Source organism: Passer domesticus, chromosome 6 (genome assembly GCF_036417665.1).
Source record: "Passer domesticus isolate bPasDom1 chromosome 6, bPasDom1.hap1, whole genome shotgun sequence".
Taxonomy (NCBI): domain Eukaryota; kingdom Metazoa; phylum Chordata; class Aves; order Passeriformes; family Passeridae; genus Passer; species Passer domesticus.
The window spans coordinates 29,167,291-29,239,379 of record NC_087479.1 but is presented as its reverse complement, the minus strand read 5'-3'; the positions used below and the strand labels follow the sequence as shown (position 1 = coordinate 29,239,379).

At 35.0% G+C, this 72,089-nt stretch overlaps 2 long non-coding RNA genes across 3 annotated transcripts; one reads left to right on the top strand and one right to left on the bottom strand.

Annotated features, from left to right (window-relative positions):
* Positions 1 to 22,567: 22,567 nt before the first annotated feature.
* On the bottom strand, positions 22,568 to 55,586 carry LOC135302972 (uncharacterized). 2 transcript variants are annotated; one of them, XR_010364516.1, is made up of 4 exons: positions 54,916 to 55,586; positions 47,925 to 48,029; positions 26,392 to 26,496; positions 22,568 to 26,273 (listed from the first exon to the last, which is right to left on the bottom strand). It is a non-coding gene; the product is annotated as an uncharacterized LOC135302972 (long non-coding RNA). The 2 variants fall into 2 exon arrangements; XR_010364517.1 differs by lacking the exons at positions 22,568 to 26,273; positions 26,392 to 26,496 and adding an exon at positions 42,024 to 44,415 and having other exon boundaries at positions 54,916 to 55,568.
* A 1,278-nt stretch (positions 55,587 to 56,864) lies between these two features.
* On the top strand, positions 56,865 to 62,582 carry LOC135302114 (uncharacterized). Its single transcript, XR_010363807.1, has 4 exons — positions 56,865 to 56,977; positions 58,259 to 58,388; positions 61,534 to 61,619; positions 61,763 to 62,582. It is a non-coding gene; the product is annotated as an uncharacterized LOC135302114 (long non-coding RNA).
* The last annotated feature ends 9,507 nt before the right edge of the window (positions 62,583 to 72,089 follow it).

Here is a 72,089-nt window from a genome sequence, read left to right as displayed (position 1 = left end):
TTCTCCAGAATTTTTATCTGCTTGAAACACACATTCCTCTCTTTGAATCCTAATCCTAGTTCCTAAGCTTTGTAAAATCATTGAAATTATTATGTTCTTTCTTAATGAATATACACACATGCAATTCTTATTTGCTAAATGGTTAACTGTCAATATTTTTTTTATTCCTTCTGAGAGTCACTCTACTAATTGATTACTCTTCTCCATCCTTTATGTATGTCAGAGAAGGAAAATCAAATACCTTGAATCATAAGTTTCTGGCTGTCAGAATCACAGTCACAATCCAGGACACTGGCAAATTCTTTGCATTCCTTCCCATACCTGTCACAACGTCTTAGTTCTTACTAATATTTAAAATTGCTTTAAATGAAACAAATATATTTTGGAATTGAAACTGGAGATCAGCTAGGCTGTTAGAAGATGGCTCATGCTTTAGCAATAAAGCACATTGTCAGAAGCTGTCATTGATAAAATTGTTCTTAAAAAAAGATCAGATTTCCAGTCATTTCACTGTATTAATGAATAGATCACTGTTTAATTTGACATTTCAGTAGTTACCGGACAGAAACTTTTCCTTTACATGGTACTTAACATATGTTTGCTTGGCTGTGGTTAAGTCTAATCATGATGATTTGTACCAGCCAAAATTTTTTAGAAATTTTATTTTATCAGTTGATTGCTTTGATTCAATTGCAATATTTCTGCTAAGTACAGTGGGCCCATATTACTCACATTTTTATGAAGCTGGGATATTCAAATTTAAGATATAAGCTCTTTTCTCAATAAGTGGAGAAAGTTTTGGAACTCATTAAGAAGAAAGCAGTGTGTCCACTGGGAAACTAAAAGAAAACCATTTTCAAGCATTAAAAATGTAGTTTATCTTGCATTTAATATTAATATTGTATCTTGTCCATTGTAGTATCATGCAGTAGCAAACAAAATGACTGAGACCATTCTGTGACTTAACATAGAAGAAACTTATCTTTTTGTCACTTTCTCTTTGTTTTTCCCAGTTTTCTGATTTTCCAGTTTTTGGTGTGGTTTTTTTTTCAAACAAATGCAGATCCCGTCCATTTTTTCTTGCCTCCTTGCCTCCTAGTTAACCTGCTTTGGACCAGAAGTTCTCATCTGATTTTAGTTTATGGAGGCTGGAAAAGAGGTAACACTCTTCTGTACAGGAAATATTTTTAACATACCTGTCATAAGTCAGATGAAAGCCACAGAGAAGATCAGGAATGTGGCCATCTTAGCGCCGCATTGAACAGAAAGGATGACCTCTACTGGCAAAAGTCTTGAGACTGATCTTTTTCACATGAAAACTGAGTAGAGGGATGTAAATATGGACAAAAGCCAAGGCTTATTTTGAAGTTTTTCAGCTCGAAGTTTGTTTTTTATGAAGCAAGTTTTCTTCTACAGGAAGACACAGATAAAAGACATATTCCCTTTCTAACTCTGCCTGGGAAGAGACATACAGTGCTCTGAATTTTCTTTTAGGAGAGGCTGCTCCAGTGAGACGATGTCTGGTAACTGTGGCTGCTCCCCTCTGCCCCCTGCCCCAGCTCCAAATCCATCTGTGTACACTCACAGGAGCACACATGGCCCAGTGCCAATGACACTGCTACTACCTTGCTGCTCTGGGACAAATTTCACTCATTCTCTGCTCTGTGTTTTCATCTGCCCTCTTTTTCACAGAATGGGTCAGGTTGGAAGGTTGGGCCATCTGCCGCAACCTCCCTGCTCAAGCAGGGTCATGCTAGAGCACTTGGCACAGCAGTGATTCAGACAGTTCTTGAGTACCTCCAGTGAGAGAGACTCCACAACCTCCCTGAGCAACCTGTTCCAGTGTTCAGTCATCTGTACTGTAAAGTTATTTCTCATGCTCAGGTGGAACTTCCTGGGCATCAGTTTCTGCCAATTTCTTCTTTTTCTTCTCAAAGAGGCTGTGGAACAAAAATTCCCTGAACACTTTCAGAATTTGTCTCGACAAGGCTGAACAAACTGATCGCATATCAGAATTAGTTCTGCTTTCAACAAATGCCCTACAGATATGCCTTCCAACTTACTTTGCTGTACGTTTCTTTTTACTGAGATGCATTTTCTCTTCAATAAAATTTAGATGTCAATTTACTAGGTTATTCTAGGTAGTTAATCAGAATCACCTGCCCCATTCTCCTGCATTCTTCCTTTGTGGGAATTGATTTTTGTTTCTAAGTATAAGCACAAGCAGAGATGGTTGTCTTGCAGAAAAAGAAAAGTAAGCAAACATTTTGGTGCAAGAGATCACCTTCAAACGCTGTTCACAGTCTGTTCAGAATAAGAGAAACGTTGAAATGGCAAAGCAAAAAAACTGACCAGGCATATAACTCACCCTCAGATCATTTAATTTTTATGTATTACCCATGTTCATCTTTGTATCTTACTGTTCCCTGTTCTTGGGGCAATTTTCATGAATTTTCATTCAGCTAGCAATAAAATTGGATTTAAGTGCATTTTTCAGACACAAATTCATTAAATATGGGAGACGGGATGGAACAACCTTTCACAAAAAGTCATGGAAGAAAAAGAGTGCCTGTCTTTTAAGGTGAAATAAATTATAGATGTAACTGTCTTAGATAGTGGGGGAGTGGGCTTGATATTCAGCGTTAGCCTTTCTCTGTAAAGACAATGAGAGTTTTTGAGAATAAGCTTAATGAAATTAAAGCGTATCCATAATAAAGTTTTCCTCTCCTCAATTAAAATCCTCGTTGAAAGCCTTGCTGCCGTTTGATTCCTAACATGTTTGATTCCTAACATCGCTGATGCAATGCAGCAGTGGTCCACGCTGCCATCTAGTGCCTCTAGGGGAGAGCAGTGGGCTGCTGAATTTAGGGTTTTTCATGGATGCTGGAAGAATAGCAATTTTTCCTCTTTACTACTGTGATGGCTTTCTCATTGCCTTAGTTTTAGCCCTGAAATTAAAATTATGGAAATTTAACTTTTGGAAAGGAGTATGCTGTCAGGAACGAGTACAAGTCTGCTCAGGAAGGAGTTGGGGACAAGGGAGGGGGATGTGGGAGAGATAGGAAGAGCAAAACAAGTGATAAACAAGGCTGCAGGCAGTCACCAGAGGGGGAAAAAATACACTGATTACAGTGGCAGCTATCTTAGTGCTCAGAGAATCAGAACAAGTGCAGTGGAGTGGCCATCTGAACCAGAATAAACACAGCAAGAGATATAAGTGGAGAATGTCATGACCTTGAGAATAGAAAAGGCATAGAGAGAGAAGATGAGGGAGAAGTGTTTGTGCACTCACTGAAGGGTTTGTGATTTAGCTGTCAGCTTAATATTGGCTAAGTAATACAAATAATTTATATTTTCCAATTAGTGTTTTAATAAATACTCATACATTTATACAACTAAAATTAACTGAAGTCCTTAAAGACTGCTCAGTCAATTACACACGTCTGCAAAATGACTAGATTCCCCAAAAGAGTAAAAAAAATCAACCATGGAAAAAGGCACTCATGTGAAATATCACTGAAAATAACTATGTGGTCCATAGAAAGGGTCTTGCAAAGCTTCCTGCATATCAATATAAACATATTGTAACTCATTGTATTTAATTAAAATAATTATAAGGAAAACATTTTGAATTCTGATGGCAAAATAGAAACATGGGTGCATGATTACTTTTCCCTTCTTCAAAACACTTGAAAAGAAGAGCATTAAAAAAAAAGGCTATACATTTATACATTCATGCATACATTTTGATTTGAAATATAAGTTTAAAAGATTTATTTTTATCCTTACTAAAAATTAAGAGCTTAATTTTGGTAAAACAGTTTTTCAAAATACACCTGTACAATCCCTCTGGGCAATTTGCTATTAAGGAAAATTTTTTCTTAAACATTAACAATGTTTTCATGAACTGTCCTTACAAATTGAAGAACGATACTGATTTTAAATAAAATTCTTCCATGAACTGTAAAATTAAAACTCTACCTAAATTTTTAGATACTTGAATCTACAAATATACTTGTAATTACTTCTTTTACTGAAACTAAAATAATATGCTGACAAAGAAACATATGCCATCCTAAGCAGCTTCAGAATATTCAAAAATTTGTAATTTCCCTTTACAGACAGGCAGAAGACAGGCACATGCACATAAATAGAGACTTGTCTGAAGTTCTCAGACAAAATAGGGAGAACCTATATTGGAAAAGCCAATATTTTTTTCAGAATGCAATTATACAGTGACAAAAATATATCATTGTCAATCATTTAGATAGGACTTCAAAAAGTCCTATCTAAATACCAGTCTGAAGTTATAAATGTAGAGCATATTGCTTCAAATCAGCAGAAGTATATACTTTAAACTTCCCTTACTGTTATAAAATATTTGAGTCTACCAAACTGAAACTGATTTATTTCAAATGGACAAAAATGTACCTACTGAGCTCTAAACACTTGATAAAGTTTAGCAATATTCAGAGAGAAATGAAAGAAATAAAGACATATTTTCCTTAGAAGTTTTAAGAATTGCAATGAGGAAATTTGAGAAAATTCTTTTTTCTTTACACATTTTGGGACTATATCAACAAATAAATGTACATTTGATGGAATTATCTTACTTATGTGATTTTTCAGGAGATGTCATATAATGTATATATGCTTTTTTTTTTTGTTGGGCAAATGGGTCACAATTGTTTTAAGCTTCCCCTTCTAAACGCAATTGCTGTTTTATCAAACTGTGCAGATCTCAATAGGAGCTACAAAACCTACAAAAATATAAGCTTGCTTATATTGTGAAATGTCATGAATCAGAATGGTGAAAGCCAAAGAGGGGCCTGGCTGTCCCTGGGAACAGTGAGTAGTTCCATAGAATAATGAGAAAGCTGATGATGGCTTAGTCTATGGGAAGCTTACAGCATGCAGCAGACTCGGCTGTCTTTTTCCATCCACTGAGTTCATGCTTGTGTTAGCAACCTTGGTACAATTGGTTGGATGCATAACAAGTGCGTGGAAAAGCCAGGCAGCAAATCACGTATTTTCAGGCCCCCTCTTTGTGTGAGAGGTGTTGTTTACAGAAACAGTTACTCTTTCTAAGATCATCAGAGATTCATTGCTGTTGTGTCACTGTTCTTCCCTCTGACCCTTTTTATCCTCCATGCTCAGAAGAAAACCTTTTTTGTTTTAGAGAAGCACCTGGATGCCAAGCCACATCTAGTTGAGACAAATGTAATTCATTATAGATATAATTCTGATTTATCCTTCTACATTTATCCTACCAGTAAATAACTCAAGCTAAACTTTCTAACTACTGTCCCAGTGTTACCAAAGCTAGTTACCCAGTAAATATTGGCCTCAATCATTTCTAAAAAGTCAGGGTAGCAATCAAATCCCCATGACTCTGTTCCTACCAACTGCTGGCATTCAAAATCTTCAGCTGAAACATAAATATATTTAGCTTTCCATGCTGAACAATATTGTCATAAAAATCTTGACAATGAATTTGTAATTAACAAAGAGTTCTAACAGACATAAAGAAAAGGTCATATGAATCATTTGCTCATAATCTATGTTAGGACAATCAAAAGTAATTTTATTCTTCAGAACAATATTTTTTTGCCTGTCTTTGAATCTCTTCATCTCTTTCTGTTTCATTTTCCCCTTTTTCTTTCTAGAAATTATTTTAATAGCAAGAATATATTGAAACAGGAAGTTTTATGTATGTGTATTGTAAAAAGATTGCAGGCTTTCCAACTACATTTATGTGCATGTGTAGACATTTCAGAACCAAATGTATGTCCTGTGCTCTGTGTCCTACTGTGCAACTGCTCTGGGGTCTGGTGCTCTCAATAATACTTGAAATTTAACAATTGTTCTCACCCTTGTAGGGAGCAGTCACATCTTTAATCAAGGAATTAAAATGTACAATTCTTCCGGCTAATTGCTAGTGAATGAGTTACAGATAAAAAATAATTCACAAACCCTATCACATAATCCACAGATAATGATAAATTCTTGAAAATTGTAGCCAAATCATGAATAATTCCAGAATGAAAAAAACAACTGAAACAAATCGATGAACCAATTTTTAATGATTAATTTTTCTTTGTAGCACCTCAGAAATTTGTTGTCAAATGTTATTACACAACATTGAGACACATCCACAGTAAAGCTGATGAGATACTACATCCAGTATTTGAAAGGTGCCCTTAGTAATGGTCACATATAACATCCATATCTTAGACTGCTGGAGAATTCCATATAGCCCAGGAAACTGTAACCCTTGGCATAGTGAAGGTATTTGCTTAACTTTCCTGCTTCTTAAAGTCAGTTTCATTGTCAAGGTAACAAGAGAACAATCTGATGTGTAAGACAGAAAGCTCGGGATGTAGCCCCTGTAGCTCACCGTAGCAGACTACCTTTCAGTATCTTCAGTTTACTAGTCAGGCTAAAAATGCATAACATGACTGCAGCACTGTTTCTGAATAAAATGACAGTAAAATTCAGAAAAGGCTTACAGACTAATTTCAAACAACTATGCTAAGCTGAAGTGAGACTCCTTTTCTTTCTAAAATTCCCAATGCACAGAATACCCTTTGAATTCCATAGTCATCTCACAGACCTTTGCATAGTAAGACATTTTTCACACAAGATGTCTGGCTATTTGGATACAATTCAAAAAGAGGCTTACGCTTCAAAAAGCAGGAAAGCTGACATAAGCTTTAGAGTAAATACCAAAATCTCTTATCTTTCCATATTTGTCTTATGTTATAATCCTTGCAAGAGTGGCCTCACAATAATAGGAAAAAAAATCCTAAATATTGGCTTGGCTTGACAGACTAACAAAGGCATTACACATAAATGGTAGTTAGAGAACAGTTGTGGGGGGTTTAAGATTTCTAAATTATAAATGCTCATTTATATTAAAATGTACATGAATTTCCAATGGGAATGTCTCCTAACACATAAAAGTCCTACTTCTGAGGATAGATTTATTCTCTAGCATATATGAACAAGAAATTCCCTCCTGGGTATTTACCAGGGCAAGGACAGAGGATTTCTCTGTCCCACAATATTTTTTATTGCTTTTTGTATTAGATACTATTTTTATGGCAAAACATGTACTTTTTGTATGTATAATTCTAAACTGTCTGATCCGCCTTCCAAGTTTTGCTGTGCAAAAGAAATGAACATTGATAATTTTCTAAATGCAGTTCTAGGGAGATAGTTCATACTATTTCTATAGTTTGCCTATATGTGTTATGGCTTATACATTATGATCAAACTCTAGAATTTTTTCCTTCCTATTACGTGAATTTGTTTAGTTTCCACACTAAAACACTAATACTTTAAAATAGACTTATATTTTCCTAAGATAATCTATCTTTTTTTTAATGGAATAATTTCAAAGTATCAGTTTTGAAAATTCTTCCTTTGAAAAACCACACTATTAAAAACTAATTATACAAGCTCACTTGAACTGAATGTTATTCCCATGTTAATTTCCATAACAGAGCACTTTTCATACGTGTCACTGATTGATAAAAAACTGCTCCTTTTACACAACATAAATAAATATAATTCCTTGAGGTACTCTCCAAAACAGACATCTCTACCTTAACACCTCTAAATCCTAGAATTATGCTGCCTTGAGACTCACTTGCAGAGTCAGCTGTGAAGCCTTGGGAAATTCATTATCTCTGGGAGAAAGTAAGGTATGTACTTCCTTTTCCCAGCATCATTCTTACGTGCCTCTGCCTTTCTCTGTGAATAAAGAAGACGCAGTTGATTGGTGAAAGAATAAGTCAGTGGTAGAACTGAACTGAAGTAAATGTAACCTTTATCTTTCTGTCCTTATGTATTTAATTGCATAAAGAAAAATTTTAGTGCAACATTATTTAGACAAAATTTCATCTTTATCATAGCAGATGTACTTCACCATAGATTTTGAGATAATTGCAGGAAGTATTTTAAAGCCAATAATTTATTATTATTATTATTATTATTATTATTATTATTATTATTATTAGTAGTAGTAGTAGTAGTAGTAGTAGTAGTAGTAGTACTGGTAGTAGTAGTAGTATTACTATATCCAAAAAGAAGATATGGTGATTGTGTAATCGCAATAGATATTAAATACATATCTTACATAACTTTTCATGGGCTAGGATATACTGTATAGAGCACCAACAGAATCTACAGAAAAAAACACAGGAAGGATGGACATTACTACTCTCTATCACTTATTTAACAATTAACACTAATATTTTTCCATCAATTTTTCTTTTTTAAAATAGATTTCTATCCACTCCATGTAATACATTTTCCTATGAATTTTATTTTCATAAGTAACATCTCACTAACATACCACAAAGAGGTGCTCTAAACCCACAGTAGCTGTTGAGAGCAACTCTACCAAGAACAAATAGAACTGCTGCAAGCTCGCCTCAAGGTAGGGGTTTGTGATTTTAGTACTCTGTTTTTTAAGTAAAAATGTTTCTCATGGCAGTCATTGCAATAAAACTTGTGTCCAGAAGTCAGAACTTAAAATAATGAGATTCATAGCTGTCACCACATTAACAAGTCAGGTGAGATTTATTCCGTGGAACAGATTTAAGCAGAATACTCAGCTATCGATCATCTCATTTTTCATAAATAATCTCTCCAGTTGAATAGAATGTCTTTTTTTTTCCCTTGCAGTAATAACTATTTAATGAGTGATTTGTCTGGCACAATTTTACAGAGGTTTCTGTCCTGACAACTGTGGTGTATGTGTTTAAATACCATTTTTGTGAATTATTCTGTTGTCTTAACTTGCATATCTAAACACTTATACAAGTCTTCACACTGTCAGGAGTAAGAAAACAAACTTCCCTTGATATCTAATTTCTAAATCTTCCTTTAATCCAGTTGAAATTAGTTTTGTCATCCCGGATAAGTTTTAACAATTTTTTGAATCCCTGTTCTGATTGTCAGAGAGGGAGTGTGGCTGAGGCAGAGAACCCTGAACACTGCATTATTCCTCATCTGTATCACTTCATACTGAAACAAATGGGGATGAAACCTGATTGCAGTCTCTGCAAGAATTGTATGGCTTTGACCTTTTCAATAAAAAGAAGAGTCACCTGCATCATCTGTGGGGTCTTCATGTAGGTCTACAATTACTTCAAAGCCGCTGGTGGTAAAAAAATCTGCAATTCCAATTCTTGAAATCTTAATTTATGCATACCACAGAAGAAGTATTTTTTCCATTTTGAGTGGAAATCTAGATCTGAATAAAGCTGAATGAGTATAGTTCTAGTTTATTTGAAAATACTACTTCAACAGCTTTAATTTTAGTCATAATTTATTTCCAGATACAATTTAGAAAGTGATGTATATAACACAGAGTATGTCACCTTCTGATATGTCTTCATTTTCTCTTATGTAAATTAAAGTTTATCTATATATTGGATAATTAACACTTGTCCCAATGGACCTGTTTACTTATGAAGAGATATATTTAATTCTTGAGACACTTTTTCAAAATTTAGCTCTGTATCTGTATTCAAATGTGAAAATATTTGGATGCTTTGGAGCATTCAATTTGAAAGTTTTCAAAGGTGATTAGCACTTTATTTTCATTTTATTTATACTATAAAGAATCAGTTCTGTATTTTGAAAGTGTACTGTCTGTAGTATTCAATATTTAGAATGAGAAAGAGAGAAAGCAAGAAAGAGAGAAAGCAAGAAAGCAAGAAAGAAAGAAATTCCAAGATGGTGTTCCTACCACTATGATCTATATTTAATAAAAGACATTTCAAGCAGGTATGAGTTTTATTTCAGCAGGTACTACCCATCTATAATTGAAATATGATTTGTGCTAATCAAAGTCTGCATGGTGATATAATTATTTTGAAAGCAGCACAGCACTGGAACACACAAATAATTTTGGATCTGCTAGATAAATAGGAATTTAATATGAATTCTCGATTCTAAAATATAAGACTTACTGTACAGGTTCCAGCTAAAGACAGGATAGATGAAGCACAATTAGAGATATAGTACAAAAGAGATATGACCAGCAATATTAGAGATACCAAAGCAAATTTTTGTAATTGAAGTGAGATAAACATTAGCTAATCAATATATGTTCATATTAGTAACTACATTTTTCAGACTGTACATATGTATCAAGTATTTGAATGATAATACCATGTTCAAATTTTTGCCTTGGTACCTTCATTGAGTCTCTTTTTAAGGGCTTATTAAGTATTCCATTCTATTATATTTTCTGTCTAGATGCTTGCTAATTGAAGGTTCTTGAAAGGCTCTCTGACTATAGAAAGCTTAGGCTGCACTGCCTGAAGTTGCATTAAGCAGAGCCTCATCAGCATTCAGCACCACTACCATAGCGTAAAGCCTGGAAGAAGTGGGAAAAATTACCTCCTGAAATATAAGAAGAGAAGATGAAAAGAGGCCAGCAAGAAGAAAGAAAAGCTCCTTATTTCTGTTCTGAGTTTCTTTTTCTAATGGATCCCCCTCCCAAGCAATGTTGCGAATGGCAGGTGATGTGTTCTGCAAATAGATCAGCAATGTCACTTCTAAAATTGCACTTTTTGGCATTCAGGTGTTGAAGCAAGTCAGCTGGTAGCCAGGCTTTATCCAAGGCTGTATTACAGAAAAAGAGTATATGTTAGATCATCTAGCAGCAATTACAGTAAAACACCTCTGGCTTGAGACAGAATCACTGTTACTGTTGCTTCCTGCAGTGAATTCTGTCACGATCATATTTGCTTCCTTTTTCACTCCCAGGTGTCAGATATTCTTGGCTAAGATTATTTTACTGGGTTGAATTAGTTCCACAACTTCTCCAGACACTGAAGTGACTGTTATCTCTCCAACTTAAGCATTGAGACTTCAGTGAAAAATTACAAAGATATATATTAGATTATATTTTAAAAGGTATTTGCAAAAGTCATTAAATAAATGATGAGATATCCATTGTTAGACTTGCTCTAGTCACAGATGTAATATTTTTCTTCTTTCATTTTTTTCCTTTTGCCATAATAATCACTGCAGCAAGTTGTAAATGCAATGAACTCCCCTGCTATCTATGACGGAGATGACACAGAAATTGATTTATGATATCGTACTGTGCAAAATTCAGGTGCAGTCATAAAAATTTCCTAGTTCCAGAAGTCACAGGAAGGGAGGGAGGGAGGGAGGGAGGGAGGGAGGGAGGAAGGAAGGAAGGAAGGAAGGAAGGAAGGAAGGAAGGAAGGAAGGAAGGAAGGAAGGAAGGAAGGAAGGAAGGAAGGAAGGAAGGAAGGAAGGAAGGAAGGAAGGAAGGAAGGAAGGAAGGAAGGAAGGAAGGAAGGAAGGAAGGAAGGAAGGAAGGAAGGAAGGAAGGAAGGAAGGAAGGAAGGAAGGAAGGAAGGAAGGAAGGAAGGAAGGAAGGAAGGAAGGAAGGAAGGAAGGAAGGAAGGAAGGAAGGAAGGAAGGAAGGAAGGAAGGAAGGAAGGAAGGAAGGAAGGAAGGAAGGAAGGAAGGAAGGAAGGAAGGAAGGAAGGAAGGAAGGAAGGAAGGAAGGAAGGAAGGAAGGAAGGAAGGAAGGAAGGAAGGAAGGAAGGAAGGAAGGAAGGAAGGAAGGAAGGAAGGAAGGAAGGAAGGAAGGAAGGAAGGAAGGAAGGAAGGAAGGAAGGAAGGAAGGAAGGAAGGAAGGAAGGAAGGAAGGAAGGAAGGAAGGAAGGAAGGAAGGATAAAGAGAATCAAAGGAAGAAAGAATAGGAAGTACCAAAATGATAATATTCCCCTTCTCATATGTAAAATTATAAGGGAAATTTGCTTGCCACAGATAGTATAATGGAATATTTAGTTCTTATTTGCAGTTTATGTAACTCTTGCTTATCCCACTAATTACCCAATACATTTCTATACTCCTGTTTGTGCCATTTATTGTTTACTCCCTGTGTAATTCTGTGTGATTTATGTATTAATGTTCTGTCATAGCTTAAGTCTTATGCGGCTTCATGAATTATTTTCACAGGCTATCCAAAGAACTTAGAAATACTGTAAGAATAACCCATGATTTTTCCATGAGGCCTTTCCCCATGATGAGCCTTTAAAGGGCTTCAAGAACTGGAGAATAGAGCTGCTGGTTTGGGAGAAATGTGGGGCAATGATCAAAGCACATATAATGTTGCTACAAGTTGATGGATTACATGGAGAGGTTAGGTTATGGTGTGAAGGCTTGCAGCTGCAGCAGGGAGAGACTGAATAAATGCAGGAAGAATGTGGTTTAAGGAAAATGGGAGAAAGGGTTAATAAAAATATTGATATAAAACAAGGAAAGAAATTAGGAGCTCTTTAGGCTTTTTCTGCTCTAACCTCTTAGCTGTCCTTTCATCCAAATCGCTGCTTTGGTTTAAGGACATTTCTGTGCTCTTGAAGGCAGAGTTCCCATGCTCCTACCCACATCTTCATCCCATCAAAGCCTGACTTTACTTAGAAGGCAAAGAACAACCTCATTGATCCAGAAAAACTGCTTTTCATATCTTTAAGGAGAGCATATTAGAATTATCCGATTTCTGGTTCTTTCAGCAGGTGTAGAAAACAACAGGGATCCAGAGGTCAGGTCCTCACTAGGGAAACTGATTGTCTGCAGTCTTAAAAATCCAAAGAAAGTAGACACAGTATTGCAGGAGAAAAAATTAAAATATTTTTCTCTTGTTTTCCTAATGTCTTTGAAAAGTCATCTCTGCTCTAGCAGCAGCAACAAAGACTTATTCCAAGGAAAAGATCAAGCCTTATGCTGGAGTAATTTTTACATTGTGATTTTCTGCTTTAATTTAAATAACTGGTGCAAACAGCCTAATTTTTCTATGTCTGGTTCATCCTTGCACTTTCATGATCAAAATGTAATTTTTAATTTTGGTTCAGGCTCTAGACACTCACACTTCAAAGAACGAAGATGACCATAGTCATAATGCTGTCAAACTTTCAACTGAAATCATATAGAAAACTTTACCTTTCTCTGCTTCTTTTAGTAATAACCTATCTCATCTGTATCTGAACTAGAGACCTGGTTTTTTAATAAATGTAAATAATGAAATGAATTTTCCATGTATGTCTATGCTAGTTTCTTCCATTGCAACAGTTCTCTGTTAGTAGAGGGACAGAAGAAGAGTACACATAGGGAATTATTTTGAGAATCAAGAATGAAACACATTTAGGCAAAAAATCAAGTTTACTCTAAACCAGGAAAAAATTGAAACAATTTTGTGACTCTTGAAAAGTGGATGTCCTTTTGCTCCATATTCTGTGACGTGGGGTTTTGGTTTGGTTTGTTATTTTTATGAAAATATTATTTTCTCAAATACTGATGAATAATTTCTGTAATTTTTCAATTGAGTATAATCAAAAAAAATCTGACTAAATAGCAGAATATGATGGCCCCAGTTGGTTTGATTCCATATTTCAACACCTAGCTTCATGTAAATACTTGCGTTTTCACTTTCTGCAAAAATTTTTATGTAATAATTTTTAGAACTAGATTCAGTTAGGTATTGGATTAAATAAAGGAACTAACTGTAAGTCCAAAAGGATTTGGAGCTAATATTTTTGATCTTAGGATAGCTTTAAAAGTGGATGGATTATGTATGACTTCTTCTGTGGCCTGCAGTCATGGGTCAGCTACACGTGTTGAGGATCTATGAATCAGTCACAATCTGTGAGGCATTGATCCTGGAATGAAATTTCAGTATAGGAGTCATATGCAATGAGTACTCTTCATATTTAAAGTGGATAAAAGTGAAATCTAAACCAGATTTTGATTCATATGGAAACTGCGTTTTACTTGCTGGTAACAGTAATTCTTCAGTCCTCAATGATAATTCCTTCCTTATGAGGTTCTCGTTTTAATTGAATATTACAAGAAAACCACTACTTGAACCAAACCAAACCTCTTTTTTCACACTGTTACATTTAGTAGTATATTTCTACTTAACCAAGGTCGACTAAAGGAAATTATTAGATCTACATGTATCATTTGATAAGACAGAAATTAGATGCCAGAAGTAAAACACTTCCTTATTGCTGAAGATGACCAACACATTTTCACTTTCACCAACCTGTGAATCTAATAGGATACTGACACCACTTACCAAAATGTCCGCTCTGTATTCAGAACAAGTTTATGCTTCAACAAATATGAGTTAACTGAGGTGGAAGTCAGGATAACATGCTTTTTGAAAAGCCTTTCCTTTTAAGCCTTTATAAAACCTTACTTGAGGCAGTACACTGGAAATGGGACGAGTATTTTTATCTAGCTCAGGTAAAGAGGTAGAGTTAATTGTTCAATCTCTTTTAAATCATTGATATCACTACTAGAGCTAACCACTATCATCATTCTGAATCCTCCAGGACTATGATTAACTGATATTATTCCTCCCTGAATATACCATCCAGTAATATAGACAGGAAAGGGAAATGGCTGTTAAAGTCCAATTCTCTATGATGAAGCCATATTTTAATGTAAAAGTTGAGCCTACAAAAGGACATTCTTCAATGACCAAGAAAGTATGACTTTCTATATGACTTTCCTATTCTGATTTTTTTTTTCACTTTACACACACTTTGACATATTAATGTACTTTAGTGTCTTCCAGGAAAGTACTAAACAACAGGACTAACATCTGTTACTTGTTAAAACTACTATTCCTGCTGCTAAGTGTGTTTGTTGTTTTGGTTTTTTTCTCTACCATTGTATTATACCACAGATATGATTCAGTGTCTCTCTGAAAACAATTTTTTCCTTTTTTATTTTTTCTGTGTATGAATTAGCAACATAATTAGGAACACCTCAACTTATATTTCTAAGAAAGAAAAAAAAAAAAAAAAAAAGAGAAAATCACATACCGGTGTGCCAGCTGCTCATACCTCATGATGCACCATTTCGGCATTCAACATAAAATAGGGTTTATTTTCTGCTGATCTGAACTTAATACTTGCTGTGACTGAGTCAGCAACACCTTCTTTATAAAGCAGTGTGGCAACCAGTTTTTGAATGCTGCATAACATTCTAACAATTTTAATAATTTCTACAGTAAATAACCAAGCTCTCTTCAATTGCTGTAAATGAATGGAGAAAGACACATGAAAAAGAAATGTAAGAGCCCACCTTTTCCATGCCTGTCCAGTCTTGCCTTAGTAAGTTCCAGATTAACTCTTTGAAACACAGGTGTAGTCTGAGAAGCTGCTCTTGGCTTTGAAGGTACAAGCACACTTCACTGTGTACCATGTGAACATGGCTTCAAATGCAGCAGCAGATCATAAAAGGCAAGTGGCAATGCAGACTCATGTCTGAGGAGTGGGCTGAACTCTCACAATAACTCAAGTATACTTGAAATTTAGATCAATACTGTGAGATGAGTAGTCAGGTTACAAAAATAAGTGGGGCAATATTTTTGAAGAAATAATAGGACTATGAAGTTACAAGGCATTATAAAATGGAAAGGTTTGAAAACTTAATTCTGCTTTGATTATGTTGTCTGTTGAGACAATCAAGGCCTGTTGAACTGGATCGCAGCCAAAAAATACTTGTATTGATGGTGTGCTCAATAAATTCTGTTCTTTCTCACCTATGACTGAAACATCTTTTTGATTAAATGAACAGAATCTAGGATCTTATCTATTGATGATTTAAGTTAATGTGTTCTGATGAGGAAACAGGATAAGCAAAGTAAAGATAATACTCCAAATAATCTCCATTCCATTAAGATAAGGTATCATTTCTTCACTCCATTTAGTCATTTGCTTAGGTAACTTTGTTTGATATTAAAGGTTAATATACACAGCAGATTAATTATATGTCAGCACTTCACAAACTGGAAAAAGGTTCTGAGCGATAATGCGTAACACGTAGAAATTAAGAATTCCAAATGAGAATTCCAAAAGGAAGTTAACTGTTATCTGTACAGTTTACATACTTTTAGAGGCAATTTTTTGTCTCCCTCCTTTTTTTAATATATTTTTTAATCCTATGTTGCATGCACATGAAATTATTTCTCATTATTACAGTTCTGACTACTAACTAATATACTAGGAAATAGGAGGGAATATATTTTCAGATCACCCCAGAACCTGTATAAATCTGGACAGAGTGCGTCTCTCCTGAATGCAGAGATCTGGAGGAGAAATTCTGATTTGATCCACAATGACTGACTCTGCGTGTCAGAAACACTACAACTGGGGCAAGGCTTTGGATGAGCCATTTTGCTTTTCAGAATGGTCACTTAAATGCTGTGGAGAATACAGCAACTAAACTGCTGCAACACTCACACTGGCACATTTTCAGTGACAGTGCTATCTATCTCTACACTGCATTGCAGCAAAGAATGTAAACTTTAACGTGGAATGTGATTAAAAGGGTTGTGAGCAAGTTGAGAGTGTTCTAAACAAAGAGAGTTTCCCTTCATTTCACAAGCTGCAATGATCGATGCTATCCCCATAATACAAAATTGTTGGTGTAGGAACTACTCTGGCTGGGTTTAGGTCGACAGGTATATCTCTGTTGGGAAAAATGACTGCATTCATTGTCAAATTCATACAGTGAAGATACTGGAAGCAAGGTACTTCATGTACTTGCCAAGTGATGCCATCATTTATTATTGTACATTACCCAGAATTTACTTTCTGGGTGATGTAATTTTCCTTTCCTCAAGACAATTTCTGTGGAAAAGACTGTGGGAGAAAATGTGCAGAGCTACTCTCAGTTCCTACCTTTCTTCTAATATAGTTCATTATCAACCTTAGAAAATGTTTGATGCCGTAAATCAGTTATGTGCAGCAGAGGAGCTTAGAGAATATTATATTTATTTGTACTGACCACAATACTCCTATAATTTTCTACAGGCTGCTGCTGGAGGCAATTTGTTTTAGTTTGAATTAGCTGACATTTCCTTTTGTATTCAAAATTCAAAGAGTACTTTTTCCACCACGGGTAACAAAATTCTGTGTCCTGTCTGTTTTTTAAATTCAAGATATTCCTTTTCCCCAAAGTGTTACATATTGAAAAAGCTACGAAGTAGCTAAGTGTAAAAGATTAAGAATGAAACACACATAATTAAAGAACCACCATCTCAACTTAGGGTAAAACAATTCTTTGCCCCTCTCTTTTGATTCTTTGCTTAAATTAGCGTGCCATAAAATTTAAAATGAAACCATCTGTATGAATAATATAAATTTCACCTCTTACTCTGGAGAATTATCTAGTACTGCACATTTCAGCTATAAAATTGTTAACATGGAAGGCCAACATTTAGAACGATAGAGGTAAAGAACTTACTGCAGCTGAAATTATCTGAGTAAAGTAATTCTATTGTTATTAATATTAGTCCCTATCATCTTGTTCACCTGCAACTCAGGTATGGCATTGCCTCTAGGATTTATTGCTAAACATTAAAACTCATAGCATGAGTCCTTTACAACCTCTCATAAGATATTCAACATCTCTACATAGCATCTAAGTATTTGCATCCCAAAAATTTTTGTCACTAGTGAGGCTCCAGGAAAGTTTCCTCTTCTCTGACGACATATGTAAGAAATAGACTTCTCAACAGAAAAGGACTTAAATTAGCAGCCAAAGTAAAAAAAATTAATTCTAAGTATTCAAGCTTAAAACTATCTGCAGGTTGATGGATATGGCACTATATAGGAAATGTCAGCAGATCCTGATTTAGGATAAACCTGAATATATGCCAGAAGAACAAATATTTTTAAATTAATCACACATACTTCTCTGATAATTAAAATTGAGTTATGGGCCAAGGATTATAGAAACACCAAACAAAAAAAAGGGATACTTTTAAGACATCCAAACTGGGCTGTTGGTCTTTACCCAAATGGAATTTTACTGTGACATTGGATAAATTTGTTAGGAAAAAGAAAAGGGAAGGAAAAAAGGGTTTTTCTTCTGAGTGACATAGTGGAAGACACCGGAAGAATGATTAGGATAATATAGACCTGTAAAATGAAGTGGGTTTAAGAATTGGGAAAGAATAAGGATAACTGAATTTAAAACTTGGATTTTATTTGGTGTCTCAATCAGAAGTCTTTAAGGACATCAAATTCCTCGATCTGGTATGTTTCCTAATTCAGGAGAGCTGATGATCTACAGTAATTCTTTTTATTTTATTCATGATAAAAAATGAACCCAAGTTAAGATAAGAGAATGAAAAATATGGCATATAGTGAATGCAGATGCTTTTTATTTCCCAACTATTACAGAGCATAGAAAATTTCTCTTTAAAAATATAAACCAATATCACCAGTTTCTCCCTCCTCTCACTACTGTTAAAACAGAACATTAATTTAAAAAATTCACTCTGATACCAGAGATTGCCTACAGAAAAAAAAAAAACAAACCCAAACCCTCTTTCTTTTCTTAAAAAAAATTGAGAAGTTTCTTTAGGCTATTTTTTAAACTTGCCTCAGTCATCCTGGAATTTTCAAATTCACTGCTCAAGGAGGAATAATTTATTTGTAGTTTTTTTCTTTTTTCAATTTCTTAATTCTGCAGGGAACTGTGTAGATAATGGGTTATCATGCAGGTGTATTGAGAGACAATAAATATTTTCTGTATAGCAGTGGCTGTATCATTAGATTTTTGTCCTCCTGTCTTAAGTAATTTGATATCAAGATCTGACAATTTGTCACTTGTTATGATCTTGTTTTGAGATAATTTGTTACACTTCTTTCTTAGCCTTGAAATCAACATGATAGGTTTGGTCTATATGAAATATTTATAAAATGTAATAATTTCAAGAAGCTTTTCTATTTGTTATTACTGCTGAACATTTTTAGATACAGTTTTGTTTTACACTGAATTCTAAGCACAAACATTTAGATGCAATAGTTTAGGTCTGTGAGAAATTAGACTCATGAACATTTATTTTCTGAACACTGTCATGACTAGATTTCTGTAGAGTAACTTCTCATTTACATTAATTGAAATGATATTTAAGTCAGCTCATTTTCCTTGCACAATTCAGTAGGGACAGCATAGAAATTAAGTCTAAGCACTGATCTGAAAATTTTTATATTCAGTTTTCTCATTTTTCAAGTCTGTGATTTTGCCAATATTTGGCAATTAGCATAAAATAATATTTCTTTAAAAACTCAGAAAACCAGAGTTCTTCACAAGTTCCCATGACCTTTCATTTTGGACTAGATTCCTGTATCAGCCACTTTCCTGGTGTCATTGGATTGTACTGAATAACATAGTTCTTAAATAAAAGTATTCACAGGTTTTCTTTTTCCTTGCCTGTTTTTAATCAAAAGAAAACTTTTCTACAAGACTTTAGTTTAACAATCAGTGTCTCCACTTTGTGTAAAAATGTCAGAAAACCAAATTACTTTTGTACCTTTTGTAGTCCCACAATAGTATTTGAAGAATCATCATGAACAAAAGAACAGCTGGAACATTCTCAGGATGGGATAATGCATCCTCAATATGGTTTGCTTATACATATGTATATATATTAAAAAAAAAGGAATAAAGCAATTGTTTATTTTGTCTATCTACAATAGATAGGACAGAGAGTAGACATTCCTTAAAAGAAGAATGAAACGTCTTTTTTGGATTAAATTCAACTAGGTCGACACTTGGAGTATGATCAAATCACACTCAATAATTTTGCAAGTGACACAAAACTTGAGGGGGGTGGGGGTGGGAAAAAGACCAGGGCAGGGATTCTGTTTAGAGGCACCTCACAAGGCTGGAGGAATGGACTTAACAGGATAACTTTATGAAATTTAGCATAGGTAAATGCAAAGTCCTGCACCTGGGAAGAGAGACCCTCTCAAGACAGTGCAGGCAGGAGACTGACTATCTAGGGCACAGCTCTGTGGCAAGGACCTTAGGGCCCTCAGGAAGAAAGTGACTTGAACATGGACCAGTTTAGATTGCTGGCAGTAGAGAAGGTCATCAGTATCTGGAGCTGCATTCACCACAGTAGAGCCAATGTTTTGGGGAAAATTATTATCCCCCTGTACATGACACTTAGCCCACACTTAAGTACTGTGTGCAGTTTGGGTCTCAACTTACAAGAAAACTTGAGTACAATTTGTGGGGAAAATACTGATAAACTCCAGAGACCCACCAAGGTAACGGGGTATGGAGCACATGGCCTGTGAGCAGCAACAGAAGGAACTGGGGTTGCTTAGCAGAAAAACAAGTGGCTTGAGAGGGATCTAGTAGCACGCTCACAATACCACTGAGGAGGAGATTGAACAGAAGGCTGGACTTGTGCAGATTTTTTTTTCAAGTAGGAGACCCATAATATGAAACCAATGAATTTGTACAGGATGATTTGTCTAATATAATGCATAGAAAATTGATTATAAAATGATTGTATTGTTAATCTGTACTGAGTTTCAGGTAGATTTAGTGTCTGGGGTGTCTGTGGTTTGTTAATAATCTGGAACATCTGATTTTCCTTTCTAAGAAGTCAATAGCCAGAAAAAAATAAGACTGAAAGAAGCCTTAGTGAAACCCTTACATAGATATAAAATAGTTTCTTATCTTTTTACTTTGGAAGCTTTGAGGACTCAACTATTTTCCAGCATATCCATTGACACTTCAAAATACTGAAAAAAACCCTTTTAAACTAGCATAAAAAAGAGGTTTCTCATACTCACTATGTTTTCATTTAATATGCTTGATATTAATATATTATTTCAATAGAATGTAATAATAATAGATTTCTGTATGACAGGAGCAAATTTTCATTTAAAGTAAGACCATCCATTATAATCAGAGACAGAGTACTTGAACTGAAGATCACTACTCAGTTAAAATAAAAAATAATGAAAGTGTCATCTTTAATAGAAAATGTCATATGAATACATGACAAGTGGTGCATATTCAAAATGTTTTCTATAAGTCATGTATGCAATTTTAGATTTTAGAGCTTAAAAAGCTCTTTACTGCATTTTAGTTGTCATGGGACACTACAAACTACATCTATATTTTTATTTTTATTTTTATTTGAGGCATTAGAGTCCCTAAATCTACGTAACTGTATGTTTTATTTGACAATAGACAACTACTGAAACAAATATGCATTAAATGCACAAAGAGTAATTATAAATAGAAGTGGTCAGACAGAACATAAATCTGTAATTGACTCTAAGGATTGCAGCAACAAGAATATTTAGAAAGGACTTTGAGTTATCTCTGAGTATCAGTGTGAGCCCTGGACTACATTTGGCTTAGTTTGAAAACAATAACTAAAGAAAAAAATAAAGATTTTCAACCTCATTATTTGGTAGAGCTTTGTAGATTAAAAATTGCTCAAACAAGAAGGCTAGCATGGCATTTTATAACTGTGTTCTCAGCATTATAAAGCGCATTTTAGAATGTAAAAAGTTTATAGAGAAATGAAAAATAATACAAATACCTAGTCATCGTAAGCCTGTGGTGAAACAAAAAAGGGTTAAAAGTTTTATTTTTGTCTGTTGATCACACTTATTTATTTCTTGTTATAAAGGAAGACATGAATTGCCAAGAATCATAACAATATTTTTAAAATCTGGTTAATTTCCCACCTACATACATACATTTTTTCATATGCATTTCAATGAATGTTCATCATTCAAGTGTCTTGAAGACAAAAATTTATGGTCACACATGTATTATTCTGTAACAGACTTAAAAATTGGCACATCAGCTGTAAAATGAGCCATCAGTCTCCAGACCAATGGAATGCTGTACTACCGTGGAAATTCTCTCTCTAATCTGCAGTACACCCTCACACATTTTGTTGAACTCAGAAAGGGGAAGAAAGGGTGGGATTTGCTGTGAATGAATCCATGTTCATCGACAGGAAATTTCTTTAGAGAATTTTTGATGCAGAATAGGCCTAGGCTCACTGGCTTAGGCAGGTCTTAAAATGCTACAAAAGGCATTTCTCCACTCCCACAAACTAAAGAAGAAAACTAGGGAATTTACTCCCACCAACCTGCAGTCCAATTTGTGAACACTGTATAGAATCTCTCTGTATCATGTGGAAGAAATGCTATTTAGGACTGTACATTATAATTTTTGTGGGCTTGGAATATAAAACAGGCTCTGGAGTGAAAAAAAAAAAAAAAAAGAAACCTCAAAAAAGCAATGCTTTCCAACCCACTCTCCTCTTGTGAATTTTGTGCCAGGGTGCACAATAGATTGAGGTTTGTCATTGGAACAATTAATTTTAAAAAATCCAGGGAAAGTTTTAGAATTAAACCTATCAGAAATGACATACTAGTCACCAAAAAATTAAATATTTAAAGAATTTGGTCATAATGAAAAATTTGGGCTTTACATATCATGAGATACATAACACTAAGGAAGAGACAACATTTGCTGTTAAAACTGCCAAGAGACTCAAATAATAACCTTAGGAATCGGTGGAAATATTAATATAGTCAGATGCAATGTGAAGGAAGACCCTATAACTCCAAGGTGCACACATGCATTCTTCAGTATCCAAATATTTCACCAGTGACATTGTGCTGTCCTAAATTGTCCCTGGCCCTCAGGTCCCCGTAGTTTCTTTATTTCCATATTGCAATCATAGATTGCCTTTTTAACATAGTAAAAAAAAAAAAAAAATATTTTCTAATAGCTCAGATATGTTGTATTTTCCATGTATATAATATTATCTTATTTTATTCTGGTAACTTGGTGGCTTCCTTGATGTTTAGCAGTACATAACATGTATATTGAAAAGCAATAATCTATAGTCTAAAATGAGTGCCTAGATTGAAAAGTATATTTGTTTCTGAACTGTTAGGAATAAAACATTTGAAAACTCTATTTTCAAACTTTTATATCTAACAGGTTGTTGTTATTGGATTGAACAAGGTTCTATGTGAACAGAAGTCACAGTAGTTTATTCAAGATCAAGAATCTTTGTCTTCACTTGACTACAGGATGAAGGTCCTTTATTTTTGCATGTGCAATGAATACAGATAAAGAAGTTTCGATTTTTTACTTTCTGCATCAGGAGCTTGATCCAAGGCCAGCTCAGTGGAAATACGCCTATTGATTTCAGTGGCTTTGGATCAGACTTTAATTCAGTTGTGACTGGATTGAAAACCAATATATTTATCTCTTTGGAATTCTACTGACATAGTGTCTTTTGAAAGGTTTTGTTTAATTCTTTTCTTGATGCAACTCAGGTAATTATTCAAATAATTCAACTTACTTCCTATTTAACATATTGTTATCAGCTGTCAAAATAATTAAATACTCAATATAAATTTAAGCACTTAAACTGACAAAAATGTTGCTGATAAGAATAATGGAAGAAACAGAAAATCAGGGAAAAAAATTTACAAGGATAATTCAAACCATTTCATCTGTAAATAATGAGAATTTAATGAGGTTGACATCCAAAAAGGCTCTCACTTCTTACAGTATAACGCATTCATTTTTCACATTAATTGTCTTTTTAGTAACATTTTTAGGACACTGAAAAAAAAATTTATGTGCGTATAAGTTGTTTTCATGGAACTTTTTCTCTGGTCCTAGAAAAAACAGTTCACCTATGGACTTCTGAAAAGAGGATTACATCAAGTGTCTAATCTGTCAAAAAAAATCAAAGCTCAGGAGACTCATATCCTGTAAACAATAGGCTGGCTCTCTTAATTTAAAATCTGAAGCTCTGAATTTTCATGAAATAGATCATGACCTTAGGATAAAGTTTGTATAACACCAAGATCTAAAGTCAGCAAAGAATTAGCAAATAATAAACTGACATTATAGCATTGGTCCACATCATTTGGATATTGTTCTTTCAGATCAAAATAGCACAACTCTTGGGAAAATATTTATGCTGATTAGTGATTAAATTCAAAGGTAGCACCACCAGTGAAAGAATTGTTCTATCTGCCCTAGACATCTACATTTATTGAGATGAATTGTCCCCTGGAGGTACTGGTCTATCTCAATCTACTATATAAAAGTCTCTAATACATAAATTAAATGGTATGGTCAGCTCTTAGAAAGACAAAATTAGGTAAATTGAGACACGCTGGATACTGATTAATCTGCATGAAGTATCTCCTAAAAACTTATTTAGTAAGTCAAAAGAAAACAGTTATACTTTGATACAAGAAGCTGGAACTACATGTGCCTCTTTGTGAAATATTTCTTTCACATGTTTATTCAATGGTTTCAACTTTGAAAGTGTTTCTTTAGTTTATGTTGAACTATATAATAGAGAAAAATAAGGGGTGGGAAAGATGGGAAAAAAAAAACAAACTGAGAGCAACAAAAATACCAGGAATTATAGTGAGGAAGAAATTACATGACTTAAAATTAAAGAGAAAAAAAAATATAAATATGATACTGTGTAAAACTGAAAAAATTGATAGCAGGCTGCTGATGCATAGCTCTGAGCAGTGATCTCAGTTACCTGTCTCTGCTGAAAAAGGTTTATTACCAGCATGTCACTGAAAGCTGCAGTTGAGAGTGCCCCAAATGCGCACCCTTAAATGAGAGTTTGGTGTTCCAGCAAGAGCTCAAGATTTATTGAAGGGATTAAGGTAGATTAGGCAAGTGGAACACAAGAAAACCCCAGACTTCAGATAATGAAAGTTTTAAAGATCATGAAAATATTTTGGGTCTAGAAACCCACAAAACCAAACATAAGGTTGAATTTTTTTCCTGGCGTTTAAGGAAACATCAAAAATAATCTGGACGTTATCATGAAAGACATAAGGGTCATTGTAATCAATATTTTTGTTTATGTCATCTAGAGATGTTCACAGTTAATAAAAAATATCAGCAAGGTTTATGCTGACAGATAGGGAATGATATATTTAAAGTCTGGAAAACTCTTGGTATGTGTCAAACAACAGTAATGATTTCTATAGGTATTAAAGGGCTGAGTGGACCTGTCAAAAGTAAGAGTTTTACAAGTAGTGAAGAACAAAAATTTAGTGTTGTGTTGCTACAAGAAAACTTCTACAGGTCAGCAATCAAAACATTTTAGATCAATATGTGCTTAAAACAATATCATAAGAGAATAGAAAGCCTTGGACTGGAAGTGACCTTAAAGTTCCAACACCCTGTCATATCCATCATTCATCCCACTAGATCATGCTGCTCAGGGCTCCATCCAACCCAGCCTTGAACATTCCAGGGATGGGAAATCCAGTTTTTCTAGGTAACCCATTCCACTGCCTCACCACCAGTAAAGAATTTCTTCTTAATATCCGATTTAAATCTATCAGTTTAAAGCCTTTTCCCCTTGTCATATCCTAACACATTGTTAAAGTCACTCCTTCTCTTTTCCATGAGCTCTAAGTACTGGAAGGCTGCTGTGAGATCCCCCCAGAGCCTTCTTTTCCCCATGCTCAAACACCTCAGTTCTCTTAGCCTGTCTTCATACAAGACATGTTCCAGTAATCAGATCATCTTATTGGCCCTTTGCACTTGGTGCAACAGGTTCATAGCTCTTGTGCTGAGAACTCCAGACCTGGACACAGCATCCTTGGTGATGTCTCACAAGGACAGGGGAGAGGAGGAGAATTACCTTCCTCAGCCTACTGGACTTGCTTCTTTTGGTTCAACCCAGGATGCAGTTGGGCTATTGGGCTGTGAGTGTTGGATCATGCCTGGATCATGTCTGGATTTTTGTCCATGAGAATTTGCAACTCCTTCTCCACAGAGCTGCTCTCAAGGGGCTCTTGTCCCAGATTCTATGCATGTCTGGGATTGCCCCAACCCTGGTGCAGGACTCTGCATTTGGACTTGTGGAACTTCATGAGAGTTATGGACTCTCAGCCTGTTTCTCAGACATGTTGTTGCCTAAGACACTTTAACAGGGAAGGAAGTGGAAATTTTTCTATCTCAACACAACCTTAGTGTCCACAAAGCCATATTTTGACCACATATAATTTGCAAAATAGAAACATATTCTTATTTGGGTTTGTGTGGCAAGATTTGGGTAACCAGAGCTGATGGTGGGTGAACACGTGTGGTTTCTCTGAGAAACTACCAGCAGCTCTCCCTGTGTCTGACAGATCCAATGCCAGATGGCTCCAAGATGAATCCACCCCTGGTCAAGGCTGAGTCCATCAACAGCAACCCATGGTGAGTCATGCTGTACCCCTGTAGCCCATGATGGTCCATGGTTAAGCAGAGATCCACCTGCAGCCTGTGGAGAACCCCATGTCAGAGCAGGTAGATGTGGCCAAAGGAGGCTGTGGTTTCATGGGAGACCTGCACTGGAGCAGGGTCCTGAGAGGACCTGTGGACCCAAGGAGACAGAAGCCTGTGCTGGAGCAGGTTTGTTGGCAGGATACCGCAAGGAATCCACACTGGAGGAGGCTTTTTTTGAAGGACTGCAGCCTGTGGAAGAGACCTACCCTAGAGAAGCTAATGAAGCCTATGGGAAGGATTCACACTGGACAGATTCATGGAGGACTGTCTCCTGTTGGAGGGATCCCGGAATGTTGGAAAGCATCCTCTCCCTGAGGTGGAAGCAGAGAAAGAAACAATGTGATGAACTGACTGTAAGTCCTGTTCTCTGTCCCTGCTCCACTTCTTGGGGAAGGAATCAGAGAGTCAAGAATAATGTTAGGCCCAGTAAGGACCAGCAGACGGAAGGTGTGTTTAAGATTTGGTTTTACTTCTCATTATCCTACTCTATGATATGATTTACAAGAAATTCAATTAATTTCCCCAAGTGGAGTCTGGTTTGGCTGTGATGGTAATCAGTGAATGATCTCTTCATGTCCTTATCTCAATCCATGAACATTTCATCATATTTTTTTCAGTCCCTCTTGTCCAGAGAAGGGGAGAGTGATAGAGTGGCTTTCATTGGTACCTGGCATCCAACCAAGGATAAACAACGACAATATTATTTAAAAAATAAAAGAATAAATGTACCAAAAAACACCAGGATTTAATCTCACATTTTATAGAGATCTTAATAAAAGATGAACTTATATTGGTGTAGAGGAAAAATCAGTGAGATCATAATTTTGCCTGATCAAAAGAGTTGAGAGTTATGCAAAAGAGAATTTCTGAGAAAAACCAGCTACACCTCTCTTTTAGAAAGAATTTCTTATTGACTCTTGAAAGGTCAATAAGGAATTCTAGGGTGATAAATTTGTATTTTGTTGAAAATAAGGACACAATACCACACCCTAAATGAACTCTATTCTCTGACCTAACTATACTCATAAACAATCTCCAGTATGAAAATAGAACACATAATCTCTGAAGGCAATTACAGAAACACATTCACAAAGCAAAGTGTGTCAAAACCAGGTTGAACAGAAAAATTTTCCCATCTGTCACAGCAAACACTTATAAATATTGAATAATTAACACACAAAATTGAAACAATTTTGTTTCAGGAAGCCCCAGCTTACCAGCTATATATAGCTGCTTCTTACTTTGTCCTCATGAAAACTTGCTCGTGTCTTATATATCTTAGAGGATGAGGGGAATTCTCTACCTCATTATATAAATTAGTTACTGAAGCTACAGAGCTCAGCCATACAACTAAACACCAATGTGCTTGGTGTCAGATGTGGTTATGTTAGAGACTCATTCCTCTGTGTTTAAAGAATAGCTGAAGGAACTCACAGTAGCCTGGAGCTGTATGGAAAACAAACTACTCTGCTAATTTATGAGAAAGACCAAAAGTGCAATAAGAAGCTGTCAGGGAAGTTACATCTACAGAGAAAGGAAACAATGAGTGAGTCAAAGCAGGCTATTGAGTTAAAATGGGGTTTTAATCTCATGTTTTCATTTGTAGCTTGTGATAGCACAAGCCATTTAAATCCTATGTTTGGCTTCAGAAAGCAGTTTTATCAATATGTGGTTCCTGTGTATTGGGTATAAAATCATATCTGTTGCACGCAAGGAAATAGAAACTATTGACTACCTAGAATTCTGTGTGGGTGGATTTAGTATCTCCAGTACGAATATACTAATACCCAAAACTGACAGGTTTAGCATTTTCACAGTATAAATTTACTATATTTAAAGTCAGGAAGATATATTATTACTTTTTTCCATTGCTTTATTTTAAAACCTATAAGAAAACAGAAGCAATGCATGATGAGTGAAAAATAAACAATAAAGAAATAGCATGTTCTAAAACTACTGAATACATGTTCACTTATGTTCTAAAACTGTTGAGTTTCTATAAAATTTGTTTTCCTACTATTTACAGGTGTTTGAATACCATTAACCTTAACCAGATGGTAAATGTCAATATTGTCCACAGTGATTAAGCAATTAAAAATATATTCAACATTTCTTCAATGTACATCTGTTCAGTTTGATTTCATTTTCCTGCTTCTACTTTAACTGTCCACACAATTGACCTAATTTCCACTGAGTATATAAACAGACAATTTCACCCTCCTTAACTCATTTCTAGGAACCTGTTTTTCAGATCATGTAGCATCAAATTTTTTCCTGAGTACCTCTAAAGTTTAAGTCTTCCCTAAGAAGTTAATCCTTCCCTCCAAACAAGTGCAGCCCCTTTACATGATTTTTCTACTTTCCATCTGGGATGTGTTCTTTTGTAAAGAGAGAAAGTGGGAGGAGGGAAGACTGAGTTAAAAGGATGGCAGATTTATAGTTGCTTTCAATTAATTTCCATTTAATTTAATTTTATTCTCTGGTTGGTTACTTACACTTTTAATGCAGTATCAGCTCTCCTAACTTCAGATTTATTTGTTCTTCATTATCTACAATAGTAATTGCTACATGTTATCATCAACTACAGCAATTCATAGAACTCTAAGTCAGAAGTGACCTTTATGATAATTCAGTTTACCATTCTAGATAATATGGCCCATATGATGTCAAATAACAAGGCATATCTCTATCTCAATAGCTCTCACTCCAAAGAAAATAATGAGTGGTCTATTTTAACATGAACTGGAATCTGAGTTATCTGGAACTTACTGTATTGTTCATTATTGGTTACCTTTTTTTGGTTCATGATTCCTACACAAAGTGTTCAACATCATAGAATTTATTGCTCTAACCTGTAAATTGTTGATGCAGTTGACTGCTGTCTTTACTTGCAGAATGAATTTGGGATAAAGGAATAATTAAGCATGGAAAAATGAAATGCTTTTTTGAACCTTAGCTTTTGGAAGATAAATTCTGACTCTGAGGCAGGAGAATTAAGACTAACACTTCAAAAATAGCATTCTTAAAATCCTGTCAGCTCTTTACTCAAGACCTGAGGAGTAGGTCAAGGTTTGAAACCCAAATGTGTGAATGAAGCAATGGTGTGTATAGTTATGTTAGGAACTAGGGAATTTCTCTGAAGGAGGAAACTGCACAGACAGCATAGCCTGAAACATAATCATAATGGAATCAGATAATGAAAATAAAAAGTGTTGTAGGCTAACATTTAGAATAAGAAGGGAGAAACTGGGAGTACATTTGTCTCAAAGTGACACAACTGCTTGTGTCCTACCTCTGGGGACAGGAACATGAAGGATATAAAAAAATGCTACTGCAATATTACTTACTGCAAGTACATCTAGCATGTGAATGTTCAAATTCATGAGAGGCAAATACATAAAGAGGAGAGGAAGAATATAAAAATAACAGTCCAAAAATAATGAAATTTACCAACAGATTTAGGATTCCAAATTGGTTTTTTAAATCAAAGCCCAAGTAAATTTGTCTTGCAATTGAAGAAGAAAACAAAATGGTCTAAACCCTACCCCTAACAATCACACCACAATGGGAAAGATAAGGAAACTACCACGTGTAATATTTGCTCAAATGGAAAGAGAAAAGGAAATTAGAGGGGCTGAAAAAAATTTGAGATACAAACAAAGAATTCTCAGATTGATTTTAAAAACCCTTCATATCAACTATCACTCTTGGCAACATCATCTCTGTCTACGATCAGTAAAAACACTACAGAGATTCTAATAGCCTATTAAAATTAAATAGTTGATTTTTGAAGAAAATCTCCAACTTTTTTTCTGAGGTTAGGTAAAAAGGCAGCTAGTGCTTTTATTAAAATATGCCACCCATGGTGAAACACTGTATTATTTATCATGGAATTGGTACCAAATCCAGTCATCAATTCCATTGCACAATAGTCCACTGGAAACCAGAAGTGGTTTGCACAGGACAGCTGAGACAGTGTTACACGTGATTTCCCTGTTTTCCCACCCAGCTGGGTAAACAGATGTTCTTCCTTTGCAGTATATAAGCAGATCAGTGGAAAAGAAACATTAAATAAGTCAAACTAATACATTTTTTGAGTCAATTGTCAACAGGCATGAGTGTAATTATGAACACTGCGGTTAGTGTTTAATTCCAAATTAAGACTTTTCACTAAGAAAAATGGATGAAGAAACATCTAACCAGATTTTTAGGTAGGGAAGGAAGGGATCAGCAAAACATCTGGGGACATGGGAATGCTGTACCGGTAAAAAATGAGAGATCTTCCTCTGTACTCTGGTTCATGTACCTCTTTTTGATCAGGCATTCTGTACAATACCTGCTGTGATACAATTTACCTCCTACACTTTTGATAAGGTAAGGTTGCTTCACTAATCCACCAGACCAGTATCTTTTTCTACAGGAGACAGGACTAGAAATGATCTTGGGTTATCAAGTCCAGGATCCTGCTATCATAAGAAACCATGTAATCTAATCCCTTTAATTTATCTAATTCCGTTTTAGGTAGCGTTTTGCTCCACTAATACTACTAAAATATGTTCCAGAACCAGGTTACTCCACTTAAAACTTTTGGTTATTAGAAATTATATGTATTTATCAATTATATGAACTCATAACTGCATATTTTTGAGGTGGATAAAATTAGCAAACTGAGCTAATGCGGTTATGGCTTTCCCCATGATAAAAAATGACATACATACATTATGCATCATGGTGTCTTTAAAGCCCACAACACAATAACTTTAGTGAGATATTAAGATCAGATTTACAAGTTCATTTTGAAAATCCATTCAATCTAGTCTTCTTGTAGGACATATTAGTCAGGAATTTCTTTGGTTTATATTTTGTATATAATAGGCAGTGATGTGTTAAATATTGGAGCTTTTCAGGTATAGAAAGAGTTTCAGTAAGAAGGCTCATTTCAAGGTTCATTAGGAATATATTTTTGTTGGTGCAAATTACTTAACACTCTTTTTTTTTAAACATTAGGTGAGGCTTTGGTTCAGCCAGTAAAATTTAGCTTTTTAGGCTAGAAAGGCAAAAGGAAATCTTTAGTATAACCTCTGATGCAGAGAAATGTTAGCCCTATTCCTTTCCCTTCTTCCCAGGCTTTAGAGCTACTTATTTTTAACAATATCTAATGTTGCATTCAGCTTGGAGACTGGACGGAAAAACCCCAGATACTGAGTACGTCATGGTAGGGTGAAAAAGCCTATTTTAGTCAAAGGATGATGGCACTAGACTGTGAAAGTCTGAGTTACTCCATGACTCACTCTGAAGAATGGACAAGGGCTGTGCAGAAGTGCTTCACCAGTCTTTTTTCAGTGCTGTGGCATACAATCAGTTTTTGATTACCCAGGTGGAGATTTCCTGAAGAGGAAAAGCTGTCACATTCAGAAATTATTTCCATAAATGCTAACCAAAGCAGGACTCGGTACTTCTCAGTCAAATTGTAATTTCTACCTATTTCAAAAATGCACACTTTGAAACATGTTCACAAGAAGAAGAGGACAGAAAATCTTCAGAAATGCTTTACTTTTATTTCATATTTCTCTAAAACTCATGGAAGATGTTAATATCACAAATATTATTTAAAAACATATTTTAGAACACAGGGGTACTAAAAATCTTGGTGCAATGCCTAATATAATTTTCTGTGGTCATTCACTGAAGGTGTTAAGACTCCAAAGAGCTCAAATATTTAGAAAATTTCAAAAATCAAAACATTTTTGCATAAGATATATTGCCTGTTATTCCTAATTCTTATAATTTTCAGGTTTTTTTTGGAAACTACATTGAAGTTCTTCCAGCAATATGTATTTTGGGGGAACTCTCCTGTATCCATTTTTTCATAAGTACCTTGACTTAGTCAGGTGTCTGGTGGATGTATCATAATGGGCTTCCGTGTATAAAAAGAATGGTAATTTTTAAACGGTCGGATTTTATGAAAAAAAAAAAAAAAAAGTCTTCAAAACCACATGCCAGCAGTTCTAAAAAAATATTTTATAGACTGATAAGTGTGAAAAAATTATTTAGTGATGGTAATGTTGTCAAGGAAGTACTGTTTTCACTTCCTTAGGCATAGCACTGATTCAAGTAATGAATTTTTTAAAAGGCGGTTATTAATGACACCTTAAAAAACTTACTCTGTAGCTGTGCATTTGATAAATCTGCTCCTTAATCATTAAGTGATATGACTAAAATTTGAGCAATTCACTGAAAAATTCTTAGTTTAGAGTAAACATATTTAAAATGATATCACTGTTTCAACATAGTAAGAGAAACAAGCTCTACTAGCTAATTAGTTCATGCAGCAATCATTAAGAGCCTTTCCTCTTCTTATCAAAACTAACCTCTCATTATCAGTTGCTACATACAGAATCACAGTATTGCTTGATGGGCTTATGTTCAGAAATATTATTTGTTTAACTGAACTGGTGTGATCACTTTGGCATTTTTTGTTCTTACTCATGGGTGTTATTTAAGTCTTTTTTTCATCTGCATTGTACTATACTCCTTTGTTATGGAGTTACATGTAGCAGAATGTTTTTGCTTCAGCCTTGTACAATATGCTGGTGAAAATCAGAATATGTAACTATAATTAAGGTAGAACATGTACAATGTCTTATAATTTCATATTACATTAATGTTTCAAGAAATTAAATACTGTAGGCTTTTGTTCACTTTTATAAGCATCAATACCTTAATTTTCTATACCTTCTAATTTTCTATAATTATATGTACCCTCAACTCTCACATGTGCTTATCTTGAATCTTCTCATCTCAGGGATCTGATATTTAAAAATGGGGTTTTCTTGGCTAACTTCTAAGACTTCAGAGCTTCCACACTTGATGTTTATAAACAACACCAATTCAACTGTCTTTGAATAACATGCTATTTTATTAAAGCTTAACGTGCCGTATTTTTCTGAAATCTTTATCAGAATGAATCACTTTCAGGCAAAAACCATTAATAACTTCATGTTAGGATAGTGTTCCTCACAAGCATGAATTAATATGCAGTGGTAAGATAAGTATTCAAAGAGAATCTGTTGTCACCTGATAACCTACACTAGAAATTTGATGCATGGTAGGAACAAAAGAAATGGAGTAGGGCAGGAGAAGCACAAGCAGACAGTAACACGTGAAAACTAACCCAATTCTAGTTTTTCTTCTGAAATGTTAATAAATAATCCCAAAATTAATTTCTTGGACAAGTTTTACAAATTACCCTTCTGGTACTCTCATTCACATGTGGTACTTATTCTGCATTGCTTACATGGCAATCAAATAACCCACAATCAGTTGTTAGTCATCCTTATTGCACCACTGTGGCCTATTAGAGCTTTGTCACCAAACATTGGACAGTATTAGGATGTTATTTAGTCACTAAGAAAAAGTTCATGTTGCTTATTTAATTGACAGCTTAAAGCATAAATTTTGTATAGTTGGCTGCTACATACATATAAAAGGCCAAACTTATATTTCATTTCACACTATTGCCTTTGAATTTATTGGTTTCCTTTGTTGTCCTTGGGGAACCACTTTGAATGCAAGAAACTACACTTATAATAGTTAGAAAGAAATCAGTGGTTACAGGGGAGGTGATCAAACAGTAAATAAAAACCATTTATAGCTGTTTTAGCAGTTTGCCTTTATGTGTGCTTGGAATTGCATCTCAATAAAGCACAAGCTAAGATTTAAAAACACACAATTTCAAAGGTAACATGCAAAACAACTTGACTCTTTTGCCAGATTCCACCCTGAGGGTAATGACATGCTTCAAAATATCGCTTGGCTAGGTTTATATTTCTGGCAAAAAATATCTTCCACGAAATTGTTCTGTTCTGCAGCACAGCAGCACTAATTTATAATCTGTGCTTCAGTAGCAAGAGGCTTTCTGTCTTTTCCTCTCCCATTTAACATTTATATTTACTTTATTCTCTCTTCACTTTTATTCTAGTTACTGTAGCAACTGCATTTAAAAAAGAAACTATAAGAAAAAATGGAGTTTAAACAAAGGACTGGAAAAAGTATTACCTGAAGAAAAGTTTTTTTCTGTGTCTGCTGATGACCTATAGGATATAATAATACATTGCTGAGCTCATATGCTATATTTTCTACTCAGATTTCTTGGCGTTTGCGCAGAACAAAGTGATTGATTTGATCTCACATATGCAAGGGAAGGGTGGAAGCACAAATGAAAAAAGAAAATTACATACAAGGTGTATATGATATTAGCATGAAAAGAAAACGGGTCTGTTCATTTTCATATGCTCTAGACCGAAGCGCCTTTGCACGTTATCTTTGCAGTTTTCCTTAAAACATATCAGTTGCATTCAGAGTCCCTAACAGTTCAGCAGACTAGTGGCAATCCACTAGCAAGGGTGAAAGATAGGGTAAGGATAATCTGTTCACAAGGAATTGGAGTTAGAGCCATAACTCAGTACATGTACACTACTAAACATCTTAATTTGGCAATTATTTTTGGTCTTGTCAGCCTCATTGGATTAAAAATAGCGATGAAGCAGCTGGTGACTTCTCACATACAATTAATGTGTCATTCATTCCTCAAGTGTACCTTTGCTCCCTAACCACTGCATTGTCACACACGTTCACTCTTCATTGTCATATGGAATACCATCAGCTATGATTTTTTTTTCAGGGTATTGTAATGAAAAATACAGCTCATCCTCAAGACCAAAGAAGTGATTGTGTGTAAAGTGCACATTACCTAATCTGTAGCAAGGAGGAATCTAGGGTCACATAGATATTTGCCTCTTCAAGAAAGCAGCAGAAGCAATTTATGCTCCTGAGCAGCATTTTCTTTCTTATCAGCACAGATTTTGCTACTCCCCTTTTTTTTCCCCCCACCCTTGTTACAGTTTATTTTACTGGTATTGTATTGTGTGAAAGAGAAGTAGTGCACAATTTACACCAAAAATGTAAAAAGCAATAGCAATTTGAGCTGTTTCAGTCAATTACTTTATCATAACCCATCTAATCTAACTAATTACTATTCATCACTTATGGATTGGAAAATATTACAAATCCACTCATTCAGAATTATGATCAGTTTCAGATTTTCTCAAAGTGTTATATCTGTGATTCCTGATATGATTTCTGAAAGATCAAGCTTCTATTATTGACATAATTGTGTTTTCTTACTTGATTTTATTTGCCACCTTTTGCAAATCTAGGGTATAACTTGTCATTTATGTTATTCTATTAGCATTCTGCATAAAATACTCTTCATTACTGCAGATAGCAAAGAATTAGCTTCATATTACATGAACTGTCACCTGGGAATTTTAGTATGATCTAGTTTGGAGATTCTGGGAAACAGCTTGCTCTTATTTTTGTTATTGGCAGTACATCTGCAAACTGGAAGAGATTTCTATCTTTGTCTTGGATGTGTCTGGGCACTAGAAAGCTAAAGGCACTTATTTACAAGGCAATGAGAACAGGAGCACAAACCCATTTTGATCTGGGTTACTCTTCAGGCTTCCCTGTCTGTTCTACTGATTCCTTAAACAGAAAGACTAATTCAAGTTTATATTCTGTGTATTTGCTGTGGTCTCTACAGAATTTTTTGCCCCCACAAGACTAAACAAAATCATTTTGTCTATCTATCAGCACAGTGACAGTGAAGTAACCACCAACTAATCAATTTTATTGCTAAACTAATTTTTGTTTTAAACAAACATCACTGTATTTTGTTGACACAACTAAATGATTTGAGTGTTATGCCATATCTAGCATGCACCCTTGGGAGCAGGTAGAAAATACAGCAGAAATCATGACATACGTGCCTCTGCATCAAATTAAATATTTTTCCCTTAATCCTAACACCAGCAGCTGTTAAACACTGTGGCTTACTGTATACAGCCTATATAATGAGACGGATGCAGGCAGTTCAAGTTCCTCTGCTGAATAAAACCCATCTCTCCAAGGCCACTAAGTCTTATTGTTATTGAAATAGTCCTCCTCAAACAAACAAATACATTTGGCATTCAGATTTCATAAAGATGAAAAATAGCACTGTGTTTTTTATTACTAGGGAGACAAAAAATAAAGAGGCTTGGTAAATGAAATGCAGGACACTTCCACAGAATTTGGAGCAAAAATAATTTCTGTTATCCAAAAAGGAGTCAAATTAATCCTTTGCAGTAACTACAGAAGTTCTTAACAAGCCCAAAATTGGAGATGACTATTGCCAACCATTGATACTATGTCCTGGAAAAAGTAATTTACTGATTGTGCAAGAGAACAGAACTGTCTGCAGGTGGATGAAATAGCTAATTGACCCTTCATATTGAGAGCAGACGTAATCTGTTTCAAGCTCCATTTTATTTATCTCCTGTTCCATTGCTTAGCAGGCTGCAAGGTTAAGGGCAATCCTTTCATGCTACCTGACAACGTGAAGACAGCTTTTCCATATTTGAACAATAAAATCCTGTTCAACAGGCTACAGGACCACCAATTAAAATTCTCCAGTAAAAGTAATCTGAAAATATGATCTATAACTGAGAACAAAAATCTGAAGCAGATCACTGCTTGAAGCAATGTGCTGATTACTTCCTACTGCAATGCGTGCTGTTGGACTTCATTACAAGTGTGGGAAGGGGGTTTTGATTGTGATTGGTATTTATGTATTAAATATTAATATATTAATACATTAAACTACAACTGAAGTTGTTTGTGCTTGGAAGGCCAAATCTTCTCCCTGCTGTGTAGCCAAAGTAAACAAGTGGTTCAATAGAGTTTGAGGATGAATTGAAAATATTTCTATAGGCAATAGTTTACCTGTAAAACCGGAGAATAACTACAGTGTTATACTTGTGGTATCTCCTGCAACTCTTGTGTTTGTACTTCAGATGTAAGAATTATCCTGAAATGCTTATATACAAAATTATCAAAACCTTTTATTCTTCCCATTCATTTTTTCACATACTAACAAGACATAAGGATAACAACTTTAAGTCTGTCAAGTCAGCTCTTGCTTTTAAGGTGTTCCACACATAGAATTTTAATACACGTTTCAAAGATTCCTCTTCACAGAAATCAATAAAAAAAATAAATATGCTTACTGTTTGTTATAGGGAATTTAAACATTCACTATTGCTGTACCTGTACTAGATTATGTTTGGTACTAAAATGGCACTTTCTTGCCTTAGCTATAAAAAGTCCCATGCAAAGGAAATGTCTTGCTTTACAATAAATACTAAGTCTATATAAAACCTTGTTTGTTAGTTTTTTTTAATAAAATGGATATATTTAAGATAAATATTACCAAAACCAATTTAGATCTGAAGTGTGGTTGTGTGTGAATTTTCAAATACATCCCTGAGTTTCTACAGCATATTGTGAGATCCATGTCTCCCAAAGCAAATATTCACACTACTCTATGAAGTGGAACAGAGCAGCAGAGCTGGTTTTGAAGAAATATTTTATATTTATGCATCACATAAGTCATGTTTTCACACATGAAATATGATATGACAGGTATGTGTTTTTAACTTGCCAGTTTTGGTCCCAAATCTTAGTTGGGAGGGGTAATTAATAATTATTTCCATACTCTGACAGCATTGAAGCTCTAATAGGGAGATATTTTTTATCTTATTATGTATTAAATAAGTAGAATATGTTTCATCTTACAATATTCAAACTAGGACTAGTAACTGCTAGTCCTAATCTCATAAGAAATGTAGTAAGGTTCTACTGTGTTTGCTATAGACATTTCAGTCCCTTTCAAGCATATCTAGCCTTCAGTCTAAGAACAGTGACTAGGCATACATGACATTGTATCCAAACTCAAAGCTGCAATAAAAACCACAAAATACCTTCCCTGCTACATCCAGCTTCCTTAGACCCCTCTGTTTTACCTGGCTTTTCCTATGAATCAAGCAGATCCCAGAAGAAGAGAAAAGCTACTCTCCTGGTCTCAAGGGCTCCTTCCAGGGCTTTATTCTATAGTACTTTATCAAGCAGGTCCCTGAAGAGGTCAAAGTCTGCTCTCCTGAAGTGTAGGGTGGAGAGCTTACTGTGCACCCACCTCGATGACCTAAGGCTCTACAGCTCCACCATGTCATGGTCACTGTAGCCAAGGCTGCCAACATAATAGTACACACAATAACACTCAGGTGTTAAACTTTACCATGTCTTGCCAGTACCCTTTAGCCTTGTGTAAAAGCATGGATTAATAAACTGTTTTTCAGCATTTTCCTCTTTTATTGCTACATGCACATTTGGTTTAGTGAGACTGTGCCATAGTGAAGGACATCTTTACCAAAGATATCACAATCTAGATTTAATTTCTAGACCATAAATTACAGTCCTAATAGTAATATAATCATAATTACTGTATTAAGTACTTTGAGCTCAATGGTTTTTGAGGAATCTCAATGTACAAGAAACCTACAGCACCCCCTTGTTTCTGACCCTAGCAACAATTACAATAAAACTAAGACAGAATGAATGCTATGCAGTTTGGACAAATCTGTTGCTTTAACCTATTAACAGCTTAAAGTCCTCTAATATATTTTTAAAGTCATTTAGATTTCCTACGTTTATTTTGTGTGTGTGGGGGTCAAGATGAGGTTCATGGTCATGAGTCAAGATGAGGTTCTGCAGCCATAGCATACAATATTTTTATGACTACAAAAAAGGTATTTTGCTAGCGACATCCTGAGCTGCATCAGAAGCAGCAAGGCCACCAGGCTGGGGGAGGTGATTCTCACACTCTAGTCAGCTCTTGGGAGATCCCACCTGGAGTGCTGCATCCAGCTCTGGGCTGCTCAGCATAAGAAGACATGGAAGTAATGTAGCAAGTCCAGTGGGGCCATGAAGGTGATAGGAGAACTGGAACACCTCCCTGCCAAAGAAAGGCTGAGAAAGTTCAGCCTGGAGAACAGAAGGTTACACAGAGGCCTCACGACTGTGGTTGCAAAGTAGCAAATTAATTACTTTTTATTTCCACATGCAGCTTTTGCTCCACCTATTAAACTGTCTTTATCTGCACACAGGAGTTCTCACTTTTACCTTTCTGATTCTCTCCCCTGCTCCTGATGCAGGGGAATGAGCAGCTGTGGGAGATTGATTTACCAGCTGGGATTAGCCCACAACAAAAGTAAGTTCACTTATGATGGATGCATATTCCACAAATGGAGTTGGTATTTGGTTTTCTTTTCATAGGTTAAATTCCACTGCCCTTGTCAATACAGAGCTCATATAAGAACATCATAGTTCTGCAGAAGTAGGTTCCTTAGTAAATCCTTAGCTGTTTGAAGAAGCACCAGATTTCCATCACCATTGTGAAAGACTTATTCTTCCTTTAAGAGTCTATTAGTAGACCCTGTTGCATTAAGTTCTTACCTTATAAATTATTGTATTCCTGTAAGTAAACATATGAGGCTCTTCAGCTAGCTGTTGTGTATTAATTTAGCTATATAAAGCAGACTTAAAGTGTTTATTACCTCTGGAAAAAGAAAGAAAAGTGGCAAGTGGGATCTATTTTATCCTTTGTATAGTTTATGCTTTGCATTTTCTTGGTAATAATTCAGTCCTGGCCAGTTTGAGACTCAGTTATTATTTCTTAGATTGTTACAATAAACACAAGGACTGCACCACCCACATACACTTGAAATTATTCATATAAGTTGCACCCTTGTGTTTTAAATATTTTAAAAGTATCAATGAAGATATGATTTTAATAAAAAGGAAGACAAAACAAGGCTGCAATAAAATCATAAAAGTGAAGGAACAGCTAATTCAGGCAGATTATACTTAAATCTAGCTCTAAGACACCATAGAACAGGAATTGAAGAATTCCTACATTAATCTAGTATTGGGTAAATTATCTCATACAGGTAGTTGGTATCGCAAAACATTTAAAGACAAAACCAACAACTCACAGAAGCTAAATACCTGGGCTAAATCATAGAGGGGTAAACACCCACCAAACACTCTTCAATAATCTGAAAGAGAAGAATGCTTTTAAAGGTCATGAGGAGAATGACTGTATTAGAAAATATTGGAATGACATTTTGAAATGAAAATTTAGGATTAAAATAGGAAGAATCAACTTCCAATGCAAAAACCTTTACTGAGCTGCCACCTCTCACTTTCTGGTACTGGAGCAGGATGGAGCAGATGTGAATGTAAAAGGATGAGAGAGGAAGAACCATAAAACTACATATCAGAAACCTGAGTCCTAGGTTCTGTCTTGATGTGCAATAAATTGAATAAAAACTGTGAGGGCATACAGTGTTTGTGGATTAGAGGAAACTAGTTTTTATTCAGAAATTAATAACTCTTTCCACTACAGTACAATAAGGCTGTAGCTTTTCTGGAGTTCTAGACTGCTTCATTCTAGAGGTAAAGCTCAGGAGAACTCTACAAGTAAGCATGAAATAAATGAATTGTTTTTTTAATTTTGGTTAAGAGATTCTTTCCATTTGACAGAAACCTCAATTTATTTTGAATTTTTACTCCAAAACAGAGAAATAGATCTCATTTAAATCATTGACTACCTGTTTACATTTCATATTGACTTACAGATTTTTTTCCTGTTCTTTTACAGGTTTTTTCCAAGCCATTCATCTGTTTGTATAACATTCTTAGGAATTAAAATTCTTTTAACTCTAACAGTCTTAAATTTCTAATTCCTTACATTCCTAAAAAAACCCCACAAAGTCAAAGTTAACAGGCCTAAACTTCAAGACACTGATTCTGTGATGTTCAAAATATAAAGGACCAAAATTATTTTTTCCCCTGTATTTTATGTATATAAAAAAATATAATTTTATAACCTATCTGTCAAAAAATACCCATGAGTTTTTAACAAGAATATGAACAGAGGTTACTTCTGAGGATGTTATGGCCAAATTGCCCATGTACAGTAAAAAAAGTGAACAACAAGGAAGTGGGTATTACTTGAAGTGAACATTTGTAAGGAGTATTAGTACCTTATAAAAGCACATTTTTTGCAAGAATGGGAGGAAAGAACAGTTCATATTCTGAAAGACCATAACTGGGCCTGATCAACATTAAATCCTACTGTTGCTCCTTGCAAAAGGACTGTAAAATTGGTGTCAGTATGAAGAGGTCAGCTTAGTGGAAGAGTTTAGATTGGTTTAATCCTGTGTGTTGGTATGGGAAAGAGGTGACCTCTTCACCACCTCTCCTTAAATACTCATCTCAAATATTTTGTTCTTGCTCATATATACAACATTCTCTGTAGTAAGGACACCATTTCTTGTCCTTCGGAACATCAGGTCTAAAAAGACAAAATAAATCCCTTCTCTCAGCATGAGTTGCCTTTTTCAGGATGTCCCAAGGACTGAGCATGTGCATGGCATGGAATGGGAGGATTAACCAAAATACTTCTTATAGCAGTCTTATAGAGAGCTTCAGGTTTCCAAAATTGTTCCAGGGGATGATTATCATCTCAGAGAATTTCCTCTCATTAGATGCAACCCCTCAGCAAATTCTTCCTGTAGTGAAGACTATTTTTCAGACCTCGGGGTAGGGACAAGTTTTTTCATTCCCTCCCTCAGGGAATTTACTGCTTATAAAAGTGCTGGCTCAACAGTCTTGAGGTTGAAGTTGTTATCTACAACATTAATGAATAATGCAACATAGCCTCTAAAACTGTTTCTGTGAAATGAATGGGGTTATTTGGGTCATACCAGAACTGCTAAGCAAATTATATTTTTATAGGAAATGTTCTTTCTATAGTGAATGCTACTAGGTATCATAGTAATAAAATACATTAATATGAATTTTTTTAAACATTTGTATCTCTAAGAACAACTCTGCTTCAGTATGATTTAGAAAATACATTGGGAGATGATGAATTTGTGACTTTTTTGAAAGTTATTAAAAGCTCTGAAATAAGGAACAATAGAGGGTTGCTTGTTGTTGGGTTTTTGAGCAGGATGCTATCTAGAGTGCAACAATGCAAGTGCTGTGGATACTAACTCAAAAAATTGGCATAGTTGCTATACTATAATATAGCAATATATATGTATTTCTTGTCTATAAGTAGTCATTCCTAAACGGTCTTTTTAGTAAACAATTCAAGAGAATCCAGTTTAGTATTTTTCATGGTAAGATTATACAAAAACACTTTTACAGGGCTAAAAAAAAAAGGAAGAATGGTAATTTTGGTGATGTAGAAAATACATTTTTTTCTAATGGTCATTATGTTGATTATAAAAACTTATATTCCTTGCTTTCAAAAATTCTGAAATCAAAGTTCAAAACTTAAATTAATGGAGATCTACATGTCTTAACTGTGCCCTTTGTCTCTAGCACAATTGAAAGCATGTGGCTTACTTTTTACAATTATGCTCCCACTTATTTTTGACAAAATGAGAGTGCTCTAAAGAATGAGAAAATGAAATGTTATCTTTTGGTAAAAATGAATGCATGACATAAGAATATATTTCATTCAAAAATCAGATAAATTTAAATACCAGTAAAATTTTTTTTGTTAAAAAGATATAAAAATTAACCAATATTTGTTTATATTCTTAAAATTTCACAGACAACAAAACCCTGAAGCAGTTAAAGGGGGTGGAAGGGGAGAGAAACAATACCCTGATTTCAAAGTAAGAAAAACTATTTTTACTCTAAAGAGAGATATGAGTAAAAAAAAAGTATTTAGCAGTCAGTATTAGGGCAAAATAAGAACTTATAGAATTTCATTTGCTTTATGTAATTCATGAGAAATTTTTTTCAGAAAGGTCAGGTCTCCTGCTCTTCTTGGAAGAAGAAAACCAGGAAAAAACCCACATATACTCTCCTCATTGACCTCTATATGATATTTTCTAACCAACAGTCTTTAATGACCATAAAGAACTTTAAGGATCGGAAAAATGTTCAGCTTCAGCTGAAAACTATAATTATTATTATTGTCAGGTAATAACTTCAAACACAGATCTGGGTGACTATCACCCCCTTTTTATACTTGCATTCTTTACACAGTAAAGCGGCCTTTGAAACTCACTGACGATATTCATGTCTAGTAGGCACATGACAGCATCTTAGTCCTCCCAGATGTGCTTAGATTAATATTTTAAGATATAAAAGATGCTGGCCAGAAAATTAATCTCATCCAACGTCAGATATTACATTTGTGTGAGATAAACACACTTGGGATTTGCATCTTTGTTCTATAGTTTTGTAAACTATTTCATGGTCTGTGACTTAACTGCTCAGAGAACACAAATAAGTTTGCTTCATTTTAGCTGTAGTGCAGTTCTGCTCCACTCAGCCTCTTGACACTCAGAGGGCAGCTCTTACCAAGCTGGTGCCTCAAATTTAAAGAAAATCCACGTATTCCTTGTGCATCACTGAGAAAAATGAAGGCTAATACCTCAAATTAACCTAAGTATCTTTTTCCTCTGTTTTGCCAAAAGGCCTCACGTGGTCATCCCAACCTTTACACTCTTTCAACAGCACCTTGAATAAACAGCTGCTTTCCATCTAGTCACCTTCCTCTTGGACATCAAGGATTACTTACAAAACCATACTCTAGTAGAAGCAAAGACTAGCCATATCAAACTGCAGTGTAAATTAAGGCACCTCTCAACCTACTAAAGTATAGCTCATGTCCAGATATTGTATTTATTCCAAGTACTCTCTCCATCTGAAGCCCAGGAACAAACAAAATAATCTTCTTAGCTCTTTCCAGAGTAACAGGATTGTTACCAAGTCAAATGAAAAATATAACACTGATGTTTTTATGGGCATGAAAAAAAAATATATGCTAGGACTAGAGGACTGCAAAGGCTAGGATCAGATTTCCATATATTTTCATACCTTGCAGCTTGAATAAAATAGTTTTGAGTATACAAATTTCCCTTACCAAATAAAACTCTTAGAGTACAGACTTTTTTCTAAAGTCCCTTTCTAGTACCAGAAGGAGGTCAGGGACAGAATCCTTCTAGTGAGGAAGAATTTCTTGCACTTGGAATTGCAAAATGGAGAAGAAAGTCTTTAGGGTCCAGTGTACATTATACCCCTGTGGCTGCCAGCCTAGGCAACATAGAATAGGTGTGACACTTCAAAAAAAAATTTTTGAGAAAGCTCTTCTACTTGAATCCAGTAGAGGTTCCTCGCAAATAGATTCACTACTGATGAGTCAGTGTGGCCGTCCCTCCCCTATGTACATGCACACTCAAGCCTTTTAATCAGAAAACATGCCTCTGTAAAAAAAAAAAAAAAAAAGTATTAAACCAAATGGTTAGTGACTTCAGGGAAGACCGGGACATACAGGCTCCCTTTATTTGGGTTAGCTGTTGAAGGATGATAGTAAATAAACAAAGTAGAAAAAAACATGTTCTGCTAGCTAACCTTGTAGCAAACTACTTTGCAGTCATGCCAGGAGATTGTCCTTTGTCATCTGTTTATGATGTCTATTGCCAAGAAAAACTCTCTAAGCTGCCTGTACTCAGAGTGGCAACTGCCAGCCTTGACTGTAATTATGGATTTTCCAGACAGCTGTGATAGTATTTAGATGTTGGCATGATGAAGTGAGCTGCAATGGGATGTGGATGAAGAATAACCTGGCATACCAGTGTCATGCACGTGTGAGCATCTTAACTACATTAAAACTTGTATGGCTGCTGAATCTGGTGCTTGATGGATTCTCATTTTGGATGAGGTTTGTAGGATGAATCAGATATCAAAACTATGCCTAAGTTCTTCCTGAACATTCAAACGTATCTTTTGAATTCTATTTTAACTTGAGGACATGCTTAATGGTGTGTAGACACCTGAAACTGGAAGCTCACGAAAGACCTGAGGTAATGAGACCTACGCAGCTGCTGAATGTCTTTAGTGTCAAAATTTTAACAAGGCCTCATGTACTAAAATTTCTATTTCACAATGTATGTCATACACAACACGGACTAAAAAGAACCATCATCCTGTACTCATATACTCTTATCTCTTCGAAGACAAGAAATGTGTTGGCAAAACATTTTGATTCACTACAGATGACCAAGATATAGCTGTCCTTAGAGAAGCATGGAGATCTAGGGAAAGCCAGCTAAATACTCATCATGAGCTTATAATAATCTTATCCTTTTCTATATCCCCTGAAATGAAAACGCAAATGAAATAAAGATGCATCATTGATACCACTTGCTGTAAGCAGATGTCTAAATGAGTATGGTCTAGATAGGACAGATTAGCATGGTGTTTCCAACAAAAAAAGCAAGTGAAAATGCTGCACAAGAGTCAGTGAACTTGAAAACCAGAGTATACCAACGCTTATCACACAGCTGATTCTAGTAACAACACATAATTTGACATAATTTCAATTTATTATCCATCTGACATATCTATTGAGTCCTCCCTTATTAAATTCTGCTCTACTTGGAACAAAAGCTGCCTCTTTGACCTATAATGACATTTCAAAGGCTAAAGTATAATTATTGAAATAAAAGCCTTATTATGACTATCTAATACCTTCCCACACAAACTTTTTTTGTGTAGAAAATGCTTCCACTGTTGGTGGTCTCCTTGTTAATTTTTTTTACTGTTAGTTTCTGCCTCCTCCACCCCTTAAATGCACAGGCTTGAAAATTAAGTGCCCTGCCACAAGTTCTGTTACTGTACTGCATTATATGAACACAGTAGGTACAAGTGGCATGAAACTCAGTTACATTTTTACAGTCAAATAAATAAATGAACACTCAAGTCAAAATCTTCCAAAAATACTTTGGTCTTTTTGACCAAAGGAAATGGTTCAGGGGAAAAAAAATATTCTTTAATTGCACACATTTGTATAGGGTGTAAAAACCATGTCTATTAAATCTGAATTGAATTACACTTACTACTCAGCCTTCCAGCTAGTAATAATTCAATATCAAGAGAAAAATTTTACTTCAGTCAGTTTCACAAGAAATTATGTAAAAGTTTGGAGAAGCTAGTGGAGAACAAGCACTGGATATGAATATCTCCCTTTAAAAATATACTAAATACTTTTTAATGTAAAGCAACATAATCTGTATTTTGAAATTGAGTCATTAGTGACTTGTAGTATTATGTTTCTTACTCACTGAAACAATCACTCACTCTCCTTTAAGTCTTGAGATGATAGTCCACGTATTTGAGGAGTTGGTACCATACCAGCTTTTTCTCAGATTTTACAGGCAACTTTCTAGGTCAAATTTGTCCAAATTAAAGTCTTCAATTTCTAATACTTAAGTCTGTTTTTGCCCTAGAGAGAAGCAAACTGAAAAAAGTATATTTATATATAGCTGTCATGGCAGAAAAAGTAAGAGACCCTGACTCCATAAACACCTCAAAAGTTCAATTATCCAAAGAAGATATGGGTTTTGAAAAATAATTTTTAACAATTAAATTTTTTGGATATTTGACTATTGCAATTGGCAAGACTGCAAAACCCTGATGCACATAAACATATGCTTAAATATTCTTGTTGTTCCTGGTCCCTCTGGATTTGAACAAATTATGAGAGAGCTTAAGAGGAATAAACTGTTAATCGTTAACTAAATTTTAACTCAAAACTTCTTTCATAAAGCCAGCACAGGAAAGCTGGTATTTTGATATATTTCAGATAACCAAGATTTTGATATTGTCAGGATACAAATCTGACTTCTAAAGCTAAACAAGAGGGAAGATTTCTACATGCCTCAGCCTCTGTGCACTGAAACAGCAATAACAGTATGAGGAGATCACCAAAAGAGGGAAAGAAATAATCTACTCCAACATGCATTACTCTACCTTGTTTAAAAGTTACAAAGGATGTTATATGTTCCTCAAATACAAGTACTATATAGAGAATGAAGATGCAGAATTCTTTTCAACAAAATTTTCCCCCCAGATTTGTTCTGTTTATTCTGGTGAAGTCAAAAGTTGAGGGTGAGAGCAACCATAGCCTTCTACTGTCTAGCTGGCTGGCAACTGACCATATAGTACGAGATCCTTTTCTTTTTCTCAGATATGCATATTGAAATAAGGAGAAGTATGGTTTTGACAGGCTCTACATAAAATTATTAATAAAATAGTTGTCACAGAATGATAGATGTTACCCAGAGCTGCAACCCTACCTCCACAGTCAAAATCTTTCAAAATTGTTGAAAAAGACACATCAGGATTCTTGTCTAAATAAATAAAATACTGAACATTTTTGAGATACAGAATCACTCCAGTTTTGAATTAGTTCAGGTAGTTTTTCTTGGTTGCCTTCAATTTCTAACAGTTTTCATGGTGAGTAACTTACATCTTTATATTATGAACTTCATTTAAATATTTCTTTTGACAAGCAGAAACAATTTATCATCCTCCAACCCACACACATATCTTTTAATTCCATATGCAGCTCTGTATTCTACGAGCTCCACAGAGCACAGCTTCTCTCTTGTCCAGAAGCATCAAAGTAATGCAACTGCCACCTACATATACACTTCTAATATTGTATAGACTAATTAAAACAAAAACATACTTAAAAAAAATTAAAGAATGCAGGACACATCAGGATCATCCTACATATTTCTGTGTATGTAGAAAAATAAAGGGTGCACATAGTTCTGTACTGACTGTAAAATATGAATTGCATAAGTATTTAAGGAAATGGTTCTCAAGTGCTCCCTTCGGATTCAGGAACAACAACACGGTTAATGAGTGGTATTACTTCAACTCAATTAAAAACTGAGGGAGGGGAATCAAACTCAGTTTTACTCACGTGTTGAAAGGCAGGTAGAGTTTCACCCAACAGCTCTATTCCACAGACATCTCTTTAAAATACTAGCAAGTTCAGGTTTCCAGGTGAAGAGATACGATGCTGCAACTGAAGAGGTACATGCAGCAGTAAAAAGTGTGAACTGGAAAGAAACAGCTTAAAGTAATAACCTGAACACTGACCACTTCTATATTTATTATATAACTTTACAGACCATTTTGAATTCATCACTATACCACTGATAGCATAAGTTATGTTCTCCTTTCCAAAAATCTCCTGAATGATCATGAAAGGTCAAACTATTTCCAACTCTCATGAAACAAGCAATACATACCCATAAAATTTAGTTTCTCTTCAACCAATATAATATATTTACATCATAACCAAAAGTATTAAGAGACATTGGAAAGTAGATTTGGAGAACAGAAAACATGTATTTGAAATACATCTACAAATCCAGAAAGATGATCTATGTAGTAAAAATGTAGTATTTTTATTGGGAAGAGAAGGGAGGATGATTCAACAGAGTACAGACCAATTACCTTATCTCAGTAACATACAAAATTAAGAATATATTTTGAGCAATAATCACTAGACACACACAGTAAGTTAAGAAACATTGCATGGGTTTACAAACAACATGCATTTACTTGAAATCCATTTTTGAAATTCACTTTCAATACAAATGAAACATGATCTAGTCCATTTGTGGAAATCAAAGCCTCAATTTTTAATCATGTTTAATGAAGAGTCAAAATGGGAAGGATGTTGGTTCAAATGAAACCCTGAAATGTTTGGTAACCATAAATAGTGGCAGGAGCATTAGCCTGGAGAGAGGGTAGTAATAATAATGCTGTTTGAGATGGCTTTGGAAGCTTTTTTCTTAAAAGTGAAACTGTAGTATGCTAGAATGTCAAATTACTTGGCAAGAAAATGTATCCTTTGCATAGCTAATAAAAACAAGGTAGTATAGATAATGCCTTCAAATTATTGATGTATTCTACCTAGACAGTAGAGAAAAGTAGGAGATTATTAGTGGTCAGAGTAACTGGCAGAGCAAGAAGGTATAAGTTTGTTAGAAATTAGGAGCTGTAGATGTAGAAGTTTATAAAAATGTATTCCTTATATTGACACTTCTAACATCCATGGAAAGTCCTTTATAATGTTTATGCCCACAGAATGAGGTGTTAAACTCTTCAAGCTAATGAAAAACAATTACTCAAGGAAGTATTATTTGCAGTAGTCTATTACCCAAATAAAAAATGACAGAAGAGCATCACATCATGGATAACTGAGCCATTTCTTTTTTTACCATCAAATCCAGTTTAAGTATCCAGTACTTTGTATTAAAGGGCCATATATCCTTTTGTTTCAACTGGGTTTAATTCCGATCTACATCCACCTACTTAACATTAGACTTGGAGAAGTTTATTAATAAAAAGAAAAGGCAAGAAAAGGAAATCTTTTAGATAGAACCATTAGGACCACAATTTGTGAAATTTATCTCAAGACTTCATGAGGTCATCATGATCAAGGTTTTTGACCATCAACTCATCAGCAAAATGGAATGAGTTTCTGGATTTAATGAAATAAAAATTGGAGATTAAGTTCATTCTGCAAGCCAAAATTTTTGCTTTTTCTGATGACAATGTTAGAGGCCTGGATAACTTTTGCATAACAGGTATCAAAACGGTAACTGAGCCCTACAGAAATATCTACTGATAGAATCCATTGTAAAAAGCTGGATGCAAAAGCAGAGCAAAGAGGCTTCTCACAATTTTTACTCTGGAGTTTCATAACTGATGAGTGCCACAGAGACAGCTGAAAACCATAAAAAAAAAAATATACCTTTTTTATTTCACTTGAATAGACAATGACCTTTAATGATATTTGATACACAAATGCCCCAATGTTTTTTATTCTTTGGCTCTACTGACATATTTTTTCATCCTTCATCTCTTTGACATCAGTGCCCGATGTGGCAAGGTTTTGAAGGTTTGCCAGATGAGAAATTGCTCAGAGGGCAATGGAAAAAGCAAAATCCTACTCCATATCATGGTCTAATCCAGTGCCTGTCCTTAGGAAAGGAAGTTCATACTTTGAAAAAACATGTACTAAAAACTGTAACACTGAAGCAACAACTTCCCATGTATTTTCAAGTCTAGTTAGATGAAGTGAAGAAAACACAAAGAATGAGTTTATTACAAAGAGAAACAGCAAAGTATATAGCAGATAAAGTGGTTTTTCTGTTTTAAGTGAACATAGTTTTGAAGAGGAGTCAATTTCACACACAAATTTACAAGCACACATAAACCATTTTTCAATACCCTACAGTAAGGATAATACAAAGTGACCATTTATACACAATATCACTTCAATGTCTTCAGGAAATTGAAAGCACACATATGCACAATCTTGATAGACATACAAATTGAATATCTGCTTTCAGAAGTTAAAGGATCACACATCACCTACATCTAAGCACAGCCTTTTTCACTCAAAAATTGATGAAATATATCTGCCACTGGAATGCTTTTAACTCTGTGAAGATAGATGTGTAAAGATGAAAAAAGAAATCCTTGTAAGTTAAAAGCAGTCAACAGTAAACTTACTATCTTAAAAGAATGAAACACAAAAAATTGTTGTCTAGATAGCCAAGATGCAGATCTATACAAGGAATTGAGAAGCAAAAACTGAATCAACAAAAAAATTACACTACATTAAAGCTTGGGATGTTCCAGTATTAATTTGATTTGGAAAGTTGAGTAATTAGTCTCCAGATTCTCCATACCTTAAGTATTATTGCAGTTTATCATCACCTTTTTTACTGCTATCATTAGAAATGGTTATTGAAATGCCTTGAAACAGAATAGCTGCCTTACACCCCTTCTATAAAACTATTTTTCTTTGTAATTTGTCAATGGAAATTCACATTGCCAAGCAGAGAACGAATATTGTTATTGATATGCATACTTTTTTGCCTCCTAAAAACTTGGTACAAAGTCCACGTATAGATGAAAAGAGCTGCCAAGGATTTACTATTACCACCTCAGAGTCAGATAGGTCTGTCACACATATGATGCTCAACAATTTGCAGAAAGATAAGAAGTGGATGAAACAGCTATTAAGTTGACATTTACTTCAAACCATCTATTTTCTTTTTCAGAAAATCTGGACTAAGTCACCAATTTCCACAGAATTTAAGGCCAAAGGAGGTATTTGAGCACCTGCAAATGAAGATGACATTTTGGAGATTTTATGAATACACAAGATCACATGAAGATAAAAATATAAGCAAAAAGGCAAATTAATGCCATATTTAGGTGTTCAACAGATTAGTTCATACTGCATTATCTATTATTATACTGTGAAATATTTTAGACATTAATGTATTGTTGTTCTTCAAAATATTAATTTTTAATGTTCCTTTGTTTTGTACAGAAATGCTAATAAGCACACTACACATAACAAAGTAGATTGAAGTTTACTCTAAAGCCTGAAATTTTTATCAATACTAAATGATGAATTCTCTCTGGAGCTAACTTAAATGCAGGTTGAATACTATTTGGCAGTAGGAATCCCTGACTGGTACTTATTTCTGGTCATGCACAATTAGAGTAAATCCAGAGAAAGTCTAGTCAAGAAACCAGCCTCCAGAATATTTCTTACATTCAACTAGATCCCATAATATCAAAAGATGATAAAAATATTCCTAAGCCTTACTAATATTCTTCTGATAGGTAGCACAGTATCACCTTCTTGACTAATGCTGCTTCAAACCAACCTGCCAGGATGGCTATTAGCAACAAGGATTACCCTAAGTGTGAGAAAGCCTTGTATATCTTTCCCAAATCCATTTTTCTTTAACATCCATTCATGTCTCTGAACTTTTGTGCTAAAGCTAAGAAAATAACCTAAGGAGGTATTATCTTTCTATTACGATTTCTACAGCACTACTGTGGTCCTTCCAATTTTCATCCTTTTGCTGTGGAAAAACAATTTTTTAGACTCATCTTAAAAGTTTGTCTTTTCCTCCCCAAAAAGTGCTATGTAAGAACAAGAAATAATTAATCTTTTTTTTGTTTATCCTGGGTTTATGTCTGTAGTGGGCAATGAATCTCAAAATCATGGAAGAGTTAATTTCAATGAAGAATATTACCGCAAAAACCATAGGCTTTTATTAATTTTTATCTATGAAATACATCTGCAATTTGGTCAAAGTCATGGCATTTTACCCTTATCCTCTTTTGGAAAATGTTTGGGGGTGAAGCTTCTTTTTCTCAAGTGTGGCAGTAGCAAACAATTCACAGTGGCTACTGAAAAATATTTTCCTTTTAATTTATCGATTTCATCTCTTTTCTCAGACACATTTGAATTGTAAAATGGTAGAATAAGCCAAAACACTGACTTCTTGCTTACTTCAGACTTAGCTTCTGTGTCATAAAACACTAAAAACCTCCTGGTTTGCTCCAGAGTGAAAATAGTGTTTTTCAGGAAAGTAGTTATTTATCATGATGTGGTTGGAGCAGTTTGTACCCTGGTAGCTACCTCCAGAACCATAAGTTTTATCATCAGGATCACTTTGTCTTTGGCTCCCATCACCAGGCTGCCTTTTCTGAGAGGTGCCTCTTAGCCCTGAATTGTCATCAGCCCATTTATTGTTATTGACAAACACTATTATCAATTAAAGTTATTTTTATTTGTGGAGCACATTAAACATCCAGTCTGGTATGCTGTACTGACAAGCACTGAAATAAACTGAATATATTCAAAGAATTTTAGCAGGCTTTCACAGGCACAAACTTAACTGGAAATCAATCATGGCTTAAGCCACCATTTCCCAAAATCCATTAGCCCTACCAGAACCCATATGTACTTCCAGAACATGACATTCCAGGCTGACAAGACCTCTCAGCAAAATCAGTGTATGCACCCATACAGCAGTAATTGATTTCTTCTTCCCTAAAGACTGCCAAAGCCTGCCTCATCTGTTAGAACTATGATATTTCTGAAAGGTCACTCTCCCTTAAGCAATATGATAAATTATTTTTATTATTTGCCTTTTGCTCTCCCCCTCCTTGCAAAACCATCCAAATCTGTAATTCAGTTGTTTCCTCAAGCCACTGACTCAGCTAGGTATAGAACTGAAGTTTAAACATGGGTACCTCAGAACATTTCTTAGAATTATTTCTCTTTACCCTCAAAAGTTTTCCACAGGAGAAGTGTGCCAAGTTCAATTAAGCCTTTATCAAAGAGAACTGCCAAGCGTGTAGTCAAGATTAACTAACACAAATGAGGTACAGCAAAATTACCCTTCCAACCCTGTCAGTGAACAAGCCCTTGCAGCCAATTCCCCTACCCTGCAGAAAAGGTTTACAGAGCCTGTTACTTTGATGACTCACTTGTCTAAATCCTTGTCATGCACACATTTGATATTGAATAAATATTTGGTATTGAATAAATACCAAAATAACAATGGTTAAAAACTTCCATTGGGAGTAAGGGACTGTAACACTGAATTATAGATACATCTATGCAAATATTATATGTATATATATATACCAGGAAAAGTTAGAGACAGGTAATTAAGCTTCACAGGATTTTTAAAGTCTTGACTCTCTTCTAAACAAACACAGAGAACAATTTTCATCTTTTCTAGTATTAAGATGCAGGACTATTGAGAAATCAAGCATTTCTTACGTCTTTAAAGTAAGAAAAAATTACAGTTTTCACTGATTCTCTAAACTTCTCCTTTTTCATTTGTGTATTTTTTATCTCCTTCCTAGCATTCAAAATTAACTTTTTTTCTGAAAAATTTGTAAATGGAACAAATTATACATTACAAGTCATAAGAAATATTTAATACAACTTTTTCTTTCCAACCATATATAAAACCAGAAAAACCTACAAGGTATCAAGTATAATATCCATTTAAAGTTATTCCACATTAAACCACAGGAAGAAAATCAGCACAAATTACCACATGAGACATTTCCTCAACACCAGCATACAGAACTGACTTAAAACATAACCCCTTTTTTTTTCTTAATAATAAGAGTTATTAGACTTTTTCCATCACTGCCAGCTTTACATGGAGCTTGTAAGAGAACAGAAAATAAATATTACCAAGGTAGATTTGTTCAGTAAAAACAGTTAAAAAAATAGCAGCAAAATTGAATCACTTTGAAACAGACTATACATATTCATTGTCTGCTTTTTTAAATAATCAAGTATATTAAAAAATTCTGAGAGAAAGGGGAAAAGAGTTAATCAAAATGACATTTCAGCACTCAGTTAGTAATTTGCAATACATAAAACCTATAAGTAAAACATAATTTTGTCAAGAACAATACATATGAGCTATAGGATCATAACAGTAGCCCAAAATGAGCAGAGAAATGAGACAGAGAAACACCTAAAGGTAACAGAGAGATATGACTCCCAGTGCATAGTTGTAACTTTCTGTAGCAGAGAAAAAACTGTGTATCTTCTCCCTAGCAAAAAACTGTGTATCCTCTTCCTAGGTTTGGAAGAGGAAAATAACCTACTTACCAACAGCATCTAGACACCATGCTGCTCTGCATGAGCACACTGTCAAGGGCAAAATGCAACTCAAATTGTAGCATAGGAAAGAGTCTAAAACTAGTTATTGCTCACACACTATTGCAAACAGCTGTCCCATCTTTTTTCTGCATTATCATGCTTTCCAAAGTGATCTTTGGAGGTTACCAATTCTTTAGTATGGGTACCACATACTTTTATTAACATTTCATAATGTGTTACCATTAACAAGGCCCATTGCAGAAAAACAAGGACAGGCAAGAAACTGATTCAGACTTCTCTCAATTCTTATTTTCAGAAAAAACACCCTTAACACTGACCAGAAAAATCTCACAAAACAAAACCATATGATTACTAAGTAAAAAAAAACAACAATCCAAAACCTCCCATAGTATGATCTTGACCAGACAGTCTTAGAACCTGTGCATGATACCTTAATTATGTTCTTCCCAGAACCAGCCCTCCTCACCATTTTCACTCTAGATGTTAAAGCTAACAGACCTGGCAGTTGGGTTTTTATCCTGAACAGAATCAAACATGGCCTCATGATCACCTGATATCTGACTCTTGATTAGCGGCACATTGGTTTTAATTATCCACCTGCTTTCAATTAAGTACCAGGAAATCCATGCTATTAACAGTACAAACTAATCACCCTTGCACACAAACAGGAGTCCTTCTTCTCTCAGGATACATCTGAAGAATACAAATAGTTAAAATAATTTTTAAGCTTGTAATAACCTTGTTAAAAGTAACAAATTACTATTTTGAATTCTATAGATAAATTAGTATCATGCACTAAAAACCTTATCACATTTTATTGTGACAGTATCTTGAAAGAAATTTGGGTTAAGAATCAAGAGTCCATTTTGAAAACAATATGCAGTTAGTGTGCCATTCTATCCTAAAAATCAAAATCCTGACCCTGACCTTCCCCAAGGTATGGATGTCTTTGTTCCACAGGCTGCTTTGTAAACATGCCCGGTGTGATCACCAGATCAGCTTTTGTAGCCAGCTGTGTGAGTAGCCCTGATATTTCAGCAAATGGGTGAAACGACACTGCACATCTGCATGTAACATTTTAGAATCTGGAAATAAAATAACAGAAAATGGTTTTAAAAATGATATAGAAGCATGAAATACACTTTTCCATGGTTCACAGTTTAGCATTTTCACTAAAATCTGTAGCATGGATGGATTCAATTTTATTGTTATTTTGTTTAAATATCTTGAACATTATGTAGAAAGTATAATAATAATAATAATAATACAGACTGTTCAAAATGACAACAAAAACAAAAGTAAAATTAAAATTGACGTGATATATATGTGTATATTTTTAATAAAAATAAACTATGTGTAAAGAATAGCTGTGCATTAGAACCATATTAATATAAAATGAACTAGATTTTAATAAATTAATTATTTTTAAAAAATGCATTATGAATTTGCATTTAAATAGGCAGAATAGTTTTATGTTTTCAATAAAAATAAGAGTGGCATAAAAAATCCTGCACTGGTAAATGAAACAACATACAATACAAGGACACTGACTGTGGAAAAGATGTCGGGTATTTACTGTAATGCTGGTCAAAATGCAAATTGTTATCAGACCATGTGTAATATAGTCCCAGTCAGTGAGACTCCTGTGAAATGTTAGAATTTTATTTCTTCTGGAAAATAACTTCAGGAAAAAAAAAGACAAGGTATTCATTTTCTGCATCCTAAGAATATTTACAGGACAGAGGAGAGGGTGACGTATAGTGGGAAGGCATTATACCTGATGGTTCTTATATACCGGATGTAAGAAAGCCTGCCATAAGATCTAATTATCAAGAATTGCTTTTTCTGCCCCAAAGCAATCATTTTGATGACAGCCTTCTATGCACTGTAAAACAAAATGGGAAGCCTGTGCTATATAAACTGGCTCAGCGCTTCCTTTTACTTCCTCTGATATCAGTCTCCCCACCTCATTTATTTTCCACACATTAATGGTAGCAGTCACCTTGAGCTGTTGATGCAGAGTAATTTTCACAGAAACCTTGATCAGAAACCATAAATCAGCCTGATGTGCTTTTATGGTCTAATAACATTCTGCCTGCTCCTACAGGCCCTTATGTAAAACTGCATTGCGGAGAATTCCTCGGACTGTTTTTTTCACATGCACTCCTGTATCTGAAAGACATAAAATACCTCCAACATAATAAGCCTAATATACTTTGCTTAAAGCTGCAGTCAGGAAAACATTCAGGTATTAGTCTGTAAACATGAAAATATTCAAATAATAAAACTAAATTTTTCTCTGTAGATTTTTTCTGTGTTTAGCTGTTCCTTCCTACACTTGGTTAGAGAAACTAAATAATCTTCCCCTTCTCTCCCAGATGCAGTGCATCAACAGGCAGAGCACACTGAAGCTGAATGCTTTGTCTAGATTAGAAAATGCTAACCTGTATAGCTGTATCAGCAAATCCACACAGCGTGGGAGACTTCTGAAGGTGAATCGTGTCTGTAAGATTCCATTCTCATTTGTAGATAAGTTAAAGATTTTAAATTAAGAACTTAGAAGAGAGGTATTGATTTAATTGTTAAAATCATCATTTTCTTCCCATGAAAAAGAGAATTATTACTTGCCTTTAACAATGCTTTCCCATATGACATAAACACACTATGTAAACCATAGGGTGTTTACCACATAGCCAAAAGTCTGGGTTTTTTTTAAAACACCTGGTTTGAGAAAGTATAGTCTATTTTAAACAAATCCTTAACATTCCTGATATTTCAAGCTGGATTTTCAACATTTCTCCCTCTCTCTCTTTCTCTCTTTCTGATTAATCTTTATGTAGATCTGTTCCTATGATTAAGGGAGAATAATTCCTCTCCCTGACCTTGCAAAGATGATGTGACACACACACGCACCCACACCCCCAAACACAAACACATCTGTTGTAATACTAATTACGTCTCAGTTACACGGGTTTGCATATACAGTAAACACAAAATCTCTGACATGCCCTGTTTAGGCTACATATGTATAATTTTTTTACTAAGTGGATTGTTCACAATTTTTGCTTTTGTAAAACAAATGTTTTTAACAGAGATTTTTTTTTTTCTTCTATTACAGATAATAGTGTAGTTTTTTGCTTTTATGACTAACTTTCTATGGCTTTTATGATGCCTCCCTGGCCAGAAGCACACACAGCTGATAGCAGCAATCAGTGCACCAACAAATAACCATGATTCACAGCATCTTTCATGTTAGGGCTCACAGATAAATCCCTAGCACTTAGTAGAAAATGCTTGTAAAAGGCAACTTCATCATTTCAGGACCAGGTATATTAGTATCTGAAGAGAAAACAGGGCATGAGATGAGTAACTGCTCATCTTTCTCTGATACCTCTCAAGGTATGAACATAAGTGAAATTGTTATTTTGTTTGCAGAAGGTTTTTGCAAACTCTCTGATTTGTGAACAGAGTATACAGGGTAGCAAGGACAGAGCAATGGAAGAAAATGGAGTAAAGAACTATTCCTTTCAGATTTGCTGCATCATAGCTGTGGATAATGCAGTGACAGCACCAAAAAAAGTATCATTCAGTGTTAAAATGGCATCACTGAATGCTCCTTTCCTATCCAAATAGCTGCATTTACCTGCCATACCACTTCTGCAAAGCTAAAATTAAAGAGAGAATTACCAAAATGAACAGAATGTTACTTAATGCTAGAGTTGGAATGGTTATAATATACAATTATATTTTATTATATGCTTCCATCATTTCAGCAAAAATTACTACTTTGAAATGTGTTGCATACTACCCATCTTCTCTTGAAGTAACATCCTTCTTACCTGGGTACGTGGTGCATCAATGTGAAAAACAGGAGCTATCCAAGAAGAGGGACATCCTTACTCTGTATGTATGCCTTTTCCGTTTTACTGATGATTTTATAAAAATTATTATGGGGTAATTCTGTTGTAATTTCTATAATTACACAGGTTAAATCCAGCTTTTCATATAGCTACCCATTCTGCTGACCATCTTATTGGCTTGTGTTGGCTTTATTGCTGAACTCAGAGGGCATTGGGATATGGAGAGACCTCACTGATAGACAAAAATTGAAATGAAAGCAGGATCTGTGATCTACCAATTTATTGGATTGAAATAGGCTTAGACTGGCCACCAAGGATATTTTGAAACAATGTCTGTGATACTGAGCTGTTTTGGTACTTAGGAGACTTTTACTGTAAGGTGTTTGTGAGCCTTGTGTTGATATAGAGACACAAATGGTGTAGGTACAATTTTGTTCCTAGACAAGGTACACCCAAATGTATTATCAGCTATAATTGGATTTGCAAAACACGTGATTTGAAAGAAAAATGTTTTTCACAATTTTTATTTCAATGAAACATATTATTATACATGATTATATCCATTGGGCATTCCTGACTTTTGTAAGCCAGGAAAATTGTGACTGTATACCACAAGAAATACTTAAGAGTTTGGGATTCCTTTAATTTTAGTAATTTTTTTCAATAACTCTTGAATTCACCTGAAAGAAGTTTATGTCTATTTTATATAATTACCACAGGACTGCCCAAACTGGAACCTGCCAAAACCAGAAGGATTATTAGGGTTTATATAATTTTAATTTTGTCTAATGTTTGAGAGTGATTTACCTTTTTTTTTTTTCTTTTCCACATCATTATAATAGAAGGAATTTTATGCCCTCAGCTGTGTGTGTGCGCACATGCATTTTATAAACATTTACAAATATTTTTCTATTGCATATATCATTGAAGAAACAATGGAAAATGACAAATTTTTTGTCTTATTTTGTGTTTTAATCCATACTGAGTCTCCAGTAATTTGCTTCCTCCACAAAGCCTAATCTTCCTTGTGATTGCTCTCCCAGTCATCACAGGTTTTGCTCTTGTTTTTACATTTAAGCTCCTATAATTTACAATATTCAGTGTTCTGAAGCTGAGAAAATTTCTTCCTTGGTGATGGTCAGTGCATCACAGATAAGTTAACTTGTCAGGATTCCACACATGGAAAGAAGTGAGATTTGAACAACAATAATTGCCAGAGTTTTGTCTTATAAAATAGTTGGACAAAACATTCTCTTTTTTCCTTTGTTTGTTGCACACCACAGATTGTCTTTACAGAGGGTAGTGGTTTACCATATTGATCCTTCCTGTTCATGCCTGAAAACAACTATCCAGATCATTTTTTATGTATTCCAAGAAAATGGGTAGTTATTTCTAACACCGCTTTTATTTTAATTACATATTTGGCAATCACTGCTGAGAATGAAGGCTGTGTCATACTTCTCATTGCAGAGACATATATCAAAGCTACCTCTGTACCAGATCTACTGAAAATATGTTTTTACTAGCTTTACCAAAGTGTTCCCCTACTTTGACGTTAATTAAAAATGCTGCTGTTTTCCTTGACAAATTTCTTGTCAAGAATTCAGTCCATTTCTTTCCTTAAAGCTCAAGGACTGTTTGGCAATTAGTTCTCAAGAATACCTTCACCATCTCTTCCCCAGATGGGTCCCATGTAAATAATTCCCTTTGTTGTTTTTCTATTAGTAAAACACGAATCACTTCTTTTACTGAGATGCAGGAATATAGCAATACAGCACTGAGATCTTAAACATGTGTGGGTGGCTGAAACAGATTTTTGAACTCCTGTGGATGGCACCAGAAGCACATGTTGAAAAGGGGTTATTAAGACTGCAAACAAGTTATATAATGCACACTTTAGAGATTTTGTGAGAGCAATGTGAATAAAAGCCATTTTTAGAAAAAAAGTGTCAGTCTATCTAGTAAGCAGAACCTTGCCTGTCTTGCTGATGACTCGACATTTGAAATTTGTTTTCTGGTTTCAGTTAGTTTGTTCTTAAGTTATAGAGAATCTATGTGTATCTAAAATACAGATCTCTGGTCCTAATTTCTTCAGGATAAAAATCAGGCTGTTTACTAGGCTTCATATCTTGGAAATATCTTTCCGGGGAGCTTATACTTTTTTTTTTTTCTTTTTCTCTGCAGTCTTCTTTCTGTTTTTGCTTAATTTTCTATCTAAGTGTAACTTCCATATTTTATGTACATTTTGAGTGTGGTTTATTCCAGTTGTCATCCCTAATCTGATTAACTTTTTCCCTACTTCCTTATCAGAAGGAAATGAAAATATTCAAAGGAAATAGTCAGTGATTCATTGTTGCTGACTTCAAAAGTCCACAAAAATTGTTCTTTGTGACTATTTTATCTCCAGGAATAAGTGAACTTCCATTCAGTCACTGATCTGCACATAAGCCTGACAAGGCATGTAGGAAATTCTAGAAGCAGGCATAAAGAACTGATGTGCTTCCTTTTTAGGTGAAAAAATTTTCATAGTATTTAATCTAAACTTTCCCTGGCACTATTTAAGGCCACTTTTAATTCTGCCACATGTGGAAGAAGAGGCTGACGCCCACCTCCTACTGTCTCCTTTCAGACACTTGTAGAGGGTGATAAGGTCCCCTCTGAGCCTCCTTTTCTCCAGGCTGAACACCCCCAGCTCCCTCAGCTGCTCCTCATCAGGCTTGTGCTTCTCTAGACCCTTCCCCAGCTCTGTTGCCCTTCTCTGGACACGCTGCAGCACCTCAATGTCCTTCTTGTAATGAAGAGCCAAGAACTGGACACAGGATTCAAGGTGTGACCTCCCCAGTGCTGAGTGCAGGGGGCAGTGGCTGCCCTGTCCTGATCCACATGGGCCAGGATGTCACTGGCTGCCTTGGCTACCTTGGCACACATTGGATTGTGTTCAGCCAGGAGTCAACCAACAACCCCAGGTCCTTTTCTGCCAGGCAGTACTCCAGACACTCTTCCCCAAGACTGTAGTGTTTCGTGGGGGTTTTGTGACCAAAATGCAGGACCCTCACTTTTCCATTTTTTTTTAAAGTTTTTTTTTAAATTCAAAATTCCTGTTGGAGCAAGCCACCTATGCAGCCTAATTTCACCTCAGAGAGGTGTCAGAGAGGCCACCTAATGTGTATCTCTCTCTGTTTTGCCAGGTAGGTTCTGTTGAAGTATCTATATTCTCTTAGAACTGGGAAATCTTCAATGTGATGGAAGGACTATTTGGATTCATGTCACCCAGGTATGCTCAGAATGTCATATTGCAAGGCATGAGCTTCAATGCATGTTAATTTCAAAAGCACTATTCAGTCTTGGGAGGAATTTCCAGACTTGTGGTACAGCTCATAAGAGTTTTCCTCATTGTTTCATTTCCAAACATTCTAGACCTAAGAAGAAAGTTGCCATTTCAGGACATCAGCCTCAAACCATGAAGGACAAAAGAAGTGCAGTAGCTATTTGATAATAATGAAAGAAAGCAGTTTCTTCCACCACTACATGAATAAAAAGGAAGGAAAAAAAGAAAGATTGGAACAGGTTTTGAGAGAACTTCTGAGAGCAAGAAGGAAACCAGAGGAAAATTAGACTGCAAGTTCAAAAGGATGAAATGCCACCTGCATGGATATTTCTTACTGAGGAACCAAAATTAATTTGAACTCTGAACCTTTTGAAGTTCTCGCATCACTCATGCAAATACATCTCTATTATAGGTGGATAGCAGTTTGGTTTCAGCTAATGTATTCAAAAGTGTTCAACAAGACTGAGACATATTCAAGCATTCTATGTATCTATAATGGCTTGAACTGAATTCAAATGCCTTGGGGGCCCCTCTGTGTACGGTGAAGCTCATAGAATTCTATATCAAATAACCTCTCTTATTTCTTTGAAGTGTCATAATTTATTGGCATAGTTTTATCTCTTCCCTATTGTGCAGATCATGCTGTAATTAATCCAAGCACTTTAGAGGTAGGAAACAGACACATTTCAGAAACCTTATTTAGTAGTTTTTCTGGGAAAAATAATATTGTTTTCAATAATAAGAAAAACAAATTAATTATAAGAATAGTACTGCTGCCTTAAATGCATTTCTTCTTTCATTCAAAACAAAATTTTATTCATAAAAAGGAGGAGTATGCTCCTTGCTTGTCTTTTTGAACTGCAATAAAACATGTAATCTGTTTTTTATTTATTTATTTTTATTTTTAAATCTGACCTCTCTTTATTATGGTTTTCTAAAACTGTAGAATGAAGGTTTAAAATAGACTTTGAAATATTCCACATCTTTCATATCACACTGTTTGTATCAGTGGATTGAGACACATAAAGTCCCAAAATCTCAAGTGATATGCAGATAGTATTTCACTCATGTTGTTAGCAAAAAGGGCTTTCAATTTGCATTCAGAATTCCTTCTTCCTTGAAGTAAGGTCTACATCCTTTCTAAATGAGCTAAAACAGGAAAAAAATTTAGGAAGGGCTTTTGTTTAGGAAGCAACTGTTAGATGATATATTTGAAGATCTTTCTATATTTAAAAAACAGATTTCAAAGAGATTTAATGTGATTTTCAGGTACATTTAAGTGTCTAGATAATTTCACATCACTTAAAATTCCTTCTTACTCTGAAAAGAGTAGGAAGAATACTGTTTCTGTTCATAGAAATGAGGAAAATTTGGTCACTGCAGAGGAAAAGAAATGTTGTGCCCCTCAAAAAAATACATAGATAATAATATACATTACGATTCTTATGTTCCTGCAGAGCTATAATGCAAGAAGAAATCCATCTACTTAGCATTCAAAATTTTGATATGTACTCCTCTTCTGTAAAGATTATTTTAGCACCCTCTTCTTTCTGTGGGCAGGTATAGCTATTTTAAGTATTGCTTTGAGGTGAGGACCAACACAAGATTCTGTGGAAGAGTGGACCAATGGGAATAAGCCATATTCCTTATTCGTCTGGAATGGCAGGGATGCTCTTAAATAAATTTCCAAAGGCTGGTATTCCCTCAGACCTTATAACTGGCACATGCTGTAATGTTTCTTGAAGTATCCAGGCCAGAGTTATCTAAATGAGACAAATCTTCGATAGATTTTTCATGTATAGAGCAAATGACTGACAAGTCAGTAAATGATACAGTATTTATGCTTGTCTATATAGTAATTTTCTTCTAATGTTCTCAGATATCCTTACTGTACTCCTTAGGTGAACATACAATCACTAGTTATAGAATATCTTTTAGAATAACAAAATTAGGTATAATGATTTAATATTACTACTTGTGAAAGAAGGATTAATAGTACTCCTTCTAAATATGGCTTTCTCTATAATTTGATTCTGCTGCTGCACAGAACTCTGTTAAATTAATGTAATTTAAATTAAGAAAGCAACATGAAAACTTGGAATTAAGTTCAGAGGTATAAGTAAAGTAATTTGAGAAAAGTTATGTGAAATATATTTGGATGTATCTTGAATCTTATTCATGAGCTGTCCACACATGTATGCCACCAGACATTAGTGTATGTGTTCTTCAGGCTTTATACAGTGCATTTTTTCCTACTTGCCAGCATTTAATATGATTAATTGCCTCTATACATTATCACTTTTTTAAGGTGTAAAATTAATTATTTTTCATATCATTAAAGAAATAAAAATGAATGTGAAATTCTAGGAATCTAGATTTCTACAATTCTATTAATTGGTCATTGGATTGTAGTTACTGTATAAATTTACATTCAGGCAAGTAGTTTTTACTTAGGAAAAAAGAATTTGCTAATTGACTACCTTACTTGTTACTTTTTCATTGTTTGATTCATATAGACACCAAATAAAAAAAAAATTCTTTCTTCTATCTTTTTAGCTAACTGTAGAATTGTTGCACTATAGAAAGCATCAAGACTTCTATAAAACTTGCACTCTTTGCCTTAGGGGCATCTGTTTGCTACTGCAGGAAAGAATACAGTATTATTAATTAAATATCAGTAAATTAATAATTAATATATTATATTATTATATCTTTCTTTATATGATTAAGAATCTTAATTCTGTTTCTGACCAGAAATCATGCAGCTGATCAGGTCCTGGTTCACATAGGTCCTTACTCTGGGAGTAAGATTTTGGATATTTTGGATGTCTACCTATTGGTGTGCCATTATGCACTGCTAAAGGCAAAGATGAGGAAATGTCTATTTGCCACAGAACTCTGCTTGGGGTTTTGAGGTCAATATGACATCAATTCCTAATTTCACTCCTTTATAACTATTTAACTTTCAAAAATAAGTATAGTAGGATCACAGAATCATAGAATGGTTTGGGTTTGAAGGAGCCTTAAAGATCATCTAGTTTCAACTCTCTCCCCCTACAGGCAGAGGGACTTTCCACTCTAAGAGGTTGCTCAAAGCCCCATCCAGCCTGGTCTTAAACCATTTCAGGGATGAGGCACCCGCAGCTTCCCTGGGTAACCTGTTCCGTTGCCCCACCACTGTCACAGGAAATAATTTCTTGCTAATATTGAATCTAAACCTACCCTTTTGCAGTTTAAGGCTATTCTCCCTTGTCCTATCACTAAATGCCCTTGTAAAAAGTCCTCCTTCAGCTTTCTTTTAGCCCTCTGTAGGTAATGAAAGCTTGCAGTAAGGTCTTTCTGGAGCCTCCTCTTCTCCAGGCTGAATAAACCCAAATCTTATTCAGGTATAGGTTTTGATTTGCATACATGTCATTCTAACAGATGATGACCCCCCCCCCCAAAAAAAAAAAAAAATCTATATTAAAATTTGGCCATGTCTGTCTTACTTTATTGTTTCTTGAAAGTCTGTAAACAGAGTTGATCTGGCAGACAGTATCCACACGCACACCATAATGCATTGTGTTATCCCAATTTTACCGGCATCCCTGGGATCATGCCTTCGTCATCTTTTCCAAATACAATGTCATGACTCATGACTTACGTAAGAAACTTTGTCTGTTGATTGTTGCTGTTTGTTTCAGTATATTTATCTTTCTCACAGTCAACATTCAATATATTTTAGGCAGAAACTAAGTAGGAACTAGAGGATTCAATGGTGTTTAATCAGGAAGAGAAAAATGACTGCTCATCAATAAATCAGAAAAGTGACACAAAAAATTAAAATAAAATCCCAAATCTCAAACAAACATATTTTGGAAGAATCACCAAGCTACTGAAACACCTGTAATGAAGTTCACATCTGTCACCCCCACACGGTTTTGGGTGTACATGGCTAGCACCCACACAAAGTTTGACCCCTTCCAGAATAGGAAAAACTTCTTCAACATCCCTTGTTTTTGTTCAAGAGTAGGAAACCACACTTTTCTGACAGGATTACTTCTGATATAGATGAAAAAGTCAGCAATTGTAGTAAGGAGAGCAAGTGTTTGCTTGCTTAGAGGTCTTCTTAAGATGGATGTCAGGGAATTTTGATCAGGGTGGTAAGGTTTCTGCCTCTGTTGCTATGACAACATAAAAAGAATCTAACCGATCGAAACAGGATTGTATGAGAGAAGTAAGAGTCTATAGGCCATAATTTCCACTGCAAAACATGTTAGTCATATTTCAGCACAGCTCTTTGCTTTGCGGACAAATCCACTGAGAATGCAAAAGTGTTTCATACACACGGGCGGTTTGAATATTTTGTGTGTTTTTTCTGGCAGACTTTCCATATAACAATGAAACAGGTATTTTGGACACACCTATTAGCTAGCCTTTGTACTCCAGGAAGCATGGATTCATTTGATATCCTGCATTTGTTACAATCACTAGATGTAAACAAAAAAGCTTATATTCCTAAAAATACAGATATTCTTATGCCATATCTGTCTGTATCATGTGTTAAGTATCTACAGCTTTGTAAAAATCCATTATAATTATGCTAAATATGCTGTTATGAGCTGTTCTGGCACAGAATGAAAAAAAAACAACTTGTGTGGCCAGCTCCCTTTTGCAAAGTTTTCACCATGGTGCATACTCATATGCCCAAAATTACATACAATGATATCTATCTCCCCTTGCCATTGCCTCCATGGCCTTCCCCTGCAATCTCATGCTCTGCAAGTAGATTCAGATTCCTCTGCATCAGCTCCAGACCTTTCTGTAGTGGTGTTGATGAGATAACTAGGCTCTTGGGACTGAGATAATTGTGGCAGACCTTTCTTATTGCCAGTAGTCAACTTCTCATCATTTGTCCACTAAGGGACCAGGCACACAAACTCCTCTCTTGCTAAAGGGTGCATGCATTCAAAATGCCAAAGGGTCAGAGGAGTTATTTTCAACTAGAACAAGGATGGTGCAGGTAAAACTGCAAAAAACAGTAGCAGTAATCTTCATAAATTTTCATGAAACTATGTGATCTTGTAACTTCAGCAATACAGCCCAGTGTATGTAGGGAAGTCTGGTTAATGGGACACTGTGTGATTGCTTTTGAAAGTAACAAGGGCAGGGAAATTTAACTATTACTGTTTGTATGTAAGGGTAGCAGCAGGCAGCACTTTGAAGTTATTTGTGTTAGCATTTTTCTCAGCTTGTTGTGTTCACATCGTGATTTTTCAATACCTAAAAGAAAACATTTTAGCCAGTGCAGAAGCATTTGTGACCTGTGACTATAGGCAGATTATATAGCATGTGGGCAGATTTGTATGGTGATAAAGATATTAGGTAATTAAATTACAAGGACATGTTTTTGGATTCCATTTTTTAAATTCAAAGCACATTAACATTGTTCTTCTGCATAACTATAAGAACTAAAAAGTGGTGAACAATGTTGTCCCTTGAGACAACCCAAAACTTAGTATTTAACTCTTACTAAACCTGAAAAAACTACAAAGAATTTTATAATGAAAACTATTTTAATTTCTTTGTACATTCTTTACTGCCATTGGGAATAGAAAAGAAAAGTGCCAAAGTTAACCCTTCCCTTACCAGTTGTCTTTTAGTCTTTATGAGTCACTTCTTCATTACTAATTTGTATACCAAAAATGATGGTTGATTTTGCTTTGACATGAGTGAGTATCGACTTAATTATGCATGGAAGAAGAAACACTTTCTCAAGCAATTTACCTTCATATGTAAGATTAACTATATGACTTTTAAAACAAAAATTAATCAAAACTCTGTTTGAGTCTTGATCTGAACTAATGAAGCAGCTCATGAGTTTCTAGCAATAAGACTCCACGGTACTTTGACATTTCTGCTGCTCTGTTGGCTTATTTGACATGTTAATTACCAATGTTGAAAACTATTCCAGAACAAACAGCTATGCACTATGCAGAATTGTTACCCTTCTCAATATTCTGCAGAAAGCCAGATACTAAGGCTATTCATAAGTGCTTGCTTATTTGGAAGGGAAAGGAAGAACAAAATATGCGCAATGTCACTTCTGTGGATACATGTTTATAGGTATCTTATGCTTTTCAAAGTATTCATTACTCCCCAGGTCACCTCCTCTTTTTGTCTCCACTGTTCATTTTCTTTCAGTTCACACTCTCACAGGGCCATGTGGACCAAGGGACAGCTCACCTGCTACAGTGATGTTTTTTGATTAGTTCGTTTGAGTTTTTTAATATACCTCTGTAGATAATGAACCCCAAAAAGTCACCTGGGGTTAGGCTTTTAGAATGAGAATTTTTAAAATATGTTAGTAAGACTAAAGTCAGTACCAGAGTTATGCTTTTTTAATATTAAGACCTATATTTAATAAATATATAAGGAAAAAAAAGCTTTTAGAAAACTGTGTACAGCTTACTTTGCTAAACTGCAATCAAGTGGTTTAGGTGTAATCTGAATGGGAATTAATGTATTGTGTATAAGGTAAAAAGAGGTTTATCAAGCAGAAAATACTGTAGATGCATCTGAGAAAAACCCAGGGACTAGTTCTAATTAATTATTGATATTTTTGAGGTATGTCTGGATTCAGAGATATAATTGTAACCACAGTTACATAAACATTCTTTGCACACAAGAGGGAATACCATGTCTAAAAAATAAACAAAACAAAAGTTTTTAATAGCAAGTTGTTTATTCTGCGTAAATAAAACTAAGAAAATCCAGAAAAAGTAGTTAAGAATCTCTTGTGTTAGCATTAATATAATTACCCAATTCTTTAATGACTGTTATGAATTCTACCTTCTGTGCATTGGCTAAAACTTTTCATGTCATATGCAGTCTTTCACAGATTTGTGTACTCAGAGCCTGATATAGTCTCAATTTCTCCTTTCCTTTCCTTTCCTTTCCTTTCCTTTCCTTTCCTTTCCTTTCCTTTCCTTTCCTTTCCTTTCCTTTCCTTTCCTTTCCTTTCCTTTCCTTTCCTTTCCTTTCCTTTCCTTTCCTTTCCTTTCCTTTCCTTTCCTTTCCTTCCTTCCTTTCCTTTCCTTTCCTTTCCTTTCCTTTCCTTTCCTTTCCTTTCCTTTCCTTTCCTTTCCTTTCCTTTCCTTTCCTTTCCTTTCCTTTCCTTTCCTTTCCTTTCCTTTCCTTTCCTTTCCTTTCCTTTCCTTTCCTTTCCTTTCCTTTCCTTTCCTTTCCTTTCCTTTCCTTTCCTTTCCTTTTTTTTTTCATTTATCCCCTCTGGACTGTTATCATCTCTGTTTTCCTTCTGCTGCTATTACTTTACCAAAAGAATATCTGTATTATGGCATTGTCTTTTGATCCTGTCCATGTCATGTGAATGTTTTAGATATATAATATTTCATGCATTTGTGCCATTTTTTACCATTTTTTGATGTCTGAACCAGTGGAAATGTTAGCAGTGACTTCAAAACCAAGATCCTTGAGGTTACTCTCTTAAACCCACCAAAACAGACGTAATAAAATATGCTGCTTTCACTGTCATTTTCATAACTCATTTGGAAATACTAATAAGTAATATCCTTAAAAATAGAGAAGTCACAGTGTCATTTCACAGTAAGTGAAATGATTTTTAGTCCTAGTGACTATTCTTACTGTACAGACTGGCTATACATTTGGAGTATTTTGCTGGTTTGAACAACCCTCTCTTCAGTTTCTCTGTATTAAGAATTGCTAAATAATTTTCTTAGTCTAGTGGGAATAAAGAAATGTATTTGCTGATGGCTGTGAATTCTCCTCAAAATTATTTTGCTTGTATCCCATATTTTCTGAGGTCTACACTGGCTTTGCTCTTTGAAATGAACTCAAGGAATTCCTTCATTGTTCTGATAGACTGTTCCTTAAGATTCAGGAACTGAATCCTAAGGAACAGTCTATCAGAACAATGATAGACTGTTCATTACTGGAGTGCCAGTGGCCATCCTTACAATCTTTCCAATCCCTTATGCTTAAGGTGCAACTTTGCTGTAAAGCACATTCTACCTGAAAGTTTAGGCACATTTGAAGGGGAATTGGAAAACAAGCTTATCCTACAATAGACCTAGAGTAATAATAGAAATGAGGAAAAAAAGACCTGGGAGGGAATGTGTCTTCCAAGCAGTTGTAAAGCCATTTTTATATGAATGACCATGTTGAATTGCATTTCTAATATGTCATCACCGACCAAGGTTGCTAGAACTTGGATGAGGAGTCAAGCATTTGTGTAAGTTATAGGGAATGTTGTTCTACCTGTCTACTCAGCAATTGGTTTCACTGCTGAGTTGAATGAAATAAAAAAATTCTGGGCAAACTGGGACCAATGCAGAAACATGGGAGGCACACGCATTACGGTGGGGGTTGTTTTGTGTGAGTAAAGGTTAAAGAATCAATCTCCTTTTTTAATTGTTTTTATTTCTGCGTCAGGGCTGGCTTTCCTATTGATTATGAGCAGCACGGTTACTTGTTGCAAAATGAATAGTTGGAATGAAGACAAGGAAGGAAAGAACAAATCATGACTGCATTCAATTCAGTTGAGCAGGTGTCAAGTAGCAAGGGTTGTGTGAACTTTTGCTATGTTTTTATGCAGGCATATAATGATTTGCCTGTTTACTGAAAGCTTTACATCTTCTGCTTGAAAGACAACTCAGCTATTGTCTTGTCTCTTGGCCAGTATTGGAGCAGAAATTCCAAGAGCAGAGGCTCTTGGGAAAAATCAGGCTATTTTGGCTCCTGTGAACATTCTCTGCTTTGCTATTCTAGTGGTGAAACAAGAAGAAAGCAGCAAACATCTTCAGAGTTCCTCTGTGTTGAGAGTCACAGGTACCCTGATGCCACAGCCCAGCTTGAGGGCATAACAGAGTGTGTTCTTTGGAAAGTGTCTTTATGTACATCTGGGTCTAGACTGCCTGAAACTACATCAGAGGATGTTGACTAGGCTTGACATTCTTTCCAGATGAGCACTCCCATGATGTCCAATTACAGTCTCAGACTCTGAGCCAGAGGGGGTGATAAGGGAATTTGGCCTTGAGGATGCCTTTGAGGGTGAATATAAACTACCTGAGTCAATGAGTGTTAGGTATACCAATGCTAAAACTGGTTTAATCCTTTTTGGTTTTTCAATTTCTATCAAGGAAAACATGGTGAGTGACATTAAATATTGTAGAACACAGTTTACCTAGAAAACCTAAAATAAATCCTTCACCAAATTGCTTTTAAAATACCTGTTTCTGTTTATTAATGGATCAGAGATGACTTCAGTTAGATGCATTTTTTTAATTTTATGTCTTTGAAAACTACGTCTGTGTGGAACTCTAAGGATTAAGTGTTTATTTCGTACTCAACAGTTTTTTGTCCCTTAATTTCTCAAATTATGTCTATTTGAATGTGAAAAGTAATTTCCTTTTCCCTTTCAGATTTCCTGTTGAATTTCCAGTCATTTAGTGCTAGTCAAAGCCATTCATTAGCTTTGAATATTATGTAGAAATAGCAGGATAAAGAAAACAAAAACTGTTCTGTTCTGCTGATCTTTTACTTCAAAACAAGTAAACTGTCATGGAACAAAACAAACCCCCAGTCACTCAGACCTTAAATATATTACTCCAATATTGTTGCCTTTATCTTGCCCCGCTTTTGCTTTTAATGACAATTCATCTCTTCAAATAGGCTAAACTGGGAATACTCTGGGAATAAAACTGGGTTAAATGTGGTTTGTGGTTTTTTTGGGTATTATTAATGGGCTTTAAGAAATTCCATTAAGAAAAAAAATGAGCATTTTGTAATTTAATACCCACAGCCTTCAGTGCCTTCAGTAAGACAGTTTCTGAATTAATAAGCTTCACTTTGCATCCTTGTTGATCAATCACAATGTATTGAAGAGGAGGCCCATATTTATGATCAATTTTCAAACATACCCTTAAAGCACTTTGGTTTAGCTTCTCAGGAGGATATATAACTTAATATCTTTATTTAGGTTTGCACATACATCAGGGGAAATTAGACAAATATATGTGTGAGTGCTCTCTATAACAAATGCTCTTCTGTTTTAAAGAAACAAAACTTTCACAGATTTAAAATTGCATATTGAAATTTATTACACTTTAGAGAGTTATGACACCAAGAGGAAGTAAAGATGGTCATCAGACAGGGTTAAATTTAACTGAAAAAGCAACAAAATAGGGAGAACACAATGTTGCACAATTTAGCACAATCATACCCCAAGGTGAATTGACATGACACTATGGTATAGAGTTTCACTCCCTCAAAGACCTGAAATGTAATAAGAGGATGGTGTTGAGAACAGAGTTTAAATCTGTGTTTTTCTGTTAGCATGAGTTAAGTCACTGACTCTATGGAAGATACCTAATTAGAGTTTGATTCCTTTAGAGAAAG